Source organism: Coenobita brevimanus, chromosome 79, assembly GCF_032717465.1.
Source record: "Coenobita brevimanus isolate Jiangsu-jjx chromosome 79, ASM3271746v2, whole genome shotgun sequence".
Lineage (NCBI taxonomy): Eukaryota > Metazoa > Arthropoda > Malacostraca > Decapoda > Coenobitidae > Coenobita > Coenobita brevimanus.
Genome location: NC_137032.1, coordinates 5351730 through 5423818, shown reverse-complemented (window position 1 = coordinate 5423818; position 72089 = coordinate 5351730). Strand labels below are relative to the sequence as shown.

General features: G+C 46.4%; 1 protein-coding gene across 1 annotated transcript; it reads left to right on the top strand.

Annotated features, from left to right (window-relative positions):
• The first annotated feature begins 32648 nt into the window (after window positions 1-32648).
• LOC145408984 (DNA repair protein RAD51 homolog 4-like) lies at window positions 32649-67345 on the top strand. The gene is made up of 7 exons (XM_080279556.1): window positions 32649-32814; window positions 42188-42306; window positions 43481-43691; window positions 45194-45425; window positions 52699-52710; window positions 66845-66983; window positions 67168-67345. Exons 1-7 carry the CDS (start codon window positions 32674-32676, stop codon window positions 67343-67345), a joined length of 1032 nt encoding a protein of 343 aa, XP_080135682.1. The 5' UTR covers window positions 32649-32673.
• Window positions 67346-72089: the final 4744 nt, after the last annotated feature.

Sequence of the window (72089 nt, the reverse complement as noted above, 5' to 3'; positions counted from 1 at the left end):
CAATTAATTTGTCCTTATGTTCAGCTGATGTTGTCTTAGATTTTAACTGGGATGTGTTGCCAGACCTGTATGGCAGCGACCATTTTCCGTTACTCTTAACTGCTAGTGTAGGTGGACCTCAGCTTGTCTTCCTCGCTGGCTTCTGGATAAAACTGACTGGCCACGTCTCAGGGAATTAAGTTCCATTTCCCTTTCTGTCAACGTGATTGGCTGTCTTACTGAGGCTGTGTCATATTTCAATACCGTGTTGCACTCAGCAGCCCTATTATCTATTCTAAAAACAAAGGGTCAGTTTCCTAAACGTCTGGTTCCTTGGTGGAACTCTGAGTGAAGTTCCGCAGTGACACCCAAACGAATTGCCTTCTCACGACTTCGTCGTCACCGTGGGGATCCTCAGTATTTGGTGGCGTATCAGAGGGCACGAGCTCATATGAGGCGGGTCTTAAAGGAGGCCAGGTTTTTGTCCTGGAAGGGTTATGTTTCCTCCATCAATTCGAGGATTTCCATCACCCAGGTGTGGAACCGGGTAAAGAAAATTTCAGGAAAATTTACTGTTCCATCCCCTCCTGTTTTATTTGAAGCAGGTGGAACTGTGGCTGATCCATTTGCTGTTGCAGAGTTGCTTGCTGATCATTTTGACAGTGTGTCACAGAAGGATGCAGGTACGCCTACAGCTTGCCACCGTCGGCGTTTAGTCTCGTGGTCTCAGTTTTGCCTCTGCTGGGGGAGAGCCTTACAAGGTTCCATTTTCAGTTTCTGAACTCCAGGCGGCTCTGTCGCAATGCCATGATTCCTCTCCTGGTTCTGATGATATGCCTTATGCCTTTTTATGCCACCTGTCTGATGAGTCCCTGTTGTTTTTGCTTTCACTGTTTAAGTCTGGTCTCCACGTTATTTGGCCCATTAGGATTGGTCAGTCCTATAGCTATTAGGGGCAAATGTTTAGTGCAAGAGGCTTGGCGAGAAGAGTTGGACTGGGACTCTGAATTAGGTGAGACATATATGGAACAATAGGAACAGATTAGAAAGGAGTTTGAAACCACATCATGCATATGTATTCCCGGGAAAATAAACAGTATTCAGAAGTCAAACTTACACATATTTTGTGATGCTTCTCAAAGGGCTTATAGAGCAGTAGCTTATTGCGCAACAGGAGAGGATAGTAAGATTATTATGTCCAAAGCCAGAGTTGCGCCAATTAAAGGAAGAACCCTGCCTCAAAAGGAATTGGCTTCCATAGAAGTAGGAACTAAATTGGCCAGGTATATAACCACTACTCTTGATACTCAGTTTGAGGATATCTATATATGGACTGACAGTGAGATCTGTCTTTACTGGATAGGGAAGGAAGACAGTAAAATTCCTTTCTTCCGTAATAGAGTGAAGACTATTAAAGAGCTGTCTTCCAAATTTAAATTTATGCATGTATCCTCCAAACAAAACCCAGCTGATCTGCTCTCGAGAGATTCGACCGTAAAGAGACTGATCAAAGATAACTTGTGGTTTAAAGGTCCTAAATGGTTACTCACTATAGATTAGCCTGAGCAGAAGCAGTATAGTATTGCTAAGGCTGGTGTAGTAAACTTGGACCCGGTTGTACCTGAGACACAAGTAATTGATATTAACAGATTCTCATAAGTAAGACAACTTATAAACACTACTAAATTAGTTGTTGAATTTTTTAATAAGAAAGTGGGGTTTCAGAAGTTTGATCCCATGGAATACTGGCGGAAAAAGATACAAGAGAATTATCATGGAGTGAAATATGACCTTTTAGGGAAAGGCACTGGGAGCAAGAATAAGCTGATAAGAGATTTAGGCTTGTTCTTAGACGGAAAGGGTCCAATTAGATGCCGGGGCCGAATAATAAAGGCTGATTTGCCTCTCCTAACTAGACACCCTATATTATTACCTAAGAGCTATTATTTTGTACAGTTAATTGTAAAGGAAGCCCATGATTTGACTCTTCATGGAGGTGTGCCGCAGACTATGGCCCGAATCCGGGAAAGGTATTGGATCCCTAAGGGTAGACATGTCATAAAGAGATATCTCAAAAGTTGCATTACATGTAGGAAGTATGAACAACGACCATATAACTATCCAGGACCACCTGCCTTACCAAGGGATAAGGTAAATGTAAGTCGGCCCTTCAAAGTAACTGGAGTCGATTACACAGGGGCTATAACTGTTACGGGTGAGGGAACTCCCCATAGGGTGTACAGTATATATGTCTGTTTACATGCACCTACACAAGGGCAGTCCATCTAGAAATGGCAGAAGATCTGAGTTCAGAGACATTCCTAAACGTATTTAGAAGATTTGCCACTAGAAGATCTTGTCCTCATACATTAATAAGCAACAATGAAACCAATTTCGTTGGAGCAGCACCTCTATTTTTAAATATAATGAATGACCCAAAGGTTAAGTCGGCGCTGGGAACCCGATATTGTACCTGGCAGTTCATAGCTCCAAGAGCACCATGGCAAAATGGATTTGCCAAACGAAGAACTACCTAAGGAAAACCTTACACAGACCTAAGATCACAAGAGAAATGTTAAGAACATTGTTAACTGAAATTGAAACTAGGATTAATAATAGACCCCTGATCTATCTAGATGACACTAGCGTTTCGATTGAGGCACTGACACAGGCTCATATGTTATATGGCAGAAAGCTCCATTCAGTGCCTTGTGTGGATATCCAGGAGGAAGTGGATGATCCTACCATAGAAAACAAATGAATTAGGACAACATCTGCAGGAGGGATATCAACATCTGAAAAAGGTATTAGACACCTGGAATGGACATTGGAGCGAAGAATACCTTTTGAGCCTACGAGAAAGATTTTATGGGGCTCAGGCTCCCAGCAACAAGTCTGTTATAAACATAGGAGATGTGGTCTTAGTAAAAACAAAACAACCAAGATCCCAGTGGCCATTAGCTAAAGTGATCACGCAGCCAGATTCAGAGGGGATGCTGAGACTCGTAAAAAATAAAATGTATGGGACACACCAACATAAAAACTATTGAAAACTGGTACCCCTTGAGTTAAAGGCTACCCCGGAGACAGTGAATGATGGATAACAAATGAGTCAAGATGCGCGACCTACTGTAGAAGGGCCGTAGGACAGGGTTCTCGAGACCTATGGAGAGAACTCCTGGCTAAGGGTCACATTACATGACATAGGGTATCATATTTCGCTCGGCCCCAAAACTATGGGAAATATTTTCCCCCAGAGTGGTTGTGCGCCTTACTTTTTAAAATGTCATCCCTGGTTAGAAGCAGAGGAAAACCTGGAGATCACTTCAAACTGTTTTTATAACCCAGAAATTACGTTCTCTTTAATAATTCTTATTATTAATAAATTAAAGGCTACTGCGTTTAACCCTTGTGGACAACTATATTGTAAATACATCTAATTGCTTTCCAAAGTTCCGTTGACCTAAACTGCGTCTGCGTGGTAGATGATGTGTCTTGAGGATGAAAAGCCTCACATAAAAAGCAGTTGTGGGTTTAATATATTTACATAGATAAAGGGAATATTAGGTTTGGCTCTAGTTTAATTAAAACTAAGATTAATTAGTTAGATTTGCCCTGCAGCCTATATATCATGATGTAATCTAAATGTATTTAGCATTGTAATTAATAAATGGTTGGCACCTCTACAATTCTTTGAGGAACCAAGAAGCTCGCCATATTAGTCACTCTGCTCCTAGAACTCGTTGAATTAGCACGCTGTAAATACGCACCCCAAGGACGCTTGGCAGACCCAGGCAAACGACCTAAGGATGGGGCTTGTCGTCATCTCCTGTCCAACTCTTTCTAACTATGTAACCTTCACGAATTGGCCAATTCTATAGGGAATTAGCTAGGAGATACGAGATAGGAGAATAATAACTAGGTGAGTTGGAGTATCAGTTACACCTAATCCTACTAAGAGACTTATGTGAATTTACTTAAGGATGTCTTAGATTAACACACGTCAGACAATTGAGTGTATAAGAATTTTCTGACACTTTTTTGGTGTCCCGAGTGAAGATTCCGACTTGTATAAAGTAAATTTCTTACAGTAACAAGAGGACACGGAATGAAACTGAAAAAGCCAAGCTGAATGAAGGATATCAAGAAATATAGTTGAAATACCTGCTCGGTGGAGTGAGCCAGACACCACCACCCTAGGAGGAGGGTACAGGGAGGTGACCCCTAACCCACAAGATGACAGGGTGGCTTTTTTTACCTGCCGAGCCTTCCAAGCTTAAACGACACATCTCCCCTGTGACCCGACGCCCCTCTTCCTCACAGCCAGACCACCAGGCAGTACGCAGTTTGAGTGCACTACCCTCCGACCGAGGAAGCACTCGCCAGAATCAGGGTGGGACTTGCAGAAGCAAGGTCCCAAGCAAGCCCTCGGATGTCGTATTCACCAGATCGGCCACCATAAAAGGAGAGGACCCAGGAGGAGCCTCTAGACTTGCTACACCCCAGGGGAGCAGCAGCTCAGTAGCGCCCACCAGGTCTACTGTGGGTGGAGTGACCACCGGTTCTCCAATTCCATCCTCTGCCACCCACCTTCGGGAGCCGGCACGTCGGCACATCCTATGGACAACCTTCGCCGGAACTCCCCAGGAAGGAGACGGGCCCAGGGGTAGACTCCATGGGAGATTCCACTCAGGACAGGCCACTGGTCTTTCCCCAAGGCTGCCCCAACCACGACGAATGGAGGACAGACTCCACCGGAGCTACAGCTTTGCCCAGGAGTGCCCACCAGGCCTCCCCCTCCTGACGTCCCTGGGACAGGCGTCCCAGTCCCGACAGTGGAAGAGCAGACTCCACTGAAGCTGTGGTTGTTGCCAGGAGTGCCCATCGGGCCTCTTCTTTCCGCCGTCACCAGGTTCTGCAGCACCTGGAGCAGTCCCCTCAGACCCCTCCTCCACCACTGTCCCGTGTAGGAGCTCAGGCAGTACCCAACATGGCTGCCTGGCCGAAGGAGTGCCCCTCAGACCTCCCGCATGTGCCCCGGACCGGAGTTTCGACAGGATTTGTCAGGTCCACCAAGCTGGGGAGCAGGCTTCTGGCTGCTCCCCCTCCGTGAGTCCCGGAGCTTCTTCCGAGGGTAGTGCCTCTTGCTCAGCCTGCCCCTCCTGTGGCAGGGTGAGATGCCCCTCTTCCCGCCTCTATCCTCGAGAGCATGGGATCTGCTTCCCCGCAGGTACCCCACCATTTAATGACCAGTCCAAGCGAGACGTCCCCAAGGCCAGGCATCCGGTCGCTGTAGCCCCTCTTTCCCCTCCCCCAAGCTCTGTTGGACTCCACCGGAGCAAGAGGCCGCAGTCCACCCCTGATGGCCTCCTACCACAGGCAAGGCTGCAGCCAGCAGAGCCAGCAGGCCACCCCCAACACCTGCTGCAGCTGCCCGACCTTCCCCGGCGCAAGCAGCTGCAGTCCTTTCCTGATGGCCATCCCTGCCAGACGAGACCGCAGCCCAGCCAGGGCGTTGCCCTCTCCACAGCCAACCCTTGGCCTGGGCCTCCCCAGGTCTGACCCCAGGACCCCGACTATGACCAAGGGCCAGCACCATGCAGCGCGCCTCCTGACCCTATTCGGCCCTAGCCCAGAGAGCCCTGCATCACCCAGGGCCTACATAGAAAGAGGGCCACCCACCACGCCACCCACCAACTCCTACGGGACTCATGGCTACCCCACAGGTGACCTACCCCTGGACTACACTCCAGACGGCCCGTCCCCATTGCCCGGATGCCACCTGCAGTTCCCAGCCTAAGGGCCTCCTGCCTCCCATGACCCGACCACCGCTCTCCACCTGCCCAGTGAGTAAAAGGCCCTGAGGTTGTTTGTCCCCTAGTGTCTGTATGCCCCCATCCCAGTGCACCAGCCCCACCCCTTTTCCCCAGTGCTCCCAGTGTTCCCCCCCACACATGTTACCTTCCCTGTGTGGAACAGCGAACTCCCCATAGAGAAACTCGTGCATGGAGTGTGTGGTGCCAGGCCACAGGTTGCCCCCAAGTGTGACTATCCCTGAGTGTCACGTCCCTCTACCCCCCCAGACCTGACCATGTCAAGGTAAATCGAAGGAAGCATAAAGAAGTCTGTCACCATAGTATTCTCTCTCTCCCCCCTCAGCCCCTGCCGCACAAATAGATCGTAAGTGCTATACTCTCCCATCCTATGTCACATGCACATAGCATAAGGATAGCTAGGGTATCGTCTGTGTCACATGGATGCATATAACTAGCATAGGAGGCCATTCATGTTATGCATATAAGGACCTGAGTATATACTGCCGTCTATGTCACGAGTTTGAGTATACTGAGGCACACGTGACTGTATTTGCCTTATACCTAAGACAGAGCACATCTGGTGTATTGTGTGGACCATATGTATATCACTGTGTGGGAATTGCCCTATGTAAGGAAAGGTAGAGTACCGTGTATTGGCCAAACTCACTGAACTTGGTGGAAGTATTTATTGTAAGAGCTAACCTTCTGAGATTGTCTTGTTATTTTATGTCACATAGTTTTGATCACGGATTGTGTGTGTAGTTGTCTATAGTTAAAATATAAGTATGCCTTTGACCAGCTGTGTTTGGAATTTCCTTCCTTGCCTGTGACTGACCCGGTCGGGAACCAAGAACCCAAGGTTGCACTGTACCTGAGCCCGAGAAGTCGAGACTCAGAATACGCTGCATAACACTAGTGGCTAGGAGTGGTTCTTGATGCAGTAGAATAGCAAGGAATGAGAAAATCGCAAACATGGTTGCCAACCCACATGTGCAACTCCCTAAGTTCCATTCCGAACTCTGTGACATACACACCTACATGTCCATAATCGAAGCTATACTAGATATAAGCTTTGAAAACAACCCCGAGAAGATAGCCGTTACACTCCACCACCTTGGAAAATTGTTTTGAGTATAGCCACGAAAATAGTCCCGGAGCTGAAATGGGACCAATTTCAACAAATTGTGACACAGGCTATCACACCCTCACTAGGGAAAGTCGTCGCTTTCTTCCAACTGGATGCACTGACATATAATGGGAAATTAGACAACATCCTCATCCAAACCCGACGTCTGGTCGCCACTGCCTACCTGGGGGCGAATCCAAATACCGGGGACCAACTCACCTTCAATACCCTGCTCAGGATCCTCCTCATAACGATCAGAGATCATTCTACGATCTTCGATCCAGTGGGAGACCTCGACAAGGATATTCATGTTGTCAGGCACCTCCGAGTCATTCACTCCACTCCACAACGCATCGGCGCAGCAGAAACTATCCCAACGAATGGGGCACAGCCCTCAAAGCCATGGATGCCCCCCACCCGCAATGTCCCACCAACACCACCAAGTGCACTCAGCCCGTCCCCCACCAAAAGGTACCCCCCTCCCAAGGAAAATACCAGCCTGATCTCTGTGGACCCATGGGAGATCTCGGCGTGCAATCACCGGTGCCCCATTCGCGACATATGGGAGCAACTGATAGCTGCCCGCAGAAAAACAACCACCCAAAGTCATCACACAATCTCCTCCATTCATTACCACAATGCCTCCAACACGTTCTGCAATCACCATCGCCCCCCACCCACCACCTCCCAACCATGCCACACTCATTTCCCCATCAAGCACGTTGCACCACCACCAGCCTCCACCAGCCACACAACCAACCCATACACCTGCTATCCCACACCAATACACTCATCACCCTTGCACACTTCCACCTCCATAATCACACCCCCCACCACACCCTTCACCAACTCCACACCCTAACCACAGACCCCCCACTCACCCCCAAACCAGCACTCCACGCCACCTACACCCACCCTCACCCCCGCCACCCCAATGACAGGCCACCTTACACCCACACCTTCACAGTCCTCATTCCACACCTGCACCCTACACCACACCCCAGACCAGCTCCCCACCCTCGATCACCACCACACCAACATCGCATGCCCAACCTACGCTCCCACACACATCACCTTCACCCACTCCTCACTCCACCCCATCACCCAGCTCCAGCAGCTACCCCATTTCCCCATCCTTCTCTGCCACTCCTCCACCACCACCCCAAATAACAACCCGAACCACCCACCCACAAACCACCCACTCCACCAGCACGCCGCCTCCAGCAACCCCACCTCACACACGTTCTTCCCCCACCACACCGCCACCACCAAACCAAACTCCAAGTGACTGTCTGATGCCCTCACGCCCATCACCGACACCCTGTACCACCTCATCCCCACTCTCATTACTCACCTCAACTCCTCGTCCCCATCTCCACCCCCTCACCACCACCCACAGCCACTACTCCACCAACCCACCCAGCAGCAGCCCACTCCACCCACTCGCCACCCACAGCCACGTCACCTCCCACACCTGACGCCACCACTCCCTCACCACCTGCCCGACCCACACCCTCACGCCCATCACCATCGTCATCCCCCCGAATCACAGCACCCCCAGCCAGCACTCCCACTACACACCCCTCACCTCCCACGCCAGTACTAAGAGCCACCAGGGCTAGACCAATCCAACTATCCCACCCAGATACACCCACATACCCTCTCCACCCTCCACCCCACCTCCTAACACCACTCCCCTCACCCTCAAAATCCATCATGCCCCATGGGACATCCCAATTGCCCACCTCACTAAGCCGCTTAACCAGAGGCAACCTCTTAAAAGCAAGACAGCCTCACCTCTCTCCAGTCCACAACGAGACACCATCCATCGCGCCCCTCCACCTCCACCACCCGAGATGAGGATCAAACATTTTGTGGACCTCAACCCTAGGAAGCAAGCGCCATCTCAAGGACATTGCCTACTTCCTCCACCTGCTGTGGGGCACACCCCTATCATCCACCCTCACCGTGGTCTACTCCCCCCATCAGCAACACAACCACCAAACACTCCACTGGACATCCCTCCTACGCCACCTCACGCCCTCGCACCGCACCCCTAACGTCGACTTTTACCAACTCCAGTCACGGGGACGTGACTTCCACCCCCGCGATAGTGGTGAAATACAAGCTCAGCGGAGTGAACCAGACACCACCACCCTAGGAGAAGGGTACAGGGAGGTGATCCCCAACCCACAAGGGGGTGACAGGGAGGCTTTTTTCACCTGCCGAGCCTTCCAAGCGTAAATGACACATCTCCCCCATGACTCGAAGCCCCTCTTCCTCACAGCCAGACCACCAGGCAGTACGCAGTCTGAGTGCACTACACTCTGATGGAGGAAGCACTCGCCGGAATCAGGGTGGGATTTGCAGAAGCAAGGTCCCACTGGATCGGCCTCCATAAAAGGAGAGGACTCAGGAGGAGCCTCTAGACTTGCTACACCCCAGGGGAGAAGAGGCATAGTAGCACCCACCAGGTCTACTGTGGGTGGAGTGATCGCCGATTCTCCATCCTGTGCCACCCACCTTCGGGAGCCGGCACGTCCTATGGACGACCTTCACCGGAACTCCCCAGGAGTGAGGTGGGCCCAGGGGTAGACTCCACCAGAGATACCACTCAGGACAGGCCACCGGTCATCCCCCAAGGCTGCCCCAACCATGACGAAAGGAGGACAGACTCCACTGGAGCTGCAGCTTTGCCCAGGAATGCTCACCGGGTCTCCCCCTCCTGATGTGTCCGGGACAGGCGTCCCAATCCTGACGGCGAAAGAGCAGACCCCACTGGACCTGTGGCTGTTGCCAGGAGTGCCCACTGGGCCTCTTCATTCCACTGTTGCCAGATTCTGCAACACCTGGAGGAGTCCGCTCAGACCTCCCCTCCACCCCTGTCCCACGTAGGAGCTCAGGCAGTGCCCAACGGGGCTACCTGGCTAAAAAGAGTGCCCCTCGGGCCTCCTTCATGCGCCCCGGGACCGGAGTTTCAGCAGGGTTTGTCTGGCCCGCCAAGCCGGGCCATGAGTCCCGGAGCTCCTACCAAGGGTAGTGCCTCTTGCTCAGCCCACCCCTTCCTGTGGCAGGGTGAGGTGTCCCTGTGGCAGGGTGAGGCGTCCCACTCCCCGAGAGAGTGGGATCTGCTCCCCCGCAGGTACCCCACCAGATACCAGTCTGGGAGAGACATCCCTGAGGCCAGGCGTCTGGTCACTGCAGCCCCTCCTTCCCCGTCCCCAAGTGCTGTTGGACTCCACCAGAGGGAGAGGCCACAGTCCACCCCTGACGGCCTCCTCCTGCAAGCAAGGCCGCAGCCCCCGGAGCCAGCAGGCCACCCCCAACACCTGCTGCAGCCACCCAACCTCCCCTGGTGCAGGCAGCTCCAGTCCTCTCTTGACAGCTGCCCCTGCCAGACGAGACCGTGGCCCAGCCAGGGCACCATCCTCTCCACAGCCGACCCTTGGCCTGGGCCTCCCCAGGTCTGCCCCCAGGACCCCGACTACGACTAAGGGCCAATGCCATGCAATGCATCTCCTGACCCTATTTGGCCCTAGCCCAGAGAGCCCTGCATCACCCAGGGCCTCCATAGAAAGAGGGCCATCCACCACGACACCCACCAACTCCTACGGGACTCGTGGTGACCTACCCCTGGACTACACTCCGGACGACCTGCCCCTGACACCTGGGTGCTACCTGTGGTTCCCAGCTTAAGGGCCTCCTGCCTCCAATGACCTGAGCACCCCTCTCCGCCTGCCCCGTGAGTAGAAGGCCTTGAGGTTGTTTGTCCCCTAGTGTCTGTAAGCCCCCACTCCAGTGCACCAGCCCCCCCCCTCCTTTTCCTTAGTGTTCCCAGTGTTCCCCCCCCTCCAGATGTTACCTTCCCTGTGTGGAACAGTGAACTCCTCATAGAGAAACTTTCACTCGGAGTGTGTGGCGATAGGCCACGGGTTGTCCCCAGGTGTGACTATCCCCCCCTCCCAATGTTATACCCAACAGGCAGCACCAGTGTCACATCCCCCTCCCCCTAGTTATTTTAGGGTCGGCTTCCTGTCCCTCTAACGCCTAGTGTGCACCTGGGTTCTCTTTCTAGACCGGAGCTTAGACAAATAAGAGAGAGGCAGGACACAAAAACTCAAGGCAACAACCTTACATGAGTATTGCTAAATGCTACAGTGGAACAGGCAGATGTCACAAATACAGGTATACTGGTCATTATTATAATTCTAAAGCCTACATATGGGGTGCTAGTATCGCACAGGATACTACTCAGGACAAGATCGGGTAAGGTGAATAGCACTTAGGGAAGAAAGGTTATGCGCTATTATTGTAGGAAGTTCTAGGTCCTGTGTACTGGTGGAGGTGGTGACACTATTTCAGTGTGGGTAGGCTAACAGGTTTGTTGGTCGGGTCATTAATTATCACTTTTGCACTGGGGCCTCTGTATGATCTTAGTGTTAGGCGGTGTCACCAGCTGGTAGCGTGTTCACTGAGCTAGACCTGTATTTCACTGTTTTGCCGTGTTCAGTTTCACTATTACCTTACTTATTCCACCACCCTTTTATATTATTACTGATGCTTTTCTCATTGACTTCCCCTATTCTGTTAACTCACTGTTCTGCCCTTACTTCACTATGTCATGGACACTATGCTTTCACTATCACTCACTTTCGGGTCTGGGCATAGTGGCGGTCAGGTACAAGGGCAGTGGAGGTGACTCAGCCTCACTACTGACGGGGCTGAGTTCCGCCAGGGGCCTCTGTATTCAGGGGCCATGGGATCACGTGTAGGGGCATCCTCTCTCATCCGGGGCTGCTGGTGGTGAAGGGTCCTGCACTTTCAGGGCTTGGGGCAGGAGTCTGGCCCTTGGGGGTGGGGCTGAATAGCTGCCTGAACTTCTCGCTCAGGCACCTGATGCAGGACGAAGACCTCCGGCATCGGGGTGTAGGGAGGTCCCACCCGGGGGTCCTGGGGGTGGTCTGGAGGTCCCAAAGACTGCGGTCCCCGGCGGTCGGGGATGCCGTCAGGAAGGGGCTGCGGCGTTGGTCTATGTCAGGGTCCATCAGGTGAGTCCTCTCAGGAACCGGCTGCAGGGAAAAGAGCCCAGTGGTGGTCACGGGGCCTCTCCAGTATTCCTCCAGGCTGGGGGCTCCCTCTAGGTCGTAGGTTGGCGGGCAGGAGTCAGCACATGACAGAGGAGCGGCTACCAGCCGTCTCCTAACGTAGGGCCCAGCTACTGGCCATGGCCTTCTAGGGGCGCGGCTATCAGCTGTCGCTAAGGCCTGGCTACTGGCCGTGGCCTGGGGAAGGGAGCAGCTACAGGCCGACTCAGGGGCACCTTCAGAGTGGCTACCGGCCATCTCCTGACGAAGGTGGGAGCGGCTACCGGCCGTCTCCTTGTTACCTCCAGAGAGGCTGCAGGCCATCTCCTGTAGGAGGGTCAAGCGGCTACAGGCCGTCTCTTGAGGGGCACCTTCAGAGCGGCTTCTGGCCATCTCCTGATGAAGGCGGGAGCCGCTACCGGCCATCTCCTTGTTACCTCCAGAGCAGCTGCAGGCCGTCTCCTGTAGGAGGGTTGAGCGGCTACTGGCCCATCTCAGGGGTGCTGACTGGAGCTGGAGTAACAGCTCCACCCCGTGGTTGTTGGTGGTCAGCTCGCCTGGAAGGTAGTCTCGTATTCCTGCTATGGTGGTGGCGGGTGAGCTCCAGGTCATAGGGGTGCGCGGCCCGGGCGGACTTATGTCCCTGTCACCCGGAGTCAAGGCATGCTGTATATGCTCCTTTGTGGGCTCCTTGTGGGGCTGTTGGGTTGCCTTCAGTGATACTATACTGCATTTTACCACCATCTGCTAGGAAAAAGTCACGTCCTTGTGACTGGAGGTGGTAAACTTTGGTGTCATAGATGTGGTAGATTGGCTGTAGGTGTTGGAGGAGGGCGTGCCAGACTGTGGTGGCAGGATTCTCATCTAGCCGAGTGTCACAGGTGATGAAGATGGTGGATGGGTCGGTGGAGGAGCAGAGGAGTCGTAGGAGGTGACAGGGTCCACGGACTCAATGTTTTCATCTGAAGGGCGGCGCCCATACAGCTTGGCGAATCCTCATGGTGGTAGATGTTGTCTTCTGTGCAGGGCTGTGCTGAATGCTGGAGATGGACATCGTGGGTGGGGTTTTATGCTGGAGTAATGCGGCACGATGTCTCTGGGGAGTGTAGGTGGCTGGGATTTGGGCCTGGTGTAGCATGAATGTGAGATGATTTAGGGCAGGGGTAGGAGTGTGATTTTGCAGCGAGGTGGGTGGGGCGGGAGTGTGGGCGTATTGGGCAGGTGGGCAGGAGAGGCAGCCGGAGCATGTAATGGTTATTTTAAGGGTGGGTGTGGCGGTGATGTGGATGTGCAGTGTCGGCGTGTGTGTGAGGTGCGCGGGGTGTGCGAGGGCGGCTGTGGGGTGGTAGGAGTGGGGGTGGCAAGGAGTGTGGAGTGGGGTGTGTAGGCCTAGTGGGTGGTGGTGTAGTGAGTGCGTGGGTGGGGCACGTGGTGCTGGGTGTGGGGGATGGGGCGGTTGGTGGGGCACGTGGTGCTGGGTGTGGGGGATGGGGCGGTTGGTGGCGAGGGGGTGGGGGAGAGGTGAGGAGTTGGTGGTGCCAGTGAGCTATCAGGTGAGGTGTGAGGCAGCATGGCGGGGGGTGAGGTGGAGGCAGCAGGGGAAGCAGAGGGAGAGAGAGATGGCGTGGGGGAGATGTAGCAGTCATAGGAGTTAGAGGGAGGGTTGGTGGCAGTGGTTGGTGGTGGGAAAGGTGGGTTTGGGGTTGGGGAGGTGGTGGTGTGTCTTGCGGGCGGGTGTGAAAGGCGGCCAGAGTGGTTGATGGTGGGTTTTAGGGTGGGGGTGGGTGGTGAGGTGAGTGTGCAGCCTTTTGGCGCTTTGGCTGCGTGTGGTGTGGTGGTGGAGGTGGTGTGCCGGGGTGGAGTAGGTGCGGGCGGCGCTCCAGTAGTAGGCATGGGCGAGGTGGTGGGGCTTGAGGTGGGTGGTGTGTGGGGGTGTGGGAGTGTTCTGGTACTGGAGGTTGGTAGTGGTGGTGAGGTGGCAGGTGAGGTAGCATTAGGCGCAGAGGGCAAAGAGGCTGGAGGTGACATGGTGGGAGGCTGGCTGTGGAAAAGAATTTGTGGCAGTGATGAGGCAGTGGTGGCGGAGGTGTGGTTGGTGAGGAAGGAGTGCGGTCTTGTGGTGCCATCCCGGTGTTTGGGGGTGGGGTGGCTTGGGTGGTGGCTGGGTTCTGTGCTTGCGGTGTGGGGTGGGCGGTGGGTGCGAAGCGAGGGGACAGTGTGGGTGTGGAGGTGGTGGCGGGCAGTGTACAGTGCTGGAACTGTGGTGGCTAGGTGAGGGGTGGTTGTATTGGCTGCGGTGGTGGGGTGGCAGGAGCTGAGGAGTGGGGTGTGGCGTCGGAGGTGAGGTAAGGTGGCATGAGGTGTGGGAGGTGAAGGAGCCAGTGGTGGGGGGAAGTGCGGCCTCGCGGTGTTGTCTGGATGTTTGGTGATGGGGTGGTGTAGGTGGTGGCAGGGGGCTGAGGTCGTGGTGGAGTGGCGGATGATGAGGTGCGGGGTGTGGCGGGCGGCGAGGCATCTGGTGAGGTTATTGGGAATGAGTTGGGGGTCCGTGGGGATGTTGAGGTTGAGGGTGGAGTAGAGGCCGTGAAGGAGAAAGAGGAGGTGGGTGAGGGAGGGTCAGAGAAAGAGGAGGGTAAAAGAGAAGAGATAGAGGGAGGAAAGTGAAAGGAACAAGCTGTTTCCCCCTGTCATAGACTGGAGGGGGGATGTGAGGTGGCCCCCGCTAGGATAGGGGGGTGCGGGGGTGGTGGTGGGTGCCTTCTGTGCTTTTTCCTTCTGTTTTTGTTTCCCCTAAGCTTGGGGCACTTGGCGTATGGTGGGGCGGCTTGTAGGCGCCCTCAGGTCGCTCCGCTGCGCCAGGCAGCTTTTAGCTGCTTGCGAATGTCATGAATGGGACATTCGTGGCTGCAAGCAGAAAACTCCCACGGGACAATCGCAATGATGTCCGTGGGAAACTGATCAATTGCGCTGATATTTTGAGGGGTGGAGTGGATGGCTAGAAGGCGCCTCGTTACTTGGATATCTTTATCCAGGTCTCCCGTAGGGTCGTGTATGATAAAGTGTTTTTTGATGAAAGTGGAGGATCCTGATAAATGTGTGCAACATGAGTTGTTCCCGGGTTTCGTCATCTGCCTCCAGGTAGGCAGTGGTGACCAGGCACCTGGCCTGGATTAAAGTGTCATCTAAGTTGCCATCAAAAGTTAGGCTATCCATCTGGGATAGAGCCACCACTTTGCCTAGTGATGGGGTGATGGCCTGAATCACGAGTTTCGTGAAATTCTGCCAGGTGAACCCCGGGACGATCTGGGATGCTATATTAGCTGCCGTTTTGCCCAGTAGCGGGAGTGTGACCACGATTATTTTGCTTGTCATCCTCGAAACTGATATCTAGCAAAGTTTTAATCATGGTCAGGTATGTGTGAACATCATACTCTTCAGGGTCGAATTTAGGCAATTGCACATGCTATCTGGTTGCCATTTTGCCGGTATTTCCTGATTACCTCCACGCTGCAGGGGGTCACCTTGACATAGTGGCAGGGCTTCAAGCGTGGCTGGCAGTGCCACCTACTTTGGAGGCAAGCCTACCTTTGTAGGGTTCGGCATTTGTCAGTCTCGTGGACCAAGCACCCCCTACATTACTGGTGGAGGAGGCCTGCTGGTGATGTTAGTCCCTGCCCATTTGCCATCTACAGTAGGGCGGGACTGTCGCCTCCCCACGTGTTTGTCATGCGTGGCATCCCATAATCCTAGGAGACGGGAGTCCTGGGGCTTGAGCACGTGCGCTCTGCAGCTAGCAATACACCACTTTGGTCCCTCATTCTGGCTAGATGGATGGCCTGGTTGGGCCCGACCAGGTCAATCGGCTGGTCATGTGTTGGCTAGGGTCAAGTGGGCACTGGGGGGCCTGGTGGCTCCTATTGTCCTGGAGTCACCCTTGTCCAGGACCCCCATTGGTCACCTGCGTATCCTCCTCTGCTACCCCTGGGATCGTCAGTGTCTCCATCCCTGACATATGGCCTCCCCTTGTTGGGCTCCATGGTGGGTGGGGGGGTGGGGGAATGAAGTCATATGTTGCCTATAATGGAATATTCTTACAATTCCCAACATGGCCAAAAGGATGACAACCATATATCTGCCCCTGGACTTCCCTCTGACCCATCTAATGGAAAGGTTCCGCCTTCTACTACTGCTTCTCTTATCATCACATTGGAACCTTATCAACAAAAGGCTCATTCAAAGTCCCGTAGGGCGTCTGGTCCCACTAGTACTCTTCTGTCCCCACATGAGGTCTTGCCCGACTTGTATGAACCAGTCCATCTTGCTCGGTACCTGGTGATCCGGGCAGTGGAGGGTGTCCATGTGGCAGATTTAGATGTTTTTGAGGTGTACCGGACTGTTGTTTCTGCTTGTGGTAGGGAGCCAAAAATGTCATCAGAACAGGATGGAAGCCTCTCCAGAAGAGAGAGATCAACTCTGTGCTCTGTCCAAAGTATCTGGGACCTTTGTTATGTGCTCACCGCATCCCACATTCAACCAGTCTTGTGGGGTGGTCTACTCTCGAGAGCTGTTCCGGTACTCGGAAGAAAAACTTCTTGAGGAACTGAAAGTCCATGGTGTCATCAAAGTGGAAAGAGTCCATGAGAAGATTGATGGTATCCTTTGCCTATGCCCTCCCTTTTGTTGACTTTCAATGCAACTCAGCTTCCCTCTTCCATTAAGGTTGCTTGGTTGTCTTTAAAGGTGAAGCCATATGTACCAAGTCCAAGACGTTATCACTGTCAAAAGTTTGGCCACGACAGCAAATACTGCCGTAGACTATTGCAGGGGCTTCCAGCGATATGTGCCACATGTGGAATTTCCCATGAGAATTTGAATTGTTCTGGTACGGAGACCTGTGCCAATTGTGGGGGTGACCATGCAACTACCTCCAAATTTTGTGACAGATATAAATTTGAGTATGAGGTCTTGGCTCTGGCACTTGTGAGAGGATTACCTTTAAAGAGGCTAAACACAGAGTTATGTCTATGTATATTCGACCTGGAGTTTCCTTATTTTCAGTTCTGTCACGGTCCATCCAGTCAGGCCGCCATTTTGGTGGTGGTGAACAGAATTCTCGACGATGTGATAGTCAGGGTACTCGGTCAACCTCCAGCACGTCCGATAGGATGCTGATTCCCTCGGTGCCTGTCAGCAACAAATTTGCAGCTTTGGGAGACACTGCTGATGGAGAAGACACCTCAGCTAGTACCTCCAGGAATATGTTTAAGAATATCTCCGTGATTCCTTCTGAACTTGTTCTGGCTGAGGTACATAACCCTCACCGGTCCTCCTTTAAAAGCATTCGTGAATCCTCCAAGTCATTGATAGATGTTCCCCCAACTAAAGCTTCCCATGCCGATCAGGGTGGCCCCCCTGATTGTGTTATTGTCCTTGTCACAGCTACTGAGTTGGATGGTGTTGCTGTGGGCCCAGACCCCAAGGTATTTCCACTACGGTCAGGGGCTAAGTCCCAGCCCAGTGGGATACACTGATGATCATACACCTCTTCCTAATGTCACTGCCTGCTCTGATCCGACTAAGGCAGCTTGCGGTCCCCCTACCAAGTCATCTTTTGCTCCACCACAGAAGAAGACTATTGTCCGGCCTGCTTCTTCTTCCTCCTTGCTATCTTCAAAAGAAGGTATTTTGGGCTCCTCATCCAAGGGGATAGCTGTGGGGAAGAAACCTACTAAACCTAACCCTCGGCCAAATAGGCAGAAACCCGTCAAGGTTCCCAATGTCCGGAACTCTGGGGAGGCAAGGTTGTCTTGCCCCTTATCCTGATTAATTCTTCACAATGAATACTATGGCATTCGCAGCCAATATATTACAATGGAATTGTAGAGGTGCCATGGCAAATTGGGAGGAATTGCAGTTATTACTCTCTGCTCTGAACCCGCTGTGTGCTGTCTTCAGGAGACGATGGTGGGGGACAGACAGTTCCCTTCTATTAGAGGGTATGAGGTCTTCCATGCATCTCCTCCTGGTGGTCACAGGGGCGGATGTGCAATTTTGTGCCATTCTGATGTCCCCTTTATTTCAATTGCGATACAGTCCCCCTTTCAAGTTCTAGTAGTACAGATGCACGTTGGGAGATGCTATACCATCTGTTGTCTGTACCTTCCACCTTCCATTCCTGTTATGTGTGCTGATCTGGAAACCCTTATCAGCCAACTTTCACCCCTTTTCCTACTCCTTGGTGACCTTAATGGCCACCATCCTTTATGGGGTGACTCACTTTCAAATCCCCAGGGAGCTCTTCTTGCCTCTTTGGTTGGGTATTTAGATTTGGTTGTCCTAAATGATGGGAGGCCAACCCAGTTTCATGTTCAGATTGGCACGTATTCTGTCATTGACCTTACCATCTCCTCCTCTGACTGTGCCCTTGATTTTTCTTGGGAGGTTTTGGATGATCTACATGGTAGTGACCACTATCCTGTGATGGTCCAGTCTACTCACTCTGTTCCTGCAGCCTGTATGCGTCACTGGTGTCTGGATAGGGCTGATTGGTCTCTCTTTGAGGAACTATGTGTATTTGCCAACAGGGTTACTGATTTTTCAACTATCGATGATGCTGAATGTTATTTTACTAAGACTATTTTTCATCAGGGGTCCATTCTATCCCAAGGACTTCTGGTGTTTTTTTCCCAGAGACCTGTGCCATGGTGGAATGATGACTGCTATATAGCAAAGGGAGCTTACAAAGCAACTGCCAGTCAGTACATTGCCAATCGTAATGTTGTTTTTCTAAAAATACAGTTTCGCAAAGCACGTGCTCACTATAGATGGGTCATGAAGAATGCTCGCCGTAACTCGTGGAGGTCGTATGTTTCTACAGTTACATCCTCGACTCCAATGTCCATGGTGTGGAAAAAGGTGTGCAAGATTTCTGGTCAGTTCTCGCCACTCTCAACACCGGTGTTGCGACTTTGTAGGGAGCTTGTGTCTGCACCAGATGCAGTAGCCTCTGCTTTTGCAAATCAGTTTAATGCTGTCACAAAAAAGGATTGTTCTCAGCCACTTGCTGCCTTCATAGGAATCAAGAGAGACTGGGTCTTGACTTCCTTTCTCGTGGCGGAGAGACATATAATTTAGACTTCAGCCTCCGTGAGCTGCATGATGCCCTCTCAGAGTGTGGTGACACTGCTCCTGGGCCTGACAACATTCCATATGCTTTGCTCCGTCATCTGCCGACTGATTCACTTCAGTTTTTATTGGACCTTTTTAACAGGGTTTGGAGTGAGGGTTCTATTCCCAGGAGTTGGAAGTTGGGCATTGTCCTCCCAATTCCCAAGCGTGGTAAAGACCATTCCCAGGTCACCAACTATCGCCCTATCACTTTAACATCATGTGTGTGTAAGCTGTTCGAGAATATGGTCAATGTCAGGTTATGTGGTTTCTGGAGAAGGGTTACTTTCTCTCTCCGTCGCAGAGTGGTTTCCATAAGTTACAGTGCACTTCAGACAACCTTATCGGCTCGAGGCATCAATCTGTGAAGCTTTTGCCTCTAAACAACATCTTGTGGCTGTGTTCTTTGACCTTAAGAAGGCTTATGACACTGCCTGGCGCCATGGCATCCTTCAACAACTTCATGCCTTTGGTTTACATGGTCGCTTGTCTGTGTTGCTTGGAGACTTCTTGACTGATTGTGTCTTTCGGGTCCATGTGGGTTCTACCCTCTCTGCACCACCGTGCCAGGAGGAAGGTGTCCCACCGGGGAGTGTCTTAAGTGTTTCCCTGTTTTCGGTGGCCATCAGCGGCATTATTGACACTTTGCCTGCTGGAGTATCCTCATCCCTTTATGTGGATGGCTTAGCTAAATGGTTTTCTGGCTCCCGCATGTCTACTATTGAGTGGCATATGCAACTTGCCTTGGACAAGATTTCTGCCTGGGCCACTTCCAAGGGTTTTCGGTTTTCCCCTTCTAAGACTGTGGCTGTGCACTTATGTAGGCCGAGAGGGGTATACTCGGACCCTGATCTCCAGCTTTGTGACAGGAGACTCCGTTGTGTGACAGAGACGAAATTCTTGGGCCTGATATTTGACTGTCGTCTGACATGGGTTTCACACTTGGCAAATCTTAACACTTCATGTATGAAGGCTCTCAGTCTCTTGTGTGTTCTGTCCCATACATCGTGGGGTGCTGATCGGAGGACGCTCTTGTAGTTGTTTCAGGTTTTTGTAATCTCCAAGCTGTCATATGGCTGCGAGGTATACTCCTCTGCCACAGAGGCCAGATTAAAAACTCTAGATGCTGTCTATTATGCTGGTCTTCGCCTTGCAACTGGGACTTTTCGGTCATCTCCAATTCCCAGCTTGTTGGTGGAAGCTGGTGTGCCTCCATTAGATCTACTGCATCCGTTGGTTGCAGCACGGTGCTGGCTCTGGATTCGTCGCCTTCCAGACTCACTTGTCTGTGAGTGTGTGACGAAACAGTCTTGTTTTTTGTGTTATAGTAGACACCCTCGCATGCCTCGTCCGTTTGGCTATAGGGTTCAGGATATTATGGAGGAGTTTGGTTTGTCGCCGATACCTGTCAGGCCTGTTCGGACCCCGAGGGTTGCGCCATGGATATTGCCTAAGGTAACTTTCTGCAGGTCTTTTGCAGGCTCAAAGGATTCTGTCACTCCTCAGTGTCGTCTACACTTATTTTTAGAACATTCTTTTAGTCATGGTGGTTCTGTACCTATGAATACTGATGGCTCTAAATCCGCATCTGGTGTTGGTTTTGGAGTGGTCTTTCCTAATTTTAGCCATGGAGTTAATCTTCCTTTGGTTGCCTCAGTTTTTACTGCAGAGTTGTCAGCTCTCATTTTAGCCCTGAAGTTGGTGTTTGGTTACCCTGACAATTTTACTATTTTTAGTGATTCTCAAGGGGCGCTTTTGGCTCTGGACTCTTTCCATCCTATAGTTTTAGCTATCTTGGAATGGCTGTTCCTCATTCGTCGTCGAGGGAAGAGAGTGGATATTTGCTGGGTTCCCACACATGTTGGTGTGGTGGGCAATGAGAAGGCGGATGCATTGGCCAAGGCTGCAGCTTCTCAACAGCCCCCAACCAAATATCCGCTTCCTGCTTCTGATGTAACACCCTACTTGGCGTACAGAATGCGTATGTGTTGGCAGAGACACTGGAATGGTGTCGCTCATAATAAGCTGAAAGAGGTCTTTCAGAGTGATTGTGCCGAGGGTTCTCCCTTCCATGCCTCGGCGATTGGTGGTGGCTCTTGCTAGGCTTCGTATTGGGCACTCTCGGCTTACACATGGGTTCCTGATGTGTGGTGAGACTCAACCGTACTGTGATGACTGCCTTGTTCCCCTTACTGTCCGTCACTTGCTGGTCGAGTGCCCAAGTTTGAGGGACCTGCGTCAGAGATTCTTCCATAGGAATAGAGGGGCAGATGGTGCCTACTGTCTCTCCAGGATGCTTGGTGGAGCCCATAGTGTTTTTACTAGTTTTTAGTTTTCTTCAGGAGGCGGGCCTCCTTCATCTTTTATAATATTTTCTTTTAACTATTCTTTTATTATTTTTAGTGTTTTATTCCTAGTAATAGTTATTAACTTTATTTTGAATATGCACTATTTATTTCCTGCGTACTCTGGCTTGTGTCCGGCGTTATATGACCCTGGCAGTTGCACCGCCAGATGTTAATCATTTTCAATCAATTAGTCAATCAATCAATCCTGATTACCTCTCTCGTATGACTGGGTCAAAAACCACCGCTGTCCACCAGTGTAATGTTAGGTGTTTTAAGGTCAGCTTCCAGTCCCTCTAACGCCTAGTGTGCAGCTGGGTTCTCATTCTAGACCGGAGCTTAGACAAATAAGAGAGAGGCAGGACACAAACACTCAAGGCAACAACCTTACATGTGTGTTGCTAAATTCTACAGTGGAACGGGAAGATGTCACAAAAACAGGTATACTGGACAATTCTAAGGCCTAGATATGGGGTGCAAGTATCGTGCAGAATTCTACTCAAGACAAGATTGGGTAAGGTGAATAGCACTTAGGGAAAAGAGGTTATGCACTATTATTGTAGGAAAGTCTAGGTTTTGTGTACTGGTGAAGGTGGTGGCACTATTTCTCTGCGGGTAGGCTAACGGGTTTGTTGGTCGGGTCGTTAAATATTACTTTTACACTGGGGCCTCTGTATGATCTTAGTGTTAGGCGGTGTCACCAGCTGGTAGCGTGTTTACTGAGATATACCCGTATTTCACTGCCTTGTCGTGTTCACTGTTTCATTATTACTGTACCTTGCTTATTCCAGCACTCTTTTATATTATTACTGATGCTTTTCTCACCGACTTCCCTTATTCTGTTAACTCACTGTTCTGCCCTTACTTCACTATGTCACGGACATTATGCTTTATCATTCACTTTCGGGTCTGGGCCCAGTGGCAGTCAGGTACAAGGGCAGCGGAGGTGATCCAGCCTCACTACTGGCAGGGCCGAGTTCCGCCAGGGGCCTCTGTATTCAGGGGCCACGGGATCATGCATAGGGGCATCCTCTCTCATCCGGGGCTGCTGGTGGCAAAGGGTCCTGTGCTTTCAGGGCTTGAGACGGGAGTCTGGCCCTTAGGGCTGGGGCCGAATAGCTGCCTGAACTTCTCGCTCAGGCGCCTGACGGAGGATGAAGACCTCCAGTGTTGGGGTGTAGGGAGGTCCCGCCCGGGGGTCCTGGGGGTCCCAAGGGCTGCAGTCCCCAGCGGTCGGGGACGCCATTAGGAAGGGGCTGTGGCATCGGTCTATGTCGGGGGCCGTCAGGCAATTCCTCTCAGGAACCGGCTGCAGGAAGAAGAGCCTGGTGGTAGTCAAGGGGCCTCTCCAGCATTCCTCCAGGCAGGGGCTCCCTCTAGGTTGTAGGTTGGTGGGCTGGAGTCAGCACCTGACGGAGGAGTGGCTACCGGTCGTCTTCTACCGTAGGCCCAGCTACTGGTCATGGCCTTCTAGGGGAGCGGCTACCGGCTGTCGCTAAGGCCCGGCTACTGCCCGTGGCCTGGGGAAGGGAGCAGCTACAGGCCGACATAGGGGCACCTTCTGTGTGGCTAACGGCCGTCTCCTGCCGAAGATGGGAGCGGCTACTGGCCGTCTCCTTGTTACCTCTGGAGTGTCTCCTAAAAAAGGGTCGAGCAGCTACTGGCCGTCCCGTTCAGGGCACCTTAAGAGTGGCTACCAGCCGTCTCCTGATGAAGGCGGGAGCAGCTACCGGTCATCTCCTTGTTACTTCCGGAGCGGCTGCAGGCTGTCTCCTGTAGGAGGGTTGAGCTGCTACTGGCCGTCTCAGGGGTGCTGACTGGAGCTGGAGTAACAGCTCCACCCCTTGGTTGCTGGTGGTCAGCTCGCCTGGAAGGTAGTCTTGTATTCCTGCTATGGTGGAGGCGGGCGAGCTCCAGGTCATAGGGGCGCAAGGCCCAGGCGGACTTATGTTACTGTCGCCCGGAGCCCAGGTGCGCTGTATATGCTCCTCTGTGGGCTCCTTCTGGGGGTGTTGGGTTGCCCTCGGTGATACTATAATGCATTTTAGTTTTGAACACTGATTGTGTGTGTAGTTGTCTATTGTTAATATATAAGTGTGCATTTGACCAGCTGTGTTTGGAATTTCCTTCCTTGCCTGTGACTGACCCGGTCGGGAACAAAGAACCCAAGGTCGCACCGTACCTGAGCCCGAGAAGTCGAGACTTAGAATACGCAATGTTATGCTGGGTGTTTTTAGTCCGACCTCTTTTCCTAAGAACACCAGCGACTGAGCGGGATTCTCTTTCCGGACCGGAAGTAAAGCACCCACAAAGGAACAGGACATAAAAACCAGGCAGTACACCTTAACACATCTATTGTCTTAATTCCTACACCATTACAATATAAAACAGAGAGATACTGGATATGCTTTGGACAGGGACACAGAGTTAGCCTTTAATACAAATGTTCACAGTTACACTCAGGACATAGTACCGGTACTCTTCACTTGTACATGGATAATGGGTTAGAATATCACGATACCCGTATGCTGTTTATAGGCAGAACTGATATTTTATATATTAAGTCCAATGCACTAGGGGAGGACAGGGCCAAGGGTTAGGGGAGTGAATATTACAATAACTGGATAGGTTGCAGGTCGCGACACTTGAGGAAGTCACTTATTCAATAGCACTTATTCACAGGTCTTTGATTCTCCCGCACACCACTGGTCTTGACCCACGATTTCTATAAGTTCTCCTGTATATAGTTATTGGTATTTTCTATTCCGCCGGGTATCGGGCCTTAGTGTGTTATTGGTAACTTAGTCACTTATATTATTCTGGCCTTCACTTCGTCACTTGTCACTATACATTCCCGTCTCGACTGTTCACGACACAAGAGCCGTTGATGTCACTGTGTACCCGTATTTCCTGGTATAATCTGCTGCAGTGCCCGGGCGTGAGGGGGGAGGCCCTATGGGGAGCCTTCCTGCAGGGGGCAACGCACTGCCTGCAGGGGCGTCACTGCCCAGGTCGTAGTCATCGGCGGTGTACAGGGAGGCCCTCCTGTCTGGGGGCCTCAACCTGGGAGGAGGCCCTCGTACTGAAGCCTCGTCTGTGGGGTGCAGGGAGGCCCTCCGGTCTGGGGGCCTCGACCTGAGTGGTGGCCCTCGGGACTAGGGCCAAACATCTGCAGGAGTCAGGCTTGTCACCTCTGGCTCCGAGGAGAGAGAGAGCCTGGGTTGCCCGGGCCTGGGGGCTGCTGATCAGGCCTGGGGGTCGGGGGGCTGTGGCCGCCTGCAGAGGGAAGTGCCGTCAAGGGTGAACTGCGGCGCCGTCTCCGTCGGGCATCCAGCAGGGGCAGGGACTTCCCAGGGGTAGGTGGTAGGGCCTGGATCAGGCCACGCCACCACTCCAGCAGCACCTCCGGGAAACCACTCCTGTAGGGAGACAAAGGGCGTCCCACACAGCTGAGAGGGAAAGGGTCGGCTGCGCAAGGGACCTCCTGCTTCGGGAGGGCCTTCGGAATCATGAACGAAGGGCGTACAGTGGCCCCTCCTTCCCCGTCACGTACAGTGGCCATGAGCACGGTTTCGTGACTCCTAGGGCCCGCAGCTAAAGGGCGTACGGTGGCTGCTCCTTCCCCCGCACGTACGGTGCCCGTGCTGGTGGTGCTGCTCCCGAAGGAGGAAAAGGCAGGAGAGGGGTGCACGGAGGCTGCACCCTCTCCAGTACGTGCAGAGGCCGTAGTCGTGGGTCTGTCTAAACTGGCACATACAGTGGCCGTAGCTGTAGGCCTGCCTGCCCTTCGGGAAGTAACTGAAGGGCGTACAGTGGCCGCTCCTTCCCTGTCACGTACAGTGGCCATGAGTGTGGTGTTGCTCCCGTAGGAGGAAAAGGCGGGAGAGGGGTGCATGGGGGCCGTGCCCTCTCCGGTATGTACAGAGGCCGTAGCTGTGGGTCTGTCTGCCCTGGTACGTACAGTGGCCATAGCCGTGGGCCTGCCTGCCCTTCCAGAAGTAACTGAACGGTGTACGGTGGCCGCTCCTTCCCCGTCACGTACAGTGGCCGTGAGCGCGGTGTTACTCCCGTAGTAGGAGGTAGTGGATGAGGGGCGTACAGTGGCCGCTCCCTCCCTCTCACGTACAGTGGCCATGAGCTCGGCTCCACTACTCCTGTCTCTGCCAGTCGAGGCGCGTTCAATAACTAACGCCCCGAGGCCATCCCCAGAGGTGGCTGTGACCGAAGGGCGTACAGTGGCCACTCCTTCCCCCTCACGTACAGTGGCCGTTGTAATGCTGAGTAGAATTTGGCTCGACTTCTCGTTCCAAATCAACTCAACACTGAGCGGGGTCCTCTTTCGAGACCGGAGCTAGTGCAATGAAGAGAGGCAGGACATAAAAACTTTCAGCAACACCATACACGTATATTATTTCAGTTAGACACAAGACACTTCAGTAGACATTACATCACAATATAGAGCAATACAAAACCTTATCTAAAGTATTGTGTATCTCGCAGGATACTAGCTTCCTAGATATTAATGACAATACAACAAATCTTAGTACTAGGAGTACAGTAAATACCCGTGCGCGCGGAGCGCGGGAGGGGAGAGGGGGGGGGTTTGTGATTTACCAGGAAGGGGAGGGGGGAGGTAGGGAGACACGGAGAGTGACTTAGAACGGCGAGGGAGAAGTTATGATAATACTTAATGAGGCCCGATATTAACAAGGGAGTTTAGGTGTTTTCTATTGGCAAGAATTCTTTGATAATTAACTCTGGTTCTTATTTGGACTTCAAGAGTGGGGGTGAGGAGTGGGGAGGGTTTTCAGGGATAGCGTGCAGAACAAGGGAGTACAGTTATCACTCGCGGTCCTCGTAGTTTTGGTAACACTAGATTTCCATCAGCACAACTTATATACTACACATTTCCCTGGTAGGTTATGTAGGCTCGCACTTCCCAACGCGTAACAAAGTCGGAACCCTCGTAAATTCTATTCCACTGTATTGTTCAGAGTTTAACCAATAGCACTCTAATGATGTATTATCCTTTCCTTGGGCTCTAGAGAGAAGTCCTTAGTAAACTCGGGATGATACTCGCACGTATCTTCTCTTGGGGTCTCTACCCCTATTCTCGCCCGTTAATGTAGCATTATGTCCTGGGTTACCCCAATGGAAATGACATGAAATCACTGCACTAGTCTTATTCTAAGAACAAAGGAGTCACACTTAACCTACTTCCCAATTGCGGATCCTCGTGTCTCTGGTGGAGAGAAACACGGTTACCTCAGCGATGATCCGGTCGGACTGAGGGCGTCGCCAGGGTAGGGCGAGCCGGGAGGGCACGGGGCGACTCACTAGGGCGTCCTCTCACGTCCGGGGGCTTCCGGACTGGGCTCCGGACTGGGGCCGAAGAGGGCTAGGAACCTCTGGGTCAGGTCCCGGCGTCACGGGGGCGTGGTGAGGTCTCGCCCGGGCGTCCTGGGGCGGGCCGGAAGAGGCGACGGACTGCGGTCTCCTATGGACAGGGGCGCCGGCAGGGAAGGACTGCGGCAGCGGCTGTCACGGGGGCCCGACAGGTGGGTCTTCTCAAGGGCCTCGCGCAGGGAACAGAGGCCGGGGGAGACAGGGAGGTCTTTCCTCCTCACTATACCCTGGGAGCGACCATCGATCGTCTCCACCGGGGTGCTGAGGGAGCGACCGTTGATCGTCTCTACCTTAGCTTGCAGGGAGCGACCATTGATCGTCTCTACCTGATTTTGTTGTGAGCGACCATAGATCGTCTCTGTCTTTTTTGTATGGGAGCGACCATTGATCGTCTCTACCAGTGTGCTGAGGGAGCGACCGTTGATCGTCTCTACCTTAGCTTTCAGGGAGCGACCATTGATCGTCTCTACCTGATTCTGTTGTGAGCGACCATAGATCGTCTCTGTCTTTTTTGTATGGGAGCGACCATTGATCGTCTCTACCAGTGTGCTGAGGGAGCGACCGTTGATCGTCTCTACCTTAGCTTTCAGGGAGCGACCACTGATCGTCTCTACCTGATTTTGTTGTGAGCGACCATAGATCGTCTCTGTCTTTTCTTTATGGGAGCGACCATTGATCGTCTCTACCTTGTTGTGGAGGGAGCGACCGCTGATCGTCTCTACCTTGCCACTGTTAGAGCGACCATAGATCGTCTCTACCTTAGGGGTGCTGTCTGGAGTACAGTTTCTGACTCCACCCCTAGCTAACTCGGTGATTCCGCCACGCGAAGGTAGTGTCTTTTTCCTACGGTGGCGGCGGCGCGGTGGTTGCGTCTCAGAAGGGCGCACGGCCCGGGCTGACGTATGCCGCTGTTGCCCGGAGTGGTGGTGGCTGGTGGCGGCTACCCCGGGGAGTCCGAGTGGGGGGAGTCCGAGTGGGGGTGTCGGCATTTCTGAGGGCAGACTCCACTGCTCCTGGTCCGCCTTGATGTCGGGGAGACTGCGGTATTCTCCGGAATATTCCGGAGAATCGATGCGGTCAAACCCACGCATTTCAGCCGTAATGGCAGAGTCACAGGGGGCAAACAACCGAAGGGCGTACAGTGGCCGCTCCTTCCCCGGCACGTACGGTGGCCGTACCGCGGTGTTGCCTGGGACTGACTCTAGATCAGTCCCACCCCGAACCTGGTGAAGGCTGCCCAGCTCGCAGGGTCGTTGCCTCTTGCCGCTTACTTGGTGTTGGGACAGTTGCGGGGAAGAGGGACTCAGGACAGGGGTGTCCCGGTGACCCTCTTGTTCCGGGTCAATAGCCCCGCCGTGGTGTCCTCCTGGGGTGGTGGTGTGGTCCGGCGGCGGTGGGTATTTTACGCTACATAACAATAGTCTTCCATATAGATACACAGTAGACCTGTGGAATAGCCTGGATACGGAGATCGTCCAGTCTAAAACCTTAAATGAGTTCAAAGCAGACTTTATTGAGAAAAAGTGACGGGACACCACAAGCGTAGCTCGTTTTCTGAATATCACAACTAGGTAACACACACACATACACACACACACATACACACACACACACACAACCTAAAGCTAACAAGAAAGTTATGCGGAGACCGGGACCGGGTGGTATTTAGTATGACCGCCTGTCTGGTGGTGGTGGTAAAGTTTGACGTGACTTGGAGGTGTTCTGACAAACAAGTAGTGACAGGAGTCCCTGGGGAATATTGCAGCTATTTAACACTCAGGTAGGTTCATTGTGTTTACTTTAACTACGTATCCACAGTAATGAATGTCGATCATAAGTTGTCACATGAGTTATTGGACATGAACTGTTCTAACAAGCTTAGTCCGTATCATAGTTTTAACATTGCATTGTCACATAATAAACCCTATTAAAGTTGTTGAGGCATAAAAGAAAAGCTGTAATTTTTTTTTTTTTTTTACTTTGCAACTTGAATTTGGTAAGGAAGAATTTATCCAATAAGACTGAGTTAAACTTCTGTCATATTCAGTGATTCAGTGTAATTTCCAGACCGCAAGATTTAGAAGTAACTTTGGTAAATTTGGGGGGAGGGGCAGACTCAAGTTTTGTGGATAAAAAAATTTCTAATATTTTTAAAGTGATTTTTGTTTTGACATGGTATCCATCTATCTACCGTATCTGTCTGTATAGCCTGATGTTTTTGTTTTAATCACAGAAAATGTGGTCACAAACAAATCACCTCAGCATTACCTTGTCCCCTGCCATCAGGTTGCCTTTCCTACACTTGACAAAGCTCCTCATCCATGTAGTTACTCGGTCATTTGCTGTAGTACGTCATTAATGTAAAGAATAGTTTTAAAAAAAGGGAAAAGTTAAAAATTATATATTCTCTGTTGAGTCATTGTGCAAATAGGAAAGCCAACAAAGTGAGTCATTATATTCTATTTAATCTAACTTAGCCTAAGATTCCCATCTCCATCTGGAATGCTGAGTTGTAGGACAAGATTAACACTGGAGTATAATGTTAGTTGCGTGTAGGTGCTGCGGAAAGGATTTATAGCCAAAACTTTGTCTTTTTCTGTCACCCAATTATGTGAAATAAAAGGATGAAAATCTGGGCCAAGTTAGGGTAGGTGGCCTGTCGTGGGTTGACCCCTTCAGTACAGTGGCATCTTTTGCAATTTGCTCTTGCTTATAGTCAGTGATATTTTGAACCTTGAAAAGATCTCTTTTAATGAAGGGGTTAGAAACCTATTCTTGTATGCCCTTTACTGTGATAACTGCTCCCCTAACTGAATAAAATAATGTGATATAGTGGATATTAAGCGGCTAAAGGAGTTGTGGGATTAGTGGTGGCTGAATTGGTACGGAGGTGGCCTGCAGCCCTAACTGACCTAGGATCGAATCCCAGCTGGGGCAGGGAACAATTTAAGGATTTTAATTTCCTAAATGCAGACTTTCCTGATCTACCAGATGACCTGCCTACATGTCGTAAAAACACCCCCACTAATACCAATACACTAGTCCTGTATGAGACAGCCCTTGCATGTATTCAGTATGGATGGTGGGTGTTAGCGCCGAAGTGGTGACATGTGGAGGTGTAGGATTTCTGGGCCTTGGGATAGGTCACTGCCCCCAAGGAATTGGCCCTGAAGCCTTTGCCTGGAGTCGGGCATGTTTAAAAAAAAAAAAAAAAAAGATGTTGAGGTCTTATCAGTATGGTTAACCACTTCACTTATATGATTGTTGCTGCAACTGTTAAATGATTGTATTCAACTCTGGAGACTTTTCAGACTGGAAGAATTATACATAGCTTGCATGAACCCCATTTCCATGGTACATTAATAGGTCTGTTCTAAATTAGGCTGTAATGTGGGGATAGCAAAACTACAGTATGATATGAAAATACATAATTATCTTTGTTTAACATGTTTTTTCGGTACTAATCTGTTACCTGGTACTGTAATCAGTACCATATAGGAACACTTTTCACATGATGTGCCATTGTTAGTTTTTAAATGGTCATGGTTAATCATCTCACTATCTATCTATCTATCTATTGCCAGACACCTCAATCCTGTTCGGGGTGACCACAAACAAATCACCTCCATGTCGCCCTGTCCCCCGCCATTTCACTGCCCTGCTTCCAACTCACACCCCCATCTCTCATATACCTCTCCACCCCATCCCTCCATCTCATCCTCGGCCTCCCCCTCCCTCTTCTCCCTTCCATTTCGCTCACATACACTCTCTTCGTCAGTCTTTCACCCTCAATCCTCTCCACATGGCCAAACCACCTCAGTGTATGCCTCCAAACGCTTCCAATCACATCCACATCCACACCACAACGCTCCTTTATATCCTCATTTGTCAGCCTGCCTCTCAGTTTGACTCCACAGGCTCCTCTTAAATAACTCATTTCCACTGCTCTCACTCTTGACTTGTGTCCTTCCAGCAACGTCCAAGCTTCACTTCCATACGTTAGAGTTGGTATCACAATACTGTCATGTAGTACATTTTTCACTTCCATGCTCACTTCCCTGTTTCTTATCACTGCTTTCAAGGAACCAGCAACCTTTCTTCCCTGCTGTACCCTTTCAAGCACTTCACCCTCCAAACCTCCATCCTTACTCATCACACTACCAAGTACATAAAAGTACTCACATTTTGCAATTCCTTACCATCCAACCTCGCTGTACATTCACTGACTTCACCTCTCTTAAAGACCATCACTTTACTCTTCCCTACATTCACCTTTAGGTTCCGTTTATTACACACTCTCCCAAACGCATCCACCAAGCCTTGCAGCTCTCCTTCGTCTTCACTCAACATCACAGTATCATCTGCAAACAACAGTACAGGGAGTTTCCAAACGCTACCCTCTCTCACCAGGGCCACTTCAACATCCACCACCCTACTTTGTACCTCTTTTATTACCCCATCCATGTACAGATTGAACAACCATGAAGACATGACACATCACTATTTCAACCCAACCTTCAAAGAGAAAAATTCACTCAGTTCACCATCCAGACGCACTGCAGCCTGAGCACCATCATACATACTCTTCACAGCATTCAACAACTTCCCATCTACTCCATATATTCTTAATACTTTCCACAATCCTTGTCTATCCACCCTGTCAAATGCATTCACCAAATCCATGAAAGCCGCATACAACTTCTTTCCCTTCTCTAGAAACTTTTCCACTAAAGATCTAAGAATGAATATTTGATCTACACAACCTCTTCCCTTCCTAAAGCCTCCCTGTTCTTCTCCAATTCACACTAGCACTTTTCTTAGCAGTGTGTTTCTGTTTTCCTAACGGAATATTGCTGAGGGAAGGACTTTAACATTGAATATTTTCATAGATTACCTTTGGATTTTTGTGGTAGGTGGGGGCGCTCACCATCCACTCACTCGATGTAGTGCTGCTGTCAGGTGTCTGCCCTTTCCTCTCCATCCTTCTTTCCTTCCATTCTCTTCTGCTTTCTTTCCTTCATTCTTTCCTTGTCCTTCTGCCTACAGGTGACTTTACACTCCCTCTTCTGTCATTCTTTCCTTCATTCTTTCCACTTCCTTCAGCCTGTGGGTGACTCTACACTGAGTGACAAGCCAAATGGTTCCCTGTGCACCAGGAAACCATTTACTACGCTTGGTGGTACCCATATAATCAAATTTTGGTGCCTGGTGGTTTAGTGGGTAATTATTGCGTTCCAGTCGGATTGAGCCGATGAAGGTTTATATCCAAGGGGTGGTTGGAGTTGATTGCTCATGTAATGCCACTCAGGGATGAGTGAGGCTGGTCACTCTCATTTTAAATATCGGGACCAACTGCCTAGCCCCGGGCTCCTATGCTCCTCGCGGGGCAATGTAGGATTGGATGATGGATGGATGGACCTTTGGATTTTAGCATTTTATGAGTACATAATGACTCAGTTGCAACATCAGAGACCTTGCTTTTTGATACTGGTACATATTGTCAGTCTTGAATGTGATTTTTATTACTGTACTTGAGAAATTATTTCACCAGAATATAGCCATCATAAGAAAAAAAAAAATACAGTACTGGTAGTTAGTTCTGAGAAACATCCACAGTTGTGAGTGAGGAAGTGCTGTTACTGTACATGTACTATGTTGCTGAATGGCAGTCTGACATCCTGTTTGTTTTTATTACAGCGTTGCTACACTTCCTATTCATCAGAAGAAAAACAACCATTCCCCTTGAAAGAATGCGTTTAACAGTAGGGATGTGTCCTGCCCTCACAGAGGATGTCATGGATAAATTGAGGCAGTATGGAATCAGAAACATCAGAGAGTTCATGAAGACAGATCCTGAAGTTGTAGCAATGCAAGCTTCAGTTAGTTACAGGGTAAGGGAAGTGTAAGTTTTCAGTAAGCAATTGTTTTTAGTTATGTACCTTTTCCATTTTTTTCATTGATGTCCACAGTAAACTTGCTTCTTCTGAATTCTCTACTCTCTGGCTTCAGCTTTCCTGTCATTCTCTGGCTAAATATGTCATAGCTGTTTACATATCTCCTAATTCTACTGACTATGAAAAATTCTTCGACTGTCTTACTTCTACAATGGAATACATTCTATCCATTTTTCTTTTCTCTGAAATCTCCATTCTACGAGATTTCAATGACCTCTGGCTCTCCTCTCCTTTCATTGATCTACCTGCTGAACAAGACTACATCTTTTCTATCCTTAATGACCTAGAGCAGCTTGTATAGCACCCTACCCGTATCCCTCACCGCCTTGGAGAGAGCTCGAACATACTTGACCTTTTCCTTACAACTAATCCATCTGCTTACACTGTTAATCATTCCACTCCGTTGGGCTTCTCTGATCACAACCTTATTACCTCGACCTGTCCTATCACTCTGGTTCCTGCTGTGGACCCCTCAAAGAAACGTTGACTGTGGCACTTTGGAGCCGTGGATTGAGAGGCCCTCAGGCAGTACTTCTTTGATTTTCCATAGAATGATTATTGCTTCCATAGCCGGGAGGCATCTGAGTGTGCCTTGCGCATTACGGAAGTTATTCTCTCGGGCATGGAAACGTTTTCGCCGTTTCGTTTTCGTTTTTAAAGGCTCCAACATGCTTGCATGTGTCGGCCTTGGTCACTTAATGGCAGCTCTCCACGCTGCACGATCCATTGCAGCCTCCCTGTTCAGTCCCTTAACCCTAAGGTCACACTTAATGACCTCGTCCCATGTCTTTCTCGGTCTACCCCTCATAACCCCACCCCCAATATTAACACTTCTCACGTTCTTCGCCCAATTATCATCCCCCATCCTCTCCACATGTCCAAACCACCTCAATCTACCTCTCCTCATCACAACACCAATACACTCCAGTCCCATCCTACCTCTCAACTCTTCCATTGTAAACCCAGCCCCTCCAGGCCTTGCACGCAGGGACGCATTGCACATCCACCTAATCATTGTCGTTTCTGTACGTCTGAGCCGGCGAATATCTTCCTCCTTCACTGCCCAGGTCTCACTGCCATACAGCATTACACTCTTAACACATGCTGCATACAAAGCACGTAGGGAGAGCCCTCTCAATGTCAGGAGAGGCAAGAGCTCCCTGAACTTCTTCCAGCCACTTCTCACCCTAGCCACAGAGCTAGCTCCAGCCCCACCTCCATCACACAACATGTCTCCCAAATAACAAAACTCTTCCACACACTCAAGAGATTCACCAGCAAGTTCAATCCTTTCACGTCTGACAATCTCCACCTGCTCACCCCGGCACGCCGTACACACAAAATCAGCATTATCTCACAGTCTACCTCTGATACATTCTTTTCCCATATCCATTGGCTAATGCAAGAAAGCCTTGGTTTAACCACACTCTTTCTAATGCTGTCCACAACAAGGAGAGGGCCTATAAAAGGTACCAGAGCCAACCCACCCGTGAATCACATCTTGTTTATGTTTCTGCCCGGAAATGTGCTGTCTGTTCTTCGCTCTGCTAAAAATAATTTCATCCGTACTAAATGTTCTCAACTCTCCAACTCGAATTCTTCCCGCTCCTTCTAGCACCTTGCCAGAAACCTTTCTAACAACTTTACCTCATCATTCTTCCCTCCTCTTTTGTACACTGATGGCTTTGTAGCTATTTCTTTTACTGATAAAGCAGATCTCTTTGCTCAGACTTTCTCCTCCAATTATACCTTAGACAATTCCAGTGCTGTTCCTTCATCACTTCCCCCCCCTCTGACTTCTTCATAGCTGAAATTAAAATTTCTTCAGCTGATATATTTTCTGCCATCACTGGCCTTAATACTAGCAAGGCATATGGGCCTGATGGAGTCCCTCCTGTTGTCCTCAAGAACTGTGCTTCTGTGCTTACACCCTTTCTAGGCAAACTCTTTTGCCGTTGTCTTTCAACTTGTACCATTCCTTCTTGCTGGAAGTTTGCTCTCATTCAGCCAGTCCCAAAGAAGAGTGACCATTCACAACCCTCTAACTATCGTCCAATTGCTTTAACATCTTATGTCTCAAAAGTTTTCGAGTCAATTCTTAACAGAAAAATTTTAAAGCAGCTTTCCTATCACAACCTTCTTTCTGATCGTCAGTATGGGTTCTGTCAGGGACGCTCCGATGGCGATCTTCTCACCTACCATTCAGACTCCTGGTCATCCTCCTTTCGGGACTTTGGCGAAACCTATTGCAATTGCTCTTGACTTCTCAAAGGCTTTTGATCGAGTCTGGCACAAATCTTTAATTTCCAAACTGCCCTCTTACGATTTCTGTCCTATCTTCACCTTCATCTATAGCTTCCTTTCTGGTCGTTCTGTAGCTGCTGTTGTAGACGGCCATCATTCTTCTCCTAGATCTATCAACAGTGGTGTTCCTCAGGCTCTGTCCTATCACCAACTCTCTTCCTTTAATTCATCAATGACCTTCTAAGCTGTACATCTAACCCTATCCACTTGTATGCCGATGATTCCACCCTTCACCTTTCCATTCAGTTCTCACAACGTCCATCTCAGCAGTTACTTCAACAAACAAGGGATGAGGCTATGGCACACCTAATGTCTGACTTGGCTCATATCTCTGACTGGGGTAAAATAATCTTGTTTTTAATGCATCAGAAACTCAATTTTTACACCTATCAGCCTGACAGTGTCTTCCACAGGAGTACCCACTAATGTTTATTAATATCCAGCTCAATCCTGCATCATCCCTGAACATGCTTGGGGTTTCATTCACTCGGGACTTATCTTGGAAAGACCATATTGCATCTCTTGTAAAAATCTGCTTCCAAGAGATTGGGTGTGCTAAACCGACTCCGTACGTCTTTACCCCTGCACAGTTATAGACTTTATACAAGGGTTTATATTCGCCCCTGTGTAGAATACAACTCTTTTGTGGGGAGGCTCCCCACATACAGCCCTTCTCAATACGTTGGAGTCAAAGGGTTTTCGTCTCATTAACTCTCCTCCTCTTACTGGCTCACTTCAACCTCTGTCTCTTCGCCACACTGTTGCTTCTTTATCTCTTTTTTTTGTCGCTACTTCCATGGTCACTGCTCCTCTGAACTGTCTGCTTGCATCCCTCCACCTCTACGACGGGTGCATAGCACCTGTCAGGCAACAAACTCTCATCCTTTTTCTGTTCAACTCTCTAATGCAAGAGTTAACCATTACTTCATTTATGCAACAGGTCAACTCTGGAACTGTCTCTCTTTGTCTGTATTTTCTACTTCCTATGATCTGCATTCTTTCAAATGCAGAGTATCCAGGCATCTCAAAATGAGCGGATCTTGAATTTGGCTCTCTTTTGTATTGTTTTTGTTTTTTTCTTGAAAGAATGGTTTGTGGGCTCCTGGCCTTTGGTTCCTTCTTTCTTGCATTAAAAAAAAAATAAAAAATAAAAAAAATTGTCCAAGATCTGACACTACCATAATGGTGATTGGTATATGCCAGTCTTCCCAGAGCTACAGTGCCATTTGTAAAGGAAAAGTTGTGAAATAATGGAAAACATCCCAGAATTATAACAAGGGCTATAGTTTTTTCACTTTAGCTTGGCCTAGATTTTTTTTTGTCTTGTGGCCTATGTAGCTCAGTATCAAAATAGAAAACGCTATGACTCCACATCCTTTACACAGCAGTTCCATGTTCTGTCTATCTATCTATTGCCAGACGCCTCAATCCTGTTGGGATGGCTACAAACAAATCGCCTCCACGTCGCCCTGTCCCCCGCCATTTCACTGCCCTGCTCCCAACTCACACCCCCCTCTCTCATATGCCTCTCCACCCCATCCCTCCATCTCATCCTCGGCCTCCCCCTCCCCCTTCCCCCCTCCACCTCACTCACATACACTCTCTTCGTCAGTCTCTCACCCTCCATCCTCTCCACATGGCCAAACCACCTCAGTGTGTTCCTCATAACTCTTCCTATCACATCCGCATCCACACCGCAACGCTCCTTTATATCCTCATTCGTCAGCCTGTCTCTCCATGTAACTCCACAGACTCCTCTTAAATAACTCATTTCCACTGCTTTCACTCTTGACTTGTGTCCCTCCAACAACGTCCAAGCTTCACTTCCATACGTTAGAGTTGGTATCACAATGCTGTCATGTAGTAAATTTTTCACTTCCATGCTCACTTCCCTGTTTCTTATCACTACTTTCAAAGAACCAGCAACCTTTCTTCCATGCTGTACCCATTCAAGCACTTCACCCTCCAAACCTCCATCCTTACTCATCACACTACCCAAGTACTTAAACGTACAGTACTCACATTTTGCAATTCCTTACCATCCAACCTCGCTGTACATTCACTGACTTCACCTCTCTCAAAGACCATCACTTTATTCTTCCCTACATTCACCTTTAGATTCCTTTTCTTACACACTCTCCCAAACTCATCCACCAAGCCTTGCAGCTCCCCTTCGTCTTCACTCAACAACACAGTATCATTTGCAAACAACAATACAGGGAGTTTCCAAACACTATCCTCTCTCACCAGGGCCACTCCAGCATCCACTACCCTACCTTGTACCTCTTTTATTACCCCATCCATGAACAGATTGAACAACCATGGAGACATGCCACATCCCTGTTTCAACCCAACCTTCAAAGAGAAAAATTCACTTAGTTCACCATCCACACGCACTGCAGCCTTAGCACCATCATACATACTCTTCACAGCATTCAACAACTTCCCATCTACTCCATATATTCTTAATACTTTCCACAATCCTTGTCTATCCACCCTGTCACATGCTTTCTCCAAATCCATGAAAGCCACATACAACTTCTTTCCCTTCTCTAGAAACGTTTCCACTAAAGATCTAAGAATGAATATCTGATCTACACAACCTCTTCCCTTCCTAAAGCCTCCCTGTTCTTCTCCAACTAATTCCTCTGTTCTTTCTCTAACTCTGTCAGTAAGTATCCTACCATACACTTTTCCCATTATACTAAGAAGACAAATGCCCCTATGACTACCACACACTTCTTTTTCCCCTTTTCCTTTGTACAAGGGAATAATTATACGTGACTTCCAATCCTCCGGGACTCTACCTTCCTCCCAGGTCAATCTGCACATCTTCCACATCCATTCTACTACTATCTCTCCCCCATGCTTCAGCATTTCACCACACTCCATCAATTCCTGGGGCTTTCCCCGATTTAACTTTCTTCATTGCTTCCACAACTTCTCTCCTACTGATTTCTTCCTGTCTTCTCACCTCCCTTCTTCTCCCAGCAATTCCCCAGCCACTTATACTCGCATTGCTTCCATCCTCTATGTTCAACAATTCCTTAAAATGTTCTCTCCATCTGCTCACTTTTTCTCCCTTCTCCACTAGTAATCTACCATTTTTATCTTTCACTCCCCTGCTAACCTCACTTCCACCCTGTCTTACTCTCTTCGCCTCTTTCCAGAACATTTTCTTACAGTCCCACCACTTTACACTCAAATTCCTTCCAAATTCCTCATCCACTCTCTTCTTACTCTCTCTTACTAATCTTTTCACCTCTCTCTTTCTTTCTACATATAACTCTCTCTTCCACCTCTCAACTTCTTCCACGCCCCTATTTCTCATCCATTCATTGTATGCTTTCTTCTTTTGTGCCACAGCCTGTCTCACCTCTTCAGTCCACCACGCTGTTCCTTGCACCCCCCTCCATCTTCTCTTCCTCCCACACACCACATCACATGCAGCACATATTTCTTCTGTAAATATCCTGCACACACCTTCCACGTCCCCCATCTGCTCCAATTCATATTTGCCCAATCGTTCCTCCACTTCTCTCTTATACTCTGCCTTTTTCTCATCCTCTTCTAACCTTTCCACTCTCCTTCCAACTACCCCTTCCTCTCGTCTTTCCCTTCTTCTATTCCTCCATCTTACTTGGATCCTAATTCTGGCCACCACCAAATACTAGTGCTATATTCTAGTGTTAATCTATTCTTCTGTCTATCTATTGCCAGACGCCTTAATCCCATACAGGGTGGGCACAAACAAATTGTCTCCATGTCACCCTGTCCCCTGCCGTTTCATTGCCCCGCTCCCAGTTCACACCACTTTCTCTCAGGAACCTCTCCACTCCATCCCTCCATCCCATCCTTGGCCTTCCCCTCCCTCTCCACCCCTCCGCCTCACTCAGATACACTCTTCTTGTTAGCCTCTCACTCTCCATCCTCTCCACATGGCCAGACCACCTCATTGTGTTTCTCCTAACGCGTCCTATCACATCCACATCCACACCACAACACTCCTTCACTTCCTTATTTGTCAGTCTGTCTCTCCCTGCAACTCCACATGCTCCTCTCAAATACCGGTAACTCATTTCCATTGCTCTCACTCTCAAATTCTGTCCCTCGAACATAGTCCAAGCTTCACTTCCATATGTTAGAGTTGGTATCACAATATTGTCATGTAGCAGCTTTTTCACTTCCATGCTCACTTCCCTGTTTCTTATCACTCCTTTCAAGGAACCAGCAACCCCTCTTCCTTGTACCCTTTCTAGCACTTCACCCTCTAAACTTCCATCCTTACTCATCATACTACCCAAGTACTTAAATGCACTCACATTTTCCATTTCCTCATCATCCAACCTCACTGTACATTCACTGACTTCACTTCTCCCAAATACCATAAGTTTACTCTTCTCTACATTCACCATTAGATTCTGTTTCTTACACACCCTCCCAAACTCATCTACCAAGCCTTTCAGCTCCCCTTTGTCTTCACATAACAACACAGTATCATTCTCAAACAACAGTACAGGGAGTTTCCAAACACTGCCCTCTCTCATTAGGACTGCTCCAACATCTGCTGCCTTACTTGTATCCCTTTTATAACCCCATCCATGTACAGATTGGACAACCATGGAGACATGACACATCCTTGTTTCAATCCAACCTTCAAATAGAAAAATTCACTCAGTTTACTATCCACACACGCTGCATCCTCATGTATACTCTTCACGGCCTTCAACAACTTCCTATCTACTCCATGTATTCTTAATACCTTCCACAGTCCTTGTCCATCCACCCTGTCATATGTTTTCTCCAAATCCATGAAGGCCCCATACAACTTCTTTCCCTTCTCTAGACATTTGACCAGAACTCTTCTCTCTCTCTGCTCTCACGATCTTGCGATGGCATATACACACACACATTCGCCCACATTTGTAGTCCAGCTTTCAGTCTTACCCACACAATCCTTGAGCCAACTGATCCATACTCACTTAATCTCCTTCCATCTGTTACTTACAACATTACACACTCCTTCTTTTGCCCTCTTATTCTCAGCCACACCCATGCATAGGCCTATACCCCATCCATACTCACATTCTCACCTCACCATTTAGTTTCAGTTAATCCACATACATCCATTTTTGTGCCCTCAAGCACCTGGACAATCTCTCTTTCTTTCACTTCATCATTTTCACCCCTTACATTCCATGTCACTATTCGTCCCATGTCCTTTGTTCAGTCCTTAATTGTCACCATTTGGTCAGTCCTGGTCTGAGGCTTCTTGTTTGTATTTTAGTTGTTTTCCAGGGAGGGGCACTAACCCTCCACCAACCCATTTGTTGTCACGTAGGGAACACGTATTGGTTGGTTATAAGGTTACCACCCAGCGCTGTAAATGTTTTCCTGGTTTATAGGAAATCATTTGGCTTGCCACTCACTGTAGAGTTACCCTAAAAACAGAGTACCACTACACTAAGTGGGTGGATGACGGGCACCTTCCACCTGTTCTTACAACTCAAACTTCAGGTTGGAAAGTTGACAGGTATAGACCAGTACAAAGAGCATACCAATATGACTAAAAATGATCATAACCTAGCAGTGTGCAGGGACTAAGTAAATGGTATGGGATATCTGTTATTAGGTGGTTCAACTGTCTTATTCTTTCCTTCAAAAGAGTACAGTATTGAGCATTATAGCTTCATAGCAGGAACTATCATTTTGCATTAAACTATAATGGATGTCCAATGCCTTGTGTGCTAGAGCAAAGATTTTTCCGTCCTTCATTTACATTTGTTTATTTTAAGAACAGGTGGGGCTTTCCTGTTACCCCCATTGGGATTAATGGGTTATAATACTGAAGCCTTCGTAACAAAATATTGTGATTTGATGGTTTTAATTATGTTAGGACTAATAATTTTAGATTTTGGCAATTTCCAGATTATAGATAGCAAAATGAGAGAGATGTCATTGTACTGGGTTTGCTTCTTTGGCTCCTGGGCATCCAGCAATATATTGTTTAGTTTCTTCTTACTTGCACCAGATGATTTTATTCAGCATAAGGGAAATTTTTCTGTATGTAGAAGATATATAGGTGGGGGCGCTCACCATCCACTCACCCGATGTAGTGCTGCTGTTGGGTGTCTGCCCTTTCCTCTCCTCCATCCTTCTTTCCTTTCATCCTCTTCTGTCTTCCTTTACGTCATTCTTCCCTTGTCCTTTTGCCTATGGGTAACTTTACACTTCCTCTTCTGTTTTTCTTTCCTTCATTCTTTCCTCTTCCTTCTGCCTGTGGGTGACTCTACACTGAGTGACAAGCCAAATGGTTTCCTGTACACCGGGAAACCATTTACTACGCTGGGTGGTAACCATATAACCAAATTTTGGCACCTGGTGGTTTAGTGAGTATTTATTGCGCTACAATCGGATTGAGCCGGTGAAGGTTTATATCCAGGGGGTGGTTGGGGTTGATTTCTCATGTAATGCCTCTCAGGGATGAGTGAGGCTGGTCACTGTCATCTTAAATGTGGGGACCAACTGCTTAGCCCCGGGCTCCTACTCTCCTCATGGGGCAATGTAGGATTGGATGATGGATGGATGGAGAAGATATATACTGTATATATGCAGTAGCTGTATTGAACCTCTTCACTGCTACAGAGCTTTCCTAAGTTAAATAAAGCTATACTGTATATCAGTATAGATGGCAGGAATAAAGTCCGAAAAGACATCAACAGATACAAGGGTTTAGGCTAAGCTTTCAGTCACAGTAGTAGTAACAGCAGCGAGAAGTTGTAGAGCCAGGTTCATCTGAAATGTGAACCTGATGGGCTGCAGACTGAAATTGTCCTTCTGCAACACTCCATCCTCCTCCTTTCAAGGAGATAGGGAGGAAGTTGAGGGATATGTGTGTACAGTAGTAGCTCCAACACCCAGTTATATCAGTGCCATCACATGAAGACATCATTCCCCAGCATCTCTTTCAGTCTTAATATTTACCAGGTATATGTATGTGTTACAGGACCTTCGTAGCATCCGTCGAGTGATCAAAGCTCACAGTGCTGCCTTTGTTGTGAGGGGAGATGATTTACTGAGGGAAGCCATCCACACTACAAGAGCCATTCCAACTGGAAATACTGAGTGAGCAGTTGGTTGTATCCAGAATATAGCTAATAAGTTTTTAAAATATTGCCATTTTCTGTTTACATAGTTATATAAGTAATACAGTAAGACTTTGTTATGAGTCACTTAAGGTAAATTATAATACAGTACTAAGTCCAAATAAAAAAGCTGAAATATTCATTGCCTACTGAAATTTAGTTTGCTGCCTCTTAAAGATTTTTGTTCCTGAGTGTAGCTACCATGAACTCCTTGTATTTTTTATTAATTTACTGAGAACCTAATAGCTATCTAAAAAGAAATGAAAAAAAATAAATCTTAAAATTGGGAATGCTTGTACAGTGCTGATTTGTGCCAGTATCAACTCAAGGTGCAGACTGCCTAAGGAACAACTACTACTACTGCTCGAGGTGCATGTATTTTGAGAGTAAGATGATGACATTGCCTTTGGTGATTGTGCTGTGTATTCACCTTGTGATGAAATAATTATGTAGGAGAATAGGTTGTAGAATGAGTTGATTATGTGATTAAACACATTTCAAAGACTGAGTGTTTGTAATGGATGACTTAGTGCAAGAGGTAGTACAATCCGGTTAATAAGGTAATAGCCCACTTGGTCATGAGACTGCTGAACCTCCAAGACATGACAGCGTTATCAATGTGTACGTTACGTAGCTAGATATTTTTTTTTTTTATGTTTTCAGTTTGAGATCTATTCATAGTGTATTCACACAGTTGATAATTTTTTTTTTCTTTTATCCATCATTCCGTCTTGAATTGTCTTATCATAAGTTCTGGGGCTCAGAATGCTTTTGTTAATCTCTTTACCACAATAATGTTTTTTGTTTTATTATTGCAGTTTCTTCTGTTCAGTTTAGGAGAAATTTAGAAAAATGGAGGAGTTAAGCTAGAGTTGGCATCCACTAGCTCATTCACTATTTGAGGACTTTATCAAGATGAATAAATCATTTAGCTGTAGCAAATATAAAATAAAAAGTAAAACAATATCAGCAAATCGCATATCGCCCTCTTCATGGTGTAGGTCCCTGAGGCTTGGCTCTGTAGTCTATTACATTTAAGGATAAATGATCTGACTAGGTTCAAAAAAGTCCTCCATCATTTATTGGGGATTAAAGCTATGGAAGGCCATCACTCCAACTGGGGCATTGTACATGAGGATATTTCTTTCTGCAAGGCTGGACAAGTTGCTGGGTGGAGGAGTGTTGACGGGCGAAGTAGTGGAGGTGTGTGGAGGGTGGGGTGCAGGCAAGACAACCCTCTGTATCAACCTGGCCATTCATGCAGCCCTCATGCTTGGTCTGTCAGTCCTGTATGTAGATCCCATGGCCAGTGTCACTACCCTTCGCCTCACTCCCCATATTGAGACACTTTCCACAAATGCTGAGGTGGGTTGGTATAAGTATCTGCTGTTTGAAAGATAATATTTGCTAACTCATTGAAGCTGTTCAGTGAAGGAGCTGAAATGTTACCTTGAAGAAAAGACTATGCATTTTGAAAACATTATCATTTAGCCTTGACATTTTGTGTATGTGTATGTTAAAACTATTATTTCAAGAAATTGTTATTATGAGTGCGTATGTAAGCAAAATATTTGCTACGTGACTGTACTGTGATCCCCACTCTACTTTATAGTAGTGAGGCTTGGACTTTGTCGAAAAGAGTTCATTCATTCATTTATCATCTAATCCTTTGTTGCCCTGTGAGGAGCATAGGAGCCCGGGGCTAGACAAGTTGGTCCTGACAATTAAGATGAGAGTAACCAGCCTCTCATCCCTAAGTGGCATTATGTGAGCAATAAACCCCAACCACCCCTTAGATATAAACAAGTCAAGAGTGAAAGAAATGGAAATGAACTGTTTGAAGGTAACAGGTGGAGTTAGGTGGAGAAACAGGCATACCGGTATGAGAGCATGAAGGAACTGTGGTGTTGATGCAGATGTGCTGGAAAGTATTAGGAGAATAACTGAGATAGCTTGACCATGTGGAGAGATGAGAGAATGAGAAATTGATTAGGAGACTCTGTGAGTAAGGTGGAGAGGGGGAAGAAAAAGGGGGGGGGGGAGACTCAGGATAAGGTGGAGGGATGGAATGGAGAGGTATATAAGTAAGGGCGTGCAATATGGAGAGAGGGCAGCCTAATGGCAGAGGACAGAATGACATGGAAGCAATTCATTTGTGTCCACCCATTTTGGGAGTGAAAGGTCTGGCAATGGATACTGTAGATAAATATATAGGTACCGTAGTTATTGCAGCATGAGTATATTTGTACTAAACATATTGACTTCAGACATGGCATAATTATAATAAGAATTATTAATGATTCGAGAAGAGGAGTATGGAGAGTGAAAGACTGAAATTAGAAAAATTGAGGAGTGAAGATGACAAATGAATATGACAGAATTATGATGATGATGCAGTGGAGGAGTTAGGGTCAGTGAATTGTGAGCAGATAGAGTTGGATAATTTGCAGAAGACATTTAAGGAGTGTGTTTTATGAATGCTTGAGCTATGTGTGGTGTTGTTAAGGTCATTTATGAAGAAGAAAACTTGGTGAGAGGTGGAGTTGAAAAATCACTGGGAGAAGAGAAAAAGAAATTGTTGGGCTGGATGCATGTAAGAATTTCTTATTGAAGAGGGAGGGAGAATATTCAGTGTGAGAAGTGTGTGAAAGGGTTAGTAAAGAGAAAGAAGAAAATAGGATATGAATTTGAAAGGAAATTATATGCCAACATCTCAGAAAATAGGAAGCTCTTTGTAAACAGATATGAAATGTATGAACAATTTTGGACAAAAGTGTAAATCTTTAAGGGGTTGTAATGGAAAAATTGTCTCAAATGGAAGAGAAATATGGATTTTTTTTGTTTTCACATAGTCTATGTTTCTTCAGGAGGTGGAGGCAGCTCTTTCACGGATCAAAGTAGTGTCCCCAGGTGATGTGTGGGAGCTGCTGAAATGCTTGGAGATGGTGCAGCAGCCATACTTCTCCATCAGCCGACCCAGTGCAAGTGGCAGCTGTGGGGGCATCAGTCCTGGCAACCCGAGTGGCAAGATAAAACTGGTTATTGTAGATTCTCTATCGGCCATCCTCACCCCACTCTTCATAGGCTCCACCAGACAAGGTATTTAGGGTGAAGGATTGTTCACTGATAATCTGTTTGTCTGGTTACAATTGTCTGTATATTTATTCCTTGATGATGTACATTGTGACGATACCTCCTGGATATGTGAGTTAAGGCACTCCAACAACAACAACAAAAAGAAACAAGGCTTTAAATCAGAGAGGTAGTTGGAGTTCATTGCTTACACACTGCTGCATAGGGGCCAGTAGCTGGTCACTCTTGCCATATGTCTAGACTGAATAGCCTGGGTCCAGGCCACAGTGCTCCTGATGGGACAATAAAGATTAGATGATGGATAGGTGGATGATGTATCCTGCACCCTGTAAGATGTAGCTCTGATGAATGGACCACCAGTTAGCCCTTCCTAAGACAGTCTCTCATTACTCATGTACTCCACTATTTTGTTCTTCCACATGGTTCTTAACCAGCCTTAGCTGTTGATTCCACTTCATGAAGCCTCGTACAGTTTTTTTTTTTTTTTTTTTCCCAAAACTTGAATATAAAAATTCATGGTTGCATGAAATGCAGTGAGCTTTAGTCAGGACACAGGAATGATTCTTCTTGATTAGCCAAAGTGACCCTCCAGTCAGATTAAATGTGCAGCAAAGGGTTGTGGAGTTTTGTTAGGTTAGAAAGCATGCAGTACAGCTTGGTCAGGCTTTGGTACTTACTTCCCATGGATACCATATGGCCAAACCACTACAGAGTTGTCTTTTTATGTTTTCCTCGTCATCCATCTCCCCCTTGCATAAATATTGTAACTGCATCAGTCCAGTTATGTCCCCCCCTGTGGCGGGGGGGACACAATCTGGCCACACTATGGGGTGGTACTACTACTCTGCAGCCAGGTTGCGTTAGGAAGAATACTGCCACCGTATTCCCTGCGTGTCGTAAAAGGCGACTAAAAGGGGCGGGGTGAGGGGACTAGGGACCCCCTCCTCTGTTTTTTAGTTCCTTAAAAGAGACAGGCCAGAGAAAGGGATGGGGGATGGAGTTATCCCCATACCCTGAAGATTGGGTCTATGAATGTGCGTGGATGTAGTACGATTGAGGCTAAAAGGGAGGAGATTGGGAAAATGTTTGTGAGAAGAAAGTTGGATGTGTTAGATTTGAGTGAAACTAAGATGAAAGGGAAGGGTGGGTCTATGTTTGGAAGTGTGAATGGAAGATTGTCAGGTGTTGATAGTGGAAGGGCAAGAGAAGGTGTGGCCTTGTTATTGAGTCCGGAAGTACAGTCGTCAAACTTTCCACCTGGGCCACCCAACTGCCAGAGGTGGGTAATGGAAGCTGGCAACAGTGTATATGTTTGTTCGTGTGTACATGCTCGAAGAAAGTTCGGATCATCAACTCTCGTCTTCCGTAGTGAATCTCAGCCAGAGTTCATCCCAATATTCAGTAGTAAATTTTTAGCCGACAGAATTTCAATGGAACTTCTTGAAAGTATTGGATAATGCAAGTATTGAAAACAATAAGTAAAATAATCTAAAAGATCACATCTTTACATATATTACAAATTTATAAACGTATTCTTTTTCATGATAAACCCATGGCTCATCACTTAATCATTACGTTGATCACTGTGCTTGCAATGCAAACACGGCAATTGTTTTGATAGTTCATATATATTAAGTATGTGAAACAGGATTGTGGGTGACGTGATAGTTAACGCTTCCGCCAGCCGATCCGTGTGACGTGGTTCCACCCCGTCAGAAGAGATGGGTTTTTCCTATTAAACACCAGGCCCTTATCTTATGACCTAGGTATTAGTCGCGGCCAGTCAGCAACCAACATCACAAATCCTCGCACCCCGTGCCTCGGTGACAGGCGCTGAAGCGCCTCTTCTTGGGATTTAAAAAAATAAAATAATAATAATAATAATAGTAATAGATAAAAAATATAAAAAATCAGTGTTCCACCTTGTAATGATAATTTCATATTCGTTATGTTGCATTTACCAATCACATAAGTAATATCACAGACAATGGTGATATATATCTCCCAACAATTCATGAATCAATAGCAATTGTGCTTAAAATGACTGGAAGCTTTTGCATACTTTGATGTAGCTGTGGTGTCTTCATCTTGCAATTATGTGAGATAATGTTGTTCAGTGAATAATCGATGAGCGTGTAAATGTGTGACCTCACACAAAAGCGGCACCGCTCACAATCAGTTTTCCCTGTAATGTGCTACTCAGCCATTCGTTAGATCATCGGACTACAAAGGTGTGCTGTAATAGCCATAGTCATATGAAATATGAGACGGTAACTCATTATCATAGCTTATATAATAGCCACATTCGACAACGGTATGCATAAACTTTTTGCCTGTTGAGGTGACAGTATTTTAACCTCTTACCTCTCCGTGGTCCACCATAGAACACATATAAACACATACCTGAAGTACTATCAATGAGGAAATAAGCAACCGTTAACAGTGTCTGAACATCATTCTAAAGTTTATTGGCCAGTGTCATTCATGATGTGATTATGGCAGGTAATCTTACTTGTAGCTGGATGTAGATGTTAGGTAAATGCATTCCCCTTCAACCTATACTGATAATGGTATCAAGCGATCACCATATGAAATGGAATTACTGATATAAGGAGAGAGAGAGAGAGAGAGGCTTGAAGCAATTCCAGTAGATAGTGTATTAACATGTTATGGTAACAGTGTAAAAACAACATAAAAATTAAATGTTTAGTATTGTTAAGAATGCAAATATTTAGTAGAATGCTAATGGATATCAAAAACTAGTTCGGCAATTATTATCACTGACGGCATGAATACCGTAACCCTCCCCCCTCCTCCCCGTCCGGCGCCTGCCCTGGCCATCACTATGCCAAGCTCACCCCATGATCTAAGCAGGGGAGGTCAGCCAGACAGCGGGGAATCCCCGCCTGCATGACGTCACACGCACCCCACTGCCTTCCCAATCCTTGCTCTCAAGGCTGGCTGGCTGGTGTCGGCCTGGACGCGCTATCTGAGATTCGACCACAGTGTTTCATTCATAGCTTCATCTCTCCTATAGTATATTTTATGTCTTTATAACCATTTACCATAACAATACTCAATACGTCAATAAATCACATTACCGTCCGCCTGTTACATTCCACAGCAGGACTTAATTCATGCGTCTCCTATTTATCTATCTATTTTTTTTTTATTCAATTGCACCTTCCCACCAAGGTGGGTTAGCGATACGACTAAGGAAAAGAAAATAACAAAATAACAAAAACCTCCACACACAAATACACATTCGATCACATTCTCACTCATCTATCTATCTATCAATCAATCAATCAATCTATCTATCTATGTCTATCTATCTGTCTATCTATCTATCTATCTATCACCTCTATAAAACTCGAGGAACGTTTATGATGGCTCTTAGAGGGATAAATGAAGAGATCAATGTAATTTCCATCATTTATTTGTGTGAAAAAATACAACCATCATTATTGGTGTATATAATATTCATTCTCTCTCTCTCTCTCTCTCTCTCTCTCTCTCTCTCTCTCTCTCTTTCTCAGGGCTTGATGCTGTGGTGTCTAGATCATGGTGTCCCCATTCATTCATTCATGCACGGAATGGGACAAACTGAACCCGTTCGCCACGGGCTGATGTGACGTCACGCGGGCTCACGCAGCGTGCTGTCTGGCTGACCTCCCCTACTTAGATCATGGCTCACCCCTTAAGTAGCTCTCCCACCGGCTAGACCAGGTGCAGGAAACCGGTCGCATGGAATTGTTGTGTGCCACTGGTTGCACGGACCAAGGCCAGATAAGAATAGTATAATATATATTGTTGTATTATATACAATAGTATATATTTATATCATCATACATATTACCGTATTATAAAATTAATATAGTCATATTATAAAGGAGCGTTGTGGTGTGGATGTGGATGTGATACGAAGCGTTAGGAGGAATACACTGAGGTGGTTTGGCCATGTGGAGAGGATGGAAGGTGAAACTGACGAAGAGAGTGTATGTGAGTGAGGTGGAGAGGAGCCGAGGATGAGATGGTGGGATGGAGTGGAGAGGTATATGAGGGAGGGGGATGTGAGTTGGGAGCAGGACAATGAAATCGCGGGGGACAGGGCGACGTGGAGGAGATTTGTTTGTGGCCACCTCGAACGGGATTGAGGCGTCTGGCAATAGATAGATAGATAGATAGATATTTATTTGGCCTTGGTCAGCATGATCTGTGGCATACAGTTTTCCGTGCAACCAGTTTCATACAACTGGCTGAGCCGATGGGAGAGCCGCCTTACTCCTGAGACATTTTTTCCCCACCCAACTCCGTACCCAGCCATCTATGGAATGAACTCTGACTCTGACAGAGGTTTATTCGGACGAAAGAAGTTGATGATCCGAACTTTCGTCGAGCATGTACACACGATCAAACAGATACACTGTTGCCAGCACGGGTTACCCACCTCTCGCGGCTGGGTGGCCCAGGTGGAAAGTTTGGCGACTGTACATTACAGCAGTGCGTGATTGAATGGAAGGAGGTGTCATCGAGACTGATGTGGGTGAAAGCGAAATTTGAACGTGAGTTGTGGGTGTTTGTGAGTGCATATGGGCCTGGTAGTGAAAGGGATGAAGAAGAGAGGGAGTCTTTCTGGAATGATGTTCATGAGTGTCTGCAGAGTTTTGGAGCGAATGTGAATGTGGTAATGATGGGAGATCTGAAATGCTAGAGTGGGAAATGTAGCAGTTGAAGGTTTAGTTGGTATGCATGGTGTGCCTGGAAGGAATGAAAATGGGGAACGAATGATAGCGATGTGTGTTGAGCGAGAGATGGTGATTGGAAATAGGCTGTTTGAGAAGAAAGATATTTATAAGTATACATGGGTGAGACAGGAGGGTGGAAGGGTTGTTGATAGAGCGTTGATGGACTATGTGGCTGTGTCTAGGAATGTAATAGGAAGATTGTTGGATGTGAGAGTTCTGAGAGGGGAGGGTGGAGGTATGTCTGACCACTACCTGGTGGAGGGAAAGTTAAGAGTAGGTAAGAGATGGGTGAGAGGTAGGAGGGTTAGGTGTGGCAGGGAGGTTTTGAAAGTGAGTGAGTTGGATAAAAGAGAGAAAAAAATAGAGTATCAGGAGAAATTGAAAGATGAGTGGAACGCAGTGAAAGATCGGGAAAATGACAGTGTGGAGGAGGAATGGCAGTTGTTTAAGAGTGCTGTGGTGGGGAATGCAGAAGAGGTGTGTGGAGTGAGACGTGTGGGTGGTGGTGTAAGAAAAGGAAGTGAATGGTGGTGCGAGGAAGTTAGTATGGCTGTGGCTGAGAAGAGACGTGCATATGAAGTGTGGCTGCAGAGGAAGGATAAGATGTCATATGAAAGATATAAGGAAAAGAGGAATAGGGCGAGAAAGGCTATGCGTGATGCTAAAGTGGCAGCAGATGAGAGGTGGGGTAGGCAGCTGACAGAGAATTTTCAACAGAATAAGAAAATGTTTTGGAAGGAGGTGAAAAGGGTGCAAAAGGGAGAGTCTGGGAAGGAAGAATGAGTAAACGCAGAGGATGGAAGGATGTTAATTGAGATGGATGCAGTAAGGAAGAGATGGGCAGAGTATTTTGAACAATTGTTAAATGTAGAGGAGGAAAGGGTGGCTGAGATTGTGACGGATGGAAGGGTGCAAGGAATAAATGTGTTGGGAGAGTTGAATGATTCTTTGATCACGAAGGAGGAAGTGGAGAAGGCAGTAAAGGAGATGAAAACAGGGAAAGCTGCAGGTATGGATGGGTGTGCTGTGGAATGCCTGAAGGGTGGTGAAGTGACTATTGTTGACTGGTTGGTAAGACTGTTGAATGTGTGCTATGTGAAAGGTATGGTGCCAATTGACTGGGCAAGTGCTTGTGTGGTCCCGTTGTATAAAGGCAAGGGTGATAAGCATGAATGTACTAGCTTTAGGGGTATAAGTCTGTTGAGTGTTGTAGGTAAGGTGTATGGTAGAGTGTTAATTATGAGAGTTAGAGAGGGTACAGAGGGAGTGATTGGTGATGAGCAGTGTGGCTTTAGGAGAGGGAGGGGATGCGTGGATCAGGTGTTTGCTGTGAGACGTGTGTGAAAAGTATTTAGCGAAAGACAAGGATGTGTTTTGGGCATTTATGGATTTAGAGAAAGCGTATGATAGAATTGATAGGGAGGTTTTGTGGACTGATTTAAGATTGTATGGACTTGATGGATGGTTACTAAAAGGGGTGAAAAGTTTTTATGTAAATAGTAGAGTGTGTGTAAGAGTGGGAAATGCTGTGAGTGATTGGTTTCCCGTGAGATTGGGGCTGCGACAGGGATGTGTGATGTCGCCTTGGTTGTTTAATATTTACATGGATGGTGTTGTAAGGGAGGTGAATGCAAGAGTTTTAGGTGGAGGTCTGAGTCTGGTGAATGTTGATGGTGGAGAGTGGAATCTGAAGCAGCTGCTGTTTGCAGATTATAATGCACTGGTGGCTGATTCAGAGGAGAGATTGAGACAGTTGGTAGAGGAGTTTGGAAGGGTGTGTGAAAGGAGGAAATTGAAAATAAATGAGAATAAGTGATGAAGTGTACGAGGTTGGTAGATGGTAGGGGAATGAATATAGTTTTGAATGGTGAGTTGCTTGAGGAGGTAGAGTGTTTTAAATATCTAGGGTCACATGTTGCTGTGGATGGAAGAATAGATGCAGAAGTGAAGTTTAGAATAAATGAAGTAGGAAAGGTGCTGGGAGGAATGAAAAAAGTGTTTAGACGTCGTTCGCTTAGAATGGATGTAAAGAGAAGGCTGTATGAGGATGTTGTGGTACCGACTGCATTGTATGGGGCTGAAACATGGAATATGGGTGTAGCAGAGAGGAAAAGTTTGAATGTAATGGAGATGAGGTGTCTGAGGAGTATGTGTGGAGTGACGCATATGGTTCAAGTGCGAAATGATGAAGTGCGAAGGAGAACTGGAGTTGTTCGGGAGATGGCTGGTAGAGTTGAGCAGAGGGTGTTGCGATGGTTTGGGCATATGGAGAGAATGGATAATGAGCGATTGGTGAAAAAGATAACTAGATCTGATGTGAGAGGTGTAAGGCTGAGAGGAAGTCCACAAATAGGATGGATGGACAGTGTGAAGAGAGCGCTGGATGTGAGAAAGATGTCTGTTGAGCAAGGAAGAGTGCCTGTGCATGACAAAAATAAATGGAGAGAAATTGTGATTGAATAAATGATGACGCAGCCCTGAGGGGATATTCTCCCACATTTGGTCTGATCAGCTAGTCAGGTCAGGTGCAGGTAAGGGGGTGGGTCTGTTATGATGTGGCAGGGGTAAACCAGCTCTGCTGTCGGGCCCTGCTGCAGATGTCACTGATTGCATTGCGCAGTTGACCATTGTGCGGTGTGGTGCGGTGAGGATCTGCCCGTTCTCCCCTTTGGGGCTAAGATGCGAATGAATGTGTTTGAATGGATGAGTAAATGGGAAGTGTGTCGTCCTGTCTCGGCTACCTCCCTTTCCTTGGGGGAAACAGCCTAGGTATATAGATAGATAGATTATTTCCTGTTGATTTGATAATACAGTATTAATCTTAGAAGAGAGATTTAAAAATGAGGAAGCTTGATATATGGTAGCCTTTTTCAGCCTATCACTACCAGAAGTCTTCCATAATCAGAATAAAAATTGTCTGTGAGAAGCAAGATTAAATAACAATATTATTTCTCCAGAACCCCTGGGAGTAGGGGGGTTTTTCAAGAATACTTCCCCAGTATCCCTGCTTGTTGTAAAAGGTGACTAAAAGGGTTGGCGGAGGGTTAGTGCCCCTCCCCGGAAAACAGCTAACTAAAAATACAAACAAGAAGCCTTGGACAAGGACTGACCAAACGATGATGACCCAGGACCGGACAAAGGACTCGGTAATGGCTACGTGGAATGTAAGAGGAGCGAATGATGAGGTGAAAGAGAGAGAGTTTGTCCAGGTGCTTGAGGGTGCAAAAGTGGATGTATGTGGAATGACTGAAACAAAATGGAGAGGAGAAAGTGTGAGAGAATGGGAATATGGATGGGCTATATGTGCAGAAGTAGGTGAGAATGAGAGGGTAAAGGAAGGAGTATGTATAGTTGTGAGTAAAAGATGGAAGAAGAGCATAAGACAGTATGGATCAGTTGGGTCAAGGATTGTGTGGGTAAAGTTGAAAGTTGGAATACAAATGTGGGCGATTGTGTGTGTGTATGCGCCAACACAAGATCGTGCCAGCAGAGTGACAGAAGAGTTCTGGACAAATGTAGAAGTGTGCATGGAAAAGTTTGGAAGGAATGAGAGAGTGTTTTTGATCTGTGATATGAATGGTAAAGTAGGGAATGTGAAGGTGGATGGAATAGTTGGTGAGTGGGGTGTGCCTGCTGCAATAGATGAGAATGGCAGTGCGTTAGTGGACATTTGTGCTGGGAGGGGGTTGGTGATAGCCAATACCCTCTTCAGGCATAAAATGATCCACAGGTATACATGGCGAGTGTTAAGAAGGGTGGGTGGTGAACTGAATGAAAGGAAGGCAATGATTGATTATGTGTTTGTGGATGAAAGGATGCGAAGATGTGTAATGGATGCAAGAGCTTATAGAGGTTGGGGGAGTGGACTTTCTGACCACTACTTGGTGGTGGCCAGAATTAGGATACAAGTAAGATGGAGAAATAGAAGAAGGGAAAGACGAGAGGAAGGAGTGGTTGCAAGGAGAGTGGAAAGGTTACAAGAGGATGAGAAAAAGACAGAGTATAAGAGAGAAGTGGAGCAACGATTGAGCAAATATGAATTGGAGCAGATGGGGGACGTGGAAGGTGTGTGCAGGATATTTACAAAAGAAATATGTGCAGCATGTGATGTGGTGTGTGGGAGGAAGAGAAAACGGAGGGGGGTGCAAGGAACAGCGTGGTGGAATGATGAGGTGAGACAGGCTGTGGCACCAAAGAAGAAAGCATACAATGAATGGATGAAAAATAGGGGCATGGAAGAAGTTGAGAGGTGGAAGAGAGAGTTATATGTAGAAAGAAAAAGAGAGGTGAAAAGATTAGTAAGAGAGAGTAAGAAGAGAGTGGATGAGGAATTTGGAAGGAATTTGAGTGTAAAGTGGAGGGACTGTAAGAAAATGTTCTGGAAAGAGGTGAAGAGAGTAAGACAGGGTGGAAGTGAGGTTAGCAGGGGAGTGAAAAATAAAAATGGTAGATTACTAGTGGAGAAGGGAGAGAGAGTGGGCAGATGGAGAGAACACTTTAAGGAATTGTTGAACATAGAGGATGGAAGTAATGCAAGTCTAAGTGGCTGGGGAATGGCTGGGAGAAGGAGGGAGGTGAGAAGACAGGAAGAAATCAGTAGGATAGAAGTTGTGGAAGCAATGAAGAAAGTTAAATTGGGGAAAGCCCCAGGAATTGATGGAGTGTGTGGTGAAATGCTGAAGCATGGGGGAGAGATAGCAGTAGAATGGATGTGGAAGATGTGCAGATTGGCCTGTAAGGAAGGTAGAGTCCCGGAGGATTGGAAGTCAGGTATAATTATTCCCTTGTACAAAGGAAACAGGGAAAAAGAAGTGTGTGGGAATCATAGGAGCATTTGTCTTCTTAGTATTATAGGAAAAGTGTATGGTAGGATACTTATTGACAAAGTTAGAGAAAGAACAGAGAAATTAGTTGGAGAAGAACAGGGAGGCTTTAGGAAGAGAAGAGGTTGTGTAGATCAGATAATCATTGTTAGATCTGTAGTGGAAAAGTTTCTAGAGAAGGGAAAGAAGTTGTATGCAGTTTTCATGGATTTGGAGAAAGCATATGACAGGGTGGATAGACAAGGATTGTGGAAAGTATTAAGAGTATATGAAGTAGATGGAAAGTTTTTGAATCCTGTGAAGAGTATGTATGATGGTGCTAAGGCTGCAGTGCATGTGGATGGTGAACTAAGTGAATTTTTCTCTTTGGAGGTTGGGTTGAAACAGAGATGTGTCATGTCTCCATGGTTGTTCAATCTGTTCATGGATGGGGTAATAAAAGAGGTACAAGGTAGGGTAGTGGATATTGGAGTGGCCCTGGTGAAAGAGGATAGTGTTTGGAAACTCCCTGTACTGTTGTTTGCAGATGATACTGTGTTGTTGAGTGAAGACGAAGGGGAGCTGCAAGGCTTGGTGGATGAGTTTGGGAGAGTGTGCAAGAAACGGAATCTAAAGGTGAATGTAGGGATGAGTAAAGTAATGGTCTTTGAGAGAGGTGAAGTCAGTGAATGCACAGCGAGGTTGGATGGTGAGGAATTGGAAAATGTGAGTACGTTTAAGTACTTGGGTAGTGTGATGAGTAAGGATGGAGGTTTGAAGGGTGAAGTGCGTGAAAGGGTACAGCAGGGAAGAAAGGTTGCTGGTTCTTTGAAAGCAGTGATAAGAAACAGGGAAGTGAGCATGGAAATGAAAAAGTTACTACATGACAGTATTGTGATACCAACTCGAACGTATGGAAGTGAAACTTGGACGTTGTTGGAGGGACACAAATCGAGAGTGAGAGCAGTGGAAATGAGTTATTTAAGAGGAGCCTGTGGAGCCACATGGAGAGACAGGCTGATGAATGAGGATATAAAGGAGCATTATGGTGTGGATGTGGATGTGATAGGAAGTGTTATGAGAAACACACGAGGTGGTTTGGCCATGTGGAGAGGATGGAGGGTGAAAGACTGACGAAGAGAGTGTATGTGAGTGAGGTGGAGGGGGGAAGAGGGAGGGGGAGGCCAAGGATGAGATGGAGGGATGGGGTGGAGAGGTATATGAGAGAGGGGGGTGTGAATTGGGAGCAGGGCAGTGAAATGGCGGGGGACAGGACTACGTGGAGGCAATTTGTTTGTGGCCACCCCAAACGGGATTGAGGCGTTTGGCAATAGATAGATAGATAGATCTCTCCAGACTGAAGGAGTTAAACATTCATTTGTCTGTCTGTCTCCTCAAGACAGTACAGTAGGATCTCACCAATAACGACTTTGACTATAATGTTTTCGGCAATAACGGGAAGTTAGAAAAGATACCCAGTTTCTAAAATAGCATTTGGATTTACTTGAATAATGGTTATTTTGCGAATGCCAAGTTGTCATACTACAATTATGTCCATAGCAAGATGAGGAATGAAACAGGCAAACTAGAAGAGATGAAGGAAATTGCTGAAAATTTGAGCAGTAGAGAGGAGGAGATGGAGGATCCTCCCCTCGCCACATCCCCTGACTCACCTGTTGCTGTCCCCTCCACTTCTATTGCCCCACCTAGCTCACCAGCTGCCTCCCCTTCCACCTCCACAGCCCACCTGGCGTAGCTGCAACCCCCACCATAATCACTGTTGTTGTATTCTGGAAGAAATATAACATTCGACAGGCCGTAAATTTCTGCATTAGTGCTTGGAATAATACAGTATTGGAAACTGTTATACATACCTAGTCAGCACTCGTGCCACAACTCAAGTCTGCTGAGACAGAGAGAGAGCCGCCATCAGAATTAATGACTAATGATTGGACCTGTAAATCAAATTTCAAGAAAATACCAGAAACAGTATCGTGACTGAGTGAATGCCCACCATCAGTCACTCATCACTTGCTTTCTTTCACAACACCGGCCAACTGAGGAAGAACAACAGAGAGAGTTTGAGTAGATGATGACAATGGGGACTTGCCTAACGATTTTGGCTTCGTGGGGTTTGATGAATTGTTGACGGAAGTGGGTGACTCGGGCGCACGAGGCAGGAGTGGGGATGAGGTTGGGGGTACGCCGCAGTAGCTTCCATGCGCAAGCCTCAAAACAATCATCACACCAAACACCTCATTACCTTCTTTAAGGTAAGTTTTATATTACTCATGACGATTTAATGACTAACCTTATTATTTTAGCTAAAAAATGAGTGATAGGAGGGGTTCAAAAGGGAAAAGTGGGTAGAAGTCCTGGGGTGGCATCACAATAAACCCCTTATACATGTATTTTAATGTCATGCAAATAACTTTTTCACTAATAATGAACAGTTCAGAGCCCTCAAGAACAATCTCTTGAGAGTTACTGATGTAACTTGCGGTTGGACAAGAGGACCACCAGGACATAAAGTAACCTGGTGGTGGGATGAGGGTGTAGAAGCTGCAGTTAAGGAGAAAAGAAGGCTTTTCCGGGAATGGAAGAAGGGTGGTAGCAAGGAGGATTATTTGGCTGCCAAGCGTAGGATTAGAAGAGAGGTATCCAGGGCAAAGTCTGAGTCACAGAGACTTTTACTTGATAACCTAAATCATGGGGAAAGGAAAAATATGATATTTAGGGTGGCAGGTCAGGTGAAGAGGGATAATCGGGATATTATAGGTGAGCAGTGTGTGAAGAATGATGAAGGAAGGGTAGTGGTGAACAGTGAGGATATTAAAGATGCATGGAGAGAGCATTGTAACCAGTTGTTGAATGAGGAGTTTGACTGGGACAGAGAAGGCTTGGAGCCAGCAGGTCCAGTGTCTGGCCCTTGGCCTTTGATTGATGCTGCTGCTGTGAGTGAGGCAATTGGCAGGATGAAGGTGGGGAAGGCAGCAGGTGTGTCTGGGTTGACTGCCGAAATGTTGAAAGCCTCAGGCGATATAGGGGTGAAGTTAGTCACTGACCTGATAAATAGGATTATTTATGAGTGTGTTGTCCCAGATGATTGGCTGAAGAGTGTAATTGTAAATGTGTATAAAGGGAAGGGTGATGCCCTGGAAATAATAATAATAATAATCTGGCCTTTTGTTTCTCAAAAGCGCCAGTTCTTCCTTTGGGAATTCACTAGCACTCGACACCCATACATTATTTTTTACAAATACAAGAATTGTGACATTTCTTGTATATAATACAAGTTACATCATATATACATGAAAGTGGCAATAATTAAACCCTATAATCATCCGTCATAGTACCTCTCTCCAGGGCATAGGATTTTGAAAAAAGAAAGGCTTTCAGCTGTCTCTTAAAGGATTCAACAGTAGAGATTGTCTTATGGGAAATGGCAATCTGTTATATAATCTAGGGGCTCTATACGCAAAAGAACAGTCAAAGAAAGATGACTGGTGGATGGCTCCTGGCTCATCAAGACGCAAGCAATCATTTTCACTGTGTAACATCACACCCGGGCGTGCTGATGGGAGTTTTAACAATTCAGCAAGATATTTCGGTTCACCAAACTTAAGAACCTTAAATGTAATAAGACACAGTTTAAATTCAATTCTAGCCTTTACTGGTAACCAATGCAACTCAGTCAGAAACGGGGTGGTTGAGGTTCTTGGGGGGAGACCAAAGATAAGCCGTGCTGCCCTGTTCAACACAGACTGAACTTTTGTTAGTATATTATTTGGAAGACCAACCCACAGTCAATTACAATAATCAACATGAGACTTGACAACTGCATGGACCAATGTTAAGAGGCACCGTCTATTCAGGAATTTTCTCACAGAGTACAGATTTCTGATATGCAAGTTACACCTTCTCACAACCTGATTAATATGTTCTTTGTAATTTAACATAGAATTAAAATAAACACCCAGATTTCGAACAGAACTGGCTGGGTGAAGCTGTGACACACCAATGTTCAAAGCCAAGGCATTGTCAGTGTCATCACCCCTTCTGTTTCCTCTGATGATGATGATCTCAGTTTTACCATCATTCAACTTAAGTTTCCTCTTAGCCATCCAAATCTTAATATCAGACATTAGAGATTCAAACTTTATCTTAGTATCGTTGATATTTGACATTTTAACATAGAGCTGGGTGTCATCAGCATAAAAATGATAGGACACATCATGAGCATCAAGTAGAGACGATAAACTACTTGTGTAGGTAGTAAATAGAATTGGACCCAAAACTGATCCTTGAGGGACTCCAAGTAGAAGTGGAGCAGAATCAGAGCTAGCGTAGTCAACAACCACTCTCTGAGATCTGTCCGACAGATATGACTTAAGGAGCAAGAGGGCACTGTCACGAACGCCATAAAAATACAGATCGTCCAACAATAGTTTATGATCCAATGTATCAAAAGCTGCAGACAGATCCAACAGAACTAGGAGAGAGGACATCCCACTACAAGTGTTTGCCACCAAGTCACTCTGAATCCTTGTTAGTGCAGTTTCAGTTGAATGGTATATTCTGTATGCTGATTGAACAACAGGAACAACTCTGTTGTGTTCCAGTAGAGGTACGAGTTGATCGAGTATGGCCCGCTTAATAATCTTGGATAAAAAGACACGTTAGAGACGGGATGATAATTCGTCATGCTCTCAACATCAAGGCCAGGTTTCTTAATTAGGGGCCTAAGCAAAGCACGTTTCTCAGACTGCACAAAATTACTTTCTAAGAAGCATCTGTTTATTGTGTTGCAGATAAAGTCTGCAGCGTGCTCGTACACATCAGGTAGTTGTGACATGCTGCATGGATCGAGTGAGGAAAATGTTTTATTAAATTCTCTTATATAACATTTGACTTTGTCTACATCCAGTGGATGAAATGTTGAAAGCAAATGATCCCCGGTGCACCGTGGCTGGAAGTCAACTGAGTATGCTTCACTAGGAGAACTGCTGTCTAAATCACTTCTAATGCGAGATATCTTACTTGTAAAAAATGAAGCAAAATCAGAAGCCAATTGGGTATCAGATGCAGAAGTGGGTTTAACAATTACATTCCTCTGGCCAACCAAATTGTTCACAACTGCAGACAGTTTTTTTTTATCACCACCACAAGAATCAACTTTATTTTGATAATACCTAGCCTTTTGGGCATTTACAGTGTGAACGACTGCTCTTCTCGCAAAAGCATAACGCAAACAAGTTACTTCGGTCCGCTGCAAGCGCCACTCACGTTCTGCCCTTCTACGTTGTCTACGCAAGGAATTAATGGATGGACCATACCGCGGAGAATCATCACATACAATGATTGTTTTTACTACCTCAGGACAATAATGGTCAAAAACTGACCTAAGCTCATTGTTGTAAATATCAACCAACTCATCAGAAGAAAGACTGGAAGAATCAATGGAGTTTAAACTTTGATCAATTTCAAGACACATCAACTGGCGGTCAACATTCCTGTAATTTCTGAACCTAATGACCTTTTTATATGAAGGGGATTTCGGGACATCAAAACTAAGAGTGATCAGAGCATGATCAGAGATGAGGGGGTCAAATGAGTCAACCTCCGCATCTGATACACACCTGCAACCAACAGGGGACAAGACCAAGTCAAGGACATGTCGTGAGACATGAGTTGGATTACTCACATGCTTGAAAAAATTGTTCTGGGTGATCAACTCAAGGAATTCTGAAGAAAACGGTTTTGACTCTGGACTGTCAACCCAATACAGTAATCCCTCTAATATCCGAACGCCCAATATCCGAACATCCCCACTAACCGGACATAATCCTCCTGGGATCCAATATTCCCAAAATGGGCCAAAAACTGCAAAAAATTAAAAAAAAATCTGACTTTTTTCCCTCCCATAATTTGAAATTCCCGCCTGGCGCCGAACAGCTGTTACACCATGGTCCCTTCACCCCTTCCTTCCTCCCCCTCCCCCCTCCCCTGTCAGGTTGCCATTTGGTATTTTTCATTACCAAGTGTGGGCCAATTTGGTAATGAAAAATTCGTTTGGTAATGCATTAGAATAATGCATTACCAAATGGATTTTTCACATGTATGAGGATACACAGGATGGAGATGGTGGATTGTTTGCTCTCTCTGATTAATCTGCTACCCCACATAGTGTGAAAATAATCAACATGGTGTTAGTTATAAGGAGAGTGATTACATGTATATCCACTTGTATATATAATTAGTGAAGAATATATGCTAGCTTTACGAATTTGGTATTGAAAAGTTATATTTGACAATGAAAGTTGAGGAGATTGGTAATGTGGCTGTTGCGATCTGGCAACTCTGTTACCCCACCAACATCAACAGTCACAGCTTAACTCCGATGGAGAGCAGATACTCATAACAGTGCAAGCCACATGTGCTTGTTTTTTGTGAATAAACAGTGAATAAACTGCAATACCTTGCCACTAGAACACAGAGGAATTTACAGTGTTGTGCAGTGTTAAGAAATTAGAATTTAGAGTGCAGAGGATTAACTGTGGACTGCAAACTGGCGGTTCAAACCAGTCCAGGAGCAAGGGACTTGTAAGTACCCAGAATGTTTAATATTGTATAAACTCACCTCTAAAACCTCATTTTATGGTTCTTTTGCATTTATTTCAGTCTTTTGTCCCTTATTGGTGTGATTTGGGTCTTAAATAGGTGCAATGCATGTCCAGAGGGAGTTGTATAGGTGTTTTTCAGAGTTAGGGTCCATAAGTACAAGTCCATAAGCTGGTGCCCAATATCCGGACAGGACCACTATCCAGACCTGCCTATGGCTCTATTGATCCGGATAGTGGAGGGATTACTGTAATTGAAATCACCACAAACAAGAAGTCCTCCAGGTTTAAGAGAAAACCCTTCAAGAAACTGCCCAAACTCCTCCATAAAACTCGATCTCTGCCCGGATGACCTGGTCGATAGACAATTGCAATTCTAATGGTATTCTGATGGAAATTTATTAATCATTCATTCATCATTCATTGCCAGACGCCATGTATCCCAAACGGGGTGGTCAAGGGCTTAGAGTTAATTGTTTTACAGGGAGGGGCACTAATCCTCCACCAACCCCAAAATTTATTAATACTTCCATAAATTCAAATGAAGATGGGGTCAGGTCTGAGTCAGTGAGAGAAACATTTGCAAGTGCTGCCGAGTAGATGAGTGTTACACCTCCTCCTGGATAGTCAGCAGCAGGCCTGGGAATACTAATTATAGAATGTGTCTTAGGCAAAGCATTACGAATAATATCGATGTCAGACTCATACAACCAGGTGTCAGTCAAGCACAAAATGTCAAGCTTGTGCAGATTTAGAGTTTCATTAATATAGTCTATCTTATTTCGGATAGCACGAATATTTAAAAGACCCATCCTTAACTGGTTCAAGAGGGACGTAGTCAGTTTTTTGAATGGTCAAATCTATTCCTATGAGAAATCATAATTGGTCAGTCTCTACTTGATGCAAAATGGGCAACCGACTGTGAATGTGAATTAGCATCTTGATGTCTTAAAGAAGAGCAGTTGATGCATTTGGGAGAATTTCTGTTACTACAATCCTTAGATTTATGGGGTCCTACACAAAAGATGCATTTAGGTTCATCATTTTTCGTAGAACATCTCTCAAATGTATGACCAAAGCCTTGACAGTGATGACACTGTGTAACCCATAATCTGTCGAATGCGCGGCATCTTGTAAGATCCACATAGATGTAATTGCCCTGTTCTACAATGGAGGATCTCACCTCTGGCGACATCTTCAAGACAGCAGTTTTGGTGTCATTCCTTGTTCTTGTGAAGAGAATGTTGAGGGTACAGCCTCAATCAACGAGCATCTTAATTTTATTGTTTTTTCTCAGAATGTTTGGGATGATGTCAGAATCACCCAAGGAAGAGGAAAGGCCTGTCACGGTCATTTTAGGCAACATTTTCTTTGGCTCTGATATGCAAAAAGTGCCCTCAGAGCCAAAATGATCACTCAGCACCCCAGTTGCTTCACCCTTGGCTTCAGCTGATGGAAACTTCATTACCAACCCACCAGACTTGGTCTTAAGACAGCTATCAACCGGTACCGAGTTAGGTACACCTCTGATGTCTTCTGGTCCCACCTGATTTGTCTGGGCATCAGCGCCACTCTTTGGTTTCACAATCAGTACATGCTGACTATGAATGGCTTTTTTCTGGCCACGAGCAGTGATCTCAACCACGCCCCCAGGCAGATCCTTCCCTTCCCCCACGAGAGACCCGCGAACAGCATCCACAAATGACTTGGCCTGATCTTGCGTGACTGCCATGGGTGATGAGACCTTGGTCTCTAGTGCCTCCAGTATATTTGAAACGTCTCTAATTGCCTGAAAGATTGGCCCAATAACTTTATCTTCAAACTCCTTCTTGGTATTACTTCCTCCACCAGCCAAGACCTCATCTGCTGGTGCAACACATTGGCTACACAGCCAGCGGAAACCCAGCTGGTGGCTCTTCTTCATAAATGGATAGCTGCCTGTGTCCAAATTTTTTACAAGCTATATGAACCCACTCACTGCAGTAGGCGCACTTCAGTGCTTGTGCACTTTTCGCTACAGACCTACTGCAGCAAGGGCACTGGTGTTGTTTGCTCATGATAAAGTAGAACAAAAAACAAAATAAAATGACAACAACAACAGCAAAAAGAATATACAATATTACCCGGGAAAAACCCAGGTAGCGCCGCCCTCGTTTGTGTCACCCTAATTTAGGAGAAAAAAGAAAACTGAAATAAAACACAAAGAACAGAAATGGAAAAAAAATCAGGGTGTTTGCGAGGTCACCACGATCAGGTAGGAAAGGTAACCCAAACCGAGGTGCCGCAAAAGTGCTGAGATGGTATTGACAACTTTTCCCAATTCAAGCTTTATAACAACAGCAAATACGTCACTTAGGCAAGACCTCATTGGTTACGATACTGCCACTGGAAAGAGGAAATTATAGAGGTATAAAGCTTTTAAATCAGATAATGAAGGTAATGGAGAGAGTTTTAGAAGGTATGTTTAGAGAAGAGTGAATATTGATGAGATGCAGTTTGGGTTTAAGCCAGGTAGGGGGACTACTGATGCCATACTCATTGTTCGACATCTTCAGGAAAAATATGTTGGTAGGAGAAGGGATCTTTATTTTGTTTTTGTTGATTTGGAAAAAGCCTTTGACAGAGTTCCTAGAGAGGTGGTGAAGTGGGCAATGAGAAAGCTTGGCTTGGAGGAGTGGCTGGTTAGGGTGGTTATGACTATGTATGTGGGTGCTCACATCCAGGTAAGAGTGAATGGAGATTTGAGTGATGGGTTTTCCGTGAATGTTGGTGTGCATCAGGGGTCAGTAATGAGTCCCATGTTGTTTTTCATGGTACTTGAAGCCCTTTCACATGACATTAGAAACGGACTCCCATGGGAGTTGTTGTATGCTGATGATTTGGTGTTGATTGCAGAGAACTAAAGGGAGGCGGAGGAAAGGTTTAGGAAGTGGAGAGATGGTATGGGACACAAGGGCTTAAGGGTAAATGCAGATAAAACAAAAGTGATGATATCTAGGGTTGGTGGTGGTACTGTGAAAGATGAGGGAGAGTGGCCATGTGCAGTTTGCCACAAGGGCATGGGAAGTAATTCCATCTTGTGCGGTGTTTGTGATAAATGGGTGCACAAGAGATGTAGTGGTATCAGAGGTAGAGATAATGGTGATTTTATGTGTACAGCGTGTCGGGGAGAGCAGGTGGAGATTGTCAGATGTGAAAGAATTGAACTTGCTGGTGAATCTCTTGAGTCTGTGGAAGAGTTTTGTTATCTGGAAGACATGTTGTGTGCTGGAGGTGGGACTGGAGCTAGCTCTGTGGCTAGGTTGAGAAGTGGTTGGAAGAAGTTCAGGGAGCTCTTGCCTCTCCTGACATTGAGAGGACTCTCCCTACGTGCTAAGGGGTCTTTGTATGCAGCATGTGTTAGGAGTGTAATGCTGTATGGTAGTGAGACCTGGGCAGTGAAAGAGGAGGATATTCGCCGGCTCAGACGTACAGAAGTGACAATGATTAGGTGGATGTGTAGTGCGTCCCTGCGTCCAAGGTCTGGGGGGGCTGGGTTCACAATGGAAGAGTTGAGAGGTAGGATGGGACTGGAGTGTATTGGTGTTGTGATGAGGAGAGGTAGATTGAGACGGTTTGTACATGCGGAGAGGATGGGGGATGTTAATTGGGTGAGGAAGGTGAGAAGTGTTAATATTGGGGGTGGGGTTACAAGGGGTAGACCGAGAACGACGTGGGATGAGGTCATTAAGTGTGACCTCAGGGTTAAGGGACTGAACAGGGAGGCTGCAATGGATCATGCAGTATGGAGAGCCGCCATTAGGTGACCAAGGCCGACGCATGCCAGCATGTTGGAGCCTTTAAAAACGAAACAAATAACAGCGTTTTTCTGGCACCAATTAGATGTTATTGGTGAGATCCTACTGTACGTACATTTCAGGAGGGGGTGGTGGCCAAGTGGTGAAGGAGTGGTCTAGTGATTGAGGGGTTCCAAGAATCATCCCTAGCCGAGAACAAGGAAAATGTTGAGAATATTCGTCGATTTCATCATGTTTAATTGTACTGCTCAGCATTTTGTTGCACTGTTAGTTGGGTTTTGGAGCATCGTATTTTCACATTCATTTACTGGTAATTAAAGAAGCATTTATTTTCATGTTCATATATTTTTTGAGCAGTTAAATTCCTCTTAGGTTTTTGGAGCATTTTATTGTAGTTACTGTACTGTATATTGATTATCAGATCTTCAATTGTAGCTACTGTTTCTGTTTAGAAGATTTTATTGTTCTGTTCATCGATCATCAGAGCATTTTATTCTTCTGTTCATAGATTTTGAATAATTTTTGTGTGCTGTTTGTTGATTTTAAGAATATTTTGTAATTCTGTTCATTGATCTTCAGATCAGTTTATTTTAATGCTCACAGATATTTGAGCATTTTATTACTGTACACTGTATACTTTTGGAGCATTTTATTGTTCATTTTTTTTTATTTTGAAGCTTATTTACCACACACACACACACACACACATATATATATATATATATATAGATAGATAGATAGATAGATAGATATATACAGTATATATATATATATTTGTGGTAGGTGGGGGTCTCACCATCCACTTACTCAATGTAGTGCTGCCCTCAGATGTCTGCCCTATCCTCTCCTCCATCCTTCTTTCCTTCCATCTTCATCTATCTTTCTTTCCTTCATTCTTTCATCGTCCTTCTGCCTACGGGTGACTTTACACTCCCTCTTCTGTCTTTCATTCCTCCATTCTTTCCTCTTCCTTCTGCCTATGGGTGACTCTACACTGAGTGACAAGCCAAATGGTTTCCTGTACACCAGGAAACCATTTACTACGCTGGGTGGTAACCATATAACCAAATTTTGGCCCCTGGTGGTTTAGTGAGTAATTATTGTGCTCCAGTCAGATTGAGCCGGTGAAGGTTTATATCCAAGGGGTGGTTGGGGTTTATTGCTTATGTAATGCCACTCAGAGCTGAGTGAGGTTGGTCACTCTCATCTTAAATGTCAGGACCAACTGCCTAGCCCCGGGCTCCTATGCTCCTCATTGGGCAACGTAGGATTGGATGATGGATGGATATATATATATATATATATATATATATATATATATATATACAGTATAAATATATATTATTTTGTTTAAAATATGCAGTGCTCATAATTCATATTGGAGTGTTTTGTTGTATCATGTATAGATTACTGGAGCATTATATTTTCTTTTTCATTAATTTCCAGAGCTGGCCATAGTTAATCAGTTGGCTGCATCTCTCAAGCGTTTGGGATGTGAACAGGGACTGGCAGTTGTGGTGATGAATAGTGTGGTCAGGTCAGATTATGGCAAGAGAACTATAACACAGGGGAGGAAGTGGAAACCTGCATTAGGAAAGTGAGTTTCTTGTACATGCACAATGATTCACCTTGTTTTGTTTATGCCCTCCACACAGGAAGCATTCAGTATTTGACTTCCACTGCCGTTTTTTAAAATGTCTCAGTGTATATTGCATTTGAGGATTTTTAAAAACCTTTATGAGCATTTTTTTTTTTTTTTTGAAAAATTGGAATTCTTTCAGGTTTTGGGAGTCAGTACCCCACACAAGGCTATTTTTAGAGCAGTTGACCAGCAACAGCAGCAGCAGCAGCCCAGAACACTGCCAGGATGCACCCATTGTAAGTGTATCAGTTTGGAAAAGTACAAGATTGAAAAGGGCTGAGAGTAAAATATCACTCTTTCCTGTACCAGAAACATAGCTGTAGAGATCTGTAGGGTACTAAGGCTCTTCTCAGCATGTGGGTTATGTTATGTTTTAGTTTACACTTAGTAAATATTGTGTTAAACAACTATCAGATAAGTGTATGTGTTAACTGGATGATAAGAACCATGCAAGAAAGATGTTGGCAGTATTTCATAATGTTTATCAATATGCGTTAGTGAACAAGAATGTGCGATTGATTTGCATCAGATGACTGTTAGAATATATTGACATGCACCAGAAGGATTGTGATTCGTTAGTGCTCCACCTAAATCTGAGCTATACCCTTGAAAAAAAAAAAAAAAGGTAATGAATTAAGGAAAATGAGAAATGTGTGACAGCTAGTAGATTTTTTCTGCATCACTGTGCTCTCCAGTAGCCTCAGTCAGTCATATTTACAGCTGATACTCTGAAATAAAGCAGCACAGCATATTTTCTTTTATTTTCTTTTATGTTAAAATACCATTTGCCTGTTGGGTAGAGTTTGGATTTTGAGTGTATAAATGGTGAGTAAATGAATTTCTGGTCCATTTCACTGGACATAGTGCTGGTACTTCTCCCTTTATGGTGCAGTCTCTCTCCTTGTTTTATGGATCATACTTCACTCCTTCCTTAGGTGGGAAAGAGAGATCAGGCAGATGATGATGATGATGATGATGGTCATCATCATCATATAATTGTAACACATTTGAACTGCAATGTGATCTTAAATGTGACAAAGTAAGATTCATCTTGTCATTTAGACTCTTGTACGTTCTCAAGAGCAAGAAGATTGCAGGAAACAAAAAGGACTGGTTCACCATTCTTTTCTTAGTACATTACACAACCTTGGAATGAGACAAGGTTGTGTGATCTCCTTATGGCTGTTCAGTATGAGTGTATATATATATGGATGGGTTTACAAGACAGGTAAAAACTTGACTCATGGAGAGAGGGATTGCATTGATAATGAATGGTAAAAAGTGAAGTGTCTCAAGTCTGATGTAGGCATATGGTGCAGTGCTGTTAACATATAGTGAACAAAAGCCTGGTAGATTGGTGTAGAGAGATTGGTAGATTGGCTGTTGAGAGGGAAGGTGACTCCCAGTGTGATAATGTGGTGCATGTAGAGAAACTAGAATTGGTGAGAGAGATTTTAAGTACTTTGCCCCAGTGATATAAAAGAGAGGTAAATATGCAAAGGAAGTGAAAAGTAGAGTGGTGTAGGGAAGGAAAATGGCTAGTGTTATGAAGGCCTTATGAAGAAACACAGATTTGATTGTAATGGCTGCAAGAGGCTTGCCTGAAGGGGTTTTATTCCCTACATTAACCTGTGGGTATGAGACAGTGGTGTGACATGAAAATGATAAGTCAGCAGTAAGGTCAGAGGAAATGGGGTTGTGTGTAGAATGCAGAGATTGGGTAGGATAAAGAAAATTTAAGTAATGACAGGTGTGGAGTAAGGAAATGTCATCATCATCGTCATCCGGACCTCCTTCCCACCCTAGGGCAGCGTGAGGAGTATCAACATCCAAACAGCCCAAGTTTGCCCAATCCAATGGGCCACACTTCCAATCACTCATCATTCAAGCCCACGGAATCTTGGCTCTATCGGATACACCAAAAACATTCACCACGTTCTGTAGCTTCACATAAACGTATCCGATAGAGTCAGTCCAGACGTTGCCACGTTAAAAGGGGGTGCCAAATCCCTGACTATGCACTTCTCACAACATTCATCCAGCCAGCTCAATCTCTTGTCAGTTCCCTAGCCTCACTGACTTCCAGACATCTCTTCATCACACACTCATTCACCATATCTCCCCACCTTCTCCTTGTCCTACCTCACCGCTTCCCTCCTTCAAATTCGCTCAGATATACCTTTTTCACCACACTGTTGTTATCCATTCTCTCCACATGACCATACCATCTCAGTACACTCTCTTCGATTCTGGTGTCCACAGACTTCCTCACTCCACATCGTTCACAAATCGCATTATTTCGTATCCTATCCACCCTCCGTACTCCACATACATACCTCAGCAGTCCCATCTCCACTGCTCTTATTCTTGATTTTTCATTTTCATTCCACACCATACTCTTACATCCATATGTTAAAGTTGGCATTAACACTCTTTCATGTAAGCCTCGAGCAGCTCCAACACTCAAGCCTGTGTTTCTTATCAAGGTCTTCATTGCACCAGCTACTTTTCTTCCTTGTGTCACTCTACTCTCCACTTCTTTTGCACATTTTCCTCTCTTTTCCATCACTGTACCCAGGTATTTGAACTTTCTTACCAATTCCAGTCTCTCTCCATTCACTGTAACATCGCACTGGGAGTCACCTTCTCTCTCAGTAACCATCACTTTACTTTTTTCTACAATTACCCTCAAGGCATGACACTCACAGACCTCAGCAAAACTCTGCACTAGCCTACCAAGTTCTTGTCCGGTATTTGCAAGTAGTACAGCATCATCAGCATACAACAGATTTGAGATATTCCATCCATCACCATTCATTACCAACGCCATCCCTCTCTCCATTACTCGTGTTTTTACTTCTCTCATCACCCCAACCATATATACTGTATATTAAATAACCACGGGGACATCACACAACCTTGTCGCATGCCCTCATCGATCGTGAACCATTTACTCAGATGCCAAGTAACCCTTCCATATGCTTCACTACCATCATGAAAACTCCTGACGGCACCTAGCAGCTTACCATCTACACCATACATGCACAGAACTTTCCACGGTCCTTCTCTGTCCACTTTGTCGTATGATTTTTCCAGATCCATTAATGCCATAAACACCTGATGTTCCTTCTCACAGGCCTTCTTTGCTATCTGTCTCACTGCAAATATTTGATCCACACATCCTTTGCCACTCCTATAGCCACCCTGTTCATCACTCACTAGGACTTCAGATATCACTCTTACTCTCTCTCTAATAATTCTTCCATATACCTTCCCCACCACAGTCAGTAAACTTATGCTACGATAATTCTTGCACTCACTTCACTCACCTTTATTAGGAAATGTGGACACCATATTTCAAAGAGATTGTACATAGATGGTATGTCATGTGGAGAGAATGAGTGTGAATAGAGTGGTGAAAAGCAAATTATCTTACTGGGATTGAAGGTAGGAGGTGACAGGGTAGGCCAGGAAGGTGGATAGATATGGTAAATGAATGTGTTAGAAAGTGAGATATGGAGGTTGATGAGGGTAGGGAACTGTCAGTGAATTGAGCTAGTTGAAAGAATACTGTATTGTATGAAGAGTGTATGACAAGAGTTTGGCACCCATGTTCTTTTCTGGTGAAGTGACAGTTGTCAGATTAACTCCAGCTGATAGGTACAGTATTTAGCATGTAAGTATGGATGTTTTTGCTAGTGAAGTGGTTGATTCAGGATTCCAGGGACATGTATGGTGAGTGAATGAAAGTGGCCCATTCAGTTGGACTGACTTTTGGTTAGTTTCTCTTTCTAGCAAGCATTTTTTTGCTGTATTGACTCTACCCAACCCCATTCTTAGATGAGAAAAGAAGTGTGGGTGATGAATGAATGAAAACAAAACCTCAACACTAAGAAATTTTCCTCATTTTATAGGTCAAAAATTTTGTTTTTGAGCTGGGATATTGCTTTTCATACCAAATGATGTGGAAAAGCACAAGTTACACTTAGCGTACAATATGAGTACATGCAGAACACATTTAAAGAGTAATGAGAATGATACACATTTTAATCCCTTCACCCCAGTGCCATATTTTATATTTTGTTCTTCCCATTTCCAGACGATTTATTTGACCATAGGGTAGATGTTTTCTATCTGGATGGTTTAGATACAGTGTTCGTTAACTTCTTAACACTATTGTGGGCCAATGACGCACCGTCACGTCATTTGTTGGCCAACCAATTCTGGGTTGATGATGCGGCAGTGCATCATTTGCGAGGGTGATTTTTTGTGGCTCAAATATGTGGCAACACAGGCAAGACAGCTTCATTTCTTTGGACACTCACTCCCGGCCCGGGAACGGGGTACAAAACTTATGGAAGGCTGCCCAGGAAAGTGTTAACAGCAGGTGATCTCTAAAATATAATAAAAATGTTTGTTATCAAAAAGAGTAAAATAAAAATGGTCATTTGTCACTGAAGGGTTAAATTGTTTCCCCATTTATAGGATGATGATACTCGTGAAGGCAGCTCATCTTCCTTATAGCTGCCATATAGTTGTCACCAGCAGTGTGGGGCTTAGGGAACATCTCAGACCAACTAGTCACTGAGGCAGAAAGCAAACCAGAATTTAACTGTGTAGAAAAAGTTGCATGAAACCTTTCCCAGCCAAAATGTGAAGCATTACCAAAATCTTACATACAGCCTGTTGGTCTTCTGGTTTGAATGCTCCAGAGTGATGGCCTTGCATAGGTTTGATCCCCAAAAGGTGACCGGAGGCATTTTGATCATGTAATGCCATCAGGGAAGTAGACTGGTCATCTACCCTTATATGTACTGGACAATGGTAGCTTATCTTTGAGACCCTACACCTTGAAGGGTATTTTCTGTTCCAGCAGGGTAGATGTAGTTTGTTACCAGTAATTATTGCTCTGGAAAGTATTTATTTATTTTTTAATTATTTACTTATTTATTTATTTAGGGTTGGACCTTACATATTGCACCCAATCTTCATTTTAAGTCTGTGTTGAGACAAAATGCAGCTTAAAATGAAACAGTTTTAAATGAGGCTTGCTTCTGATGT

Bases quoted from the DNA above. Each gene is read 5' to 3' on its own strand.
- LOC145408984 (XM_080279556.1), top strand. From the start codon at position 32,674: ATGCGTTTAACAGTAGGGATGTGTCCTGCCCTCACAGAGGATGTCATG. The intron at 42,307-43,480 runs GTGAGCAGTTGG...TCTTTCTGCAAG, and splicing joins ATTCCAACTGGAAATACTGA to GCTGGACAAGTTGCTGGGTG. The intron at 43,692-45,193 runs GTGGGTTGGTAT...ATGTTTCTTCAG, and splicing joins CACTTTCCACAAATGCTGAG to GAGGTGGAGGCAGCTCTTTC.